General features: G+C 32.5%; 1 protein-coding gene and 1 non-coding gene across 2 annotated transcripts; one reads left to right on the forward strand and one right to left on the reverse strand.

Moving 5' to 3' along the window:
- The first annotated feature begins 31,920 nt into the window (after positions 1-31,920).
- LOC139901484 (F-box protein SNE-like) lies at positions 31,921-32,379 on the forward strand. Its single transcript, XM_071884193.1, has one exon. The coding sequence runs from the start codon at positions 31,921-31,923 to the stop codon at positions 32,377-32,379; it is 459 nt and encodes a 152-aa protein (XP_071740294.1).
- An 8,110-nt stretch (positions 32,380-40,489) lies between these two features.
- LOC139903665 (small nucleolar RNA snoR109) lies at positions 40,490-40,578 on the reverse strand. Its single transcript, XR_011778473.1, has one exon. It is a non-coding gene; the product is annotated as a small nucleolar RNA snoR109 (small nucleolar RNA).
- Between the last annotated feature and the right edge of the window lie 31,511 nt (positions 40,579-72,089).

A 72,089-nucleotide genomic window follows, 5' to 3' on the forward strand; every position in this document is an offset into this window, starting at 1 on the left:
AGTTAAAATGTATATACATGTAGTGTTTTAATATGTATTTAAACACTTTTGAAAGACTTCAATACACTTATCAAAATACTTCTACTTAACAAAAATGCTTACAATTACATCCTCGTTTAGTTTCATCAACAATTCTACCCGTATGCACCCGTATTCGTACTCGTACAATACACAGCTTTTAGATGTATGTAATATTGGTATATACACTCCAATGATCAGCTCTTAGCAGCCCATGTGAGTCACCTAACACATGTGGGAACCATCATTTGGCAACTAGCATGAAATATCTCATAAAATTACAAAAATATGAGTAATCATTCATGACTTATTTACATGAAAACAAAATTACATATCCTTTATATCTAATCCATACACCAACGACCAAAAACACCTACAAACACTTTCATTCTTCAATTTTCTTCTTCTAATTGATCTCTCTCAAGTTCTATCTTAAAGTTCTAAGTGTTCTTCATAAATTCTACAAGTTCTAGTTACATAAAATCAAGAATACTTTCAAGTTTGCTAGCTCACTTCCAATCTTGTAAGGTGATCATCCAACCTCAAGAAATCTTTATTTCTTACAGTAGTTTATCATTCTAATATAATGTAATAATCTTATTCAAACTTTGGTTCAATTTCTATAACTATAACAATCTTATTTCAAGTGATGATCTTACTTGAACTTGTTTTCGTGTCATGATTCTGCTTCAAGAACTTCGAGCCATCCAAAGATCCATTGAAGCTAGATCCATTTTTCTCTTTTCCAGTAGGTTTATCCAAGGAACTTAAGGTAGTAATGATGTTCATAACATCATTCGATTCATACATATAAAGCTATCTTATTCGAAGGTTTAAACTTGTAATCACTAGAACATAGTTTAGTTAATTCTAAACTTGTTCGCAAACAAAAGTTAATCCTTCTAACTTGACTTTTAAAATCAACTAAACACATATTCTATATCTATATGATATGCTAACTTAATGATTTAAAACCTGGAAACACGAAAAACACCGTAAAACCGGATTTACGCCGTCGTAGTAACACCGCGGGCTGTTTTGGGTTAGTTAATTAAAAACTATGATAAACTTTGATTTAAAAGATGTTATTCTGAGAAAATGATTTTTATTATGAACATGAAACTATATCCAAAAATTATGGTTAAACTCAAAGTGGAAGTATGTTTTCTAAAATGGTCATCTAGACGTCGTTCTTTCGACTGAAATGACTACCTGATAATGCTAAAAACGAACATATATTTCATAGCATTATTCCTCAAGAAAGACAAGCTTTTAGTTACAATTGTTCTATTTACAAGTGATATTCGTTTAAATAATAAAAGGTGAAGACAAAAGACAGATTCGACGAATTGAAGACGCAAACGACCAAAAAGCTCAAAAGTACAAAAGACAATCAAAGAGGTTCCAATTATTGATAAGAAACGTCTCGAAATTACAAGAGTACAAGATTCAAAACGCAAAGTACAAGATATTAAATTGTACGCAAGGACGTTCGAAAATCCGGAACCGGGACTAGAGTCAACTCTCAATGCTCGACGCAACGGACTAAAAATTACAAGTCAACTATGCACATAAATATAATATAATATTTAAATAATTCTTATAATTATTTATATATTATAATAAATAATAAAAACCGTCGGCAAGAAAGACTCCAAAGGGACTGAGCTGTAATTTCATTCTCCGCGACTCGCGGAGTTTGAAGAGTATTTCACCGCGAGTCGCGGAGCCCCAAAAGTCGAATTTTCCTATAAAAGCAACTGAATTCTGATCGCAAATCATCATCTTTTTTTCTCCTCATTCATACGATATATTTATATTTATAATTTATATTTTAATTTTAATTTTAATTATAATTCTAATAATAAGGGTATGTTAGCGAATATTGTAAGGGTGTAAGTCGAAATTCTGTCCGTATAACGCTACGCTATTTTTAATCATTGTAAGTTATGTTCAACCTTTTTACATTAATGTCTCGTAGCTAAGTTATTATTATGCTTATTTAAAACGAAGTAATCATGATGTTGGGCTAATTACTAAAATTGGGTAATTGGGCTTTGTACCATAATTGGGGTTTGGACAAAAGAACGACACTTGTGGAAATTAGACTATGGGCTATTAATGGGCTTTATATTTGTTTAACTAAATGATAGTTTGTTAATGTTAATATAAAGATTTACAATTGGGCGTCCCTATAAATTACCATATACACTCGATCGGACACGATGGGCGGGGTATTTATACCAACGAATAATCGTTCATTTAACCGGACACGGGAATGGATTAATAGCCACTAGAATAATTAAAACAGGGGTGAAATTATGTACAAGGACACTTGGTATAATTGATAACAAAATATTAAAACCTTGGGTTACACTCAGTCGACATCCTGGTGTAATTATTAAACAAAGTATTAAAATCTTGTTACAGTTTAAGTCCCCAATTAGTTGGAATATTTAACTTCGGGTATAAGGATAATTTGACGAGGACACTCGCATTTTATATTTATGACTGATGGACTGTTATGGACAAAAACCAGACGGACATATTAAATAATTCAGGACAAAGGACAATTAACCCATGAGCATAAAACAAAAATCAACACGTCAAACATCATGATTACGGAAGTTTAAATAAGCATAATTCTTTTATTTCATATTTAATTTCCTTTATTTTATATTTAATTGCACTTCTAAATATCACATTTTTATTATTATTGTATTTAATTGCACTTTTAATTATCGTACTTTTTAATTATCACAAGTTTATTTTATCGCACTTTTATTATTCGCAATTTCATTATCGTTATTTACTTTATGCTTTAATTTAAGTCTTGTATTCATTTTTAATATTTTACATTTGGTTTTAACTGCGACTAAAGTTTTAAAATCGACAAACCGGTCATTAAACGGTAAAAACCCCCCTTTATAATAATAATATTACTTATATATATATATATATTTGTATTTTTATAAAAGTAAACTAATATAGCGTTAAGCTTTGTTTAAAGATTTTCCCTGTGGAACGAACCGGACTTACTAAAAACTACACTACTGTACGATTAGGTACACTGCCTATAAGTGTTGTAGCAAGGTTTAAGTATATCCATTCTATAAATAAATAAATATCTTGTGTAAAATTGTATCGTATTTAATAGTATTTCCTGCAAAAATTTAATAGTATTTTATACCACTCCGCTACCGCATCAAGTATTTTTGGCGCCGCTGCCGGGGAACTTTCTAAACACCGGAAGCGGAACGCTAATATATAAAAAAAAAAGTGATTTTTAGTTTACTTCGATTAAAAGTCGCTTTTGTAAAAATACGTTTTAAATATTCGAAAATATAAAAAGAAAAACAAAAATATAAGTATTTTTAAGATTTTGTTAAATATTTAAGTTTTATAAAGTTTCTTTATTTTTATTTTATAAAAACGTAAGTTTTATTTAAGTATTTTGTTTTTATTTAAAAACATAAAAAAATATATATATAAATCTAGTTTTAAGCATTTTATTTATTAAAATTATAAAGTAGTTCTATTTTATTTAAGTTTTTAAAATATAAGTTTTTATACACATATTTTTTTTTAACATAAAAAATTAAAAACAGAAAAAAAAAATAAAGAAAAACGCATCGAATTTAAATAACCTGTCAGCTGAATTTTGGAACCCCGCGACTCGCGGGGTTTGAAGCTTTGAATACCGCAAGTCGCGGAGCTGCTCTGACACGCTGACAGAACCCTAATTTTACATTAATTACGGATTATATTATAATTATTAATATAAAACCCTAATTAGGTTTTAATTAATTATTAATTTTAGTTTTTATTATTATTTTGTTTAATTAGTTTAATTAAAATATTAAATTAATAGTTTTATTAAATAAATAATATAAAAATAATATTTTTATAAAAATTGTACTTTTTACAACTTTTTGTATATTTTTATATTTTGTCCCTTTTTAATCGTTGTAGCATAATATTTGTATTTTTAGCTCATATTTAGTTTTAAACTTAGTTTTTGCTATAGTTATTTTTACTCCTAGATTTTTAGGCTTTGCCGTAAAATTCCTTAAGTGCTTTTTCTTTAGACTAAGATTTAGGTGCTTTAGAATTTTGCGACGCCTTTTTAAGTTTTAGTTTCTTTTTAAGTTATTTCTATTTGGGATTTAGTTTTTCCTGTAAGCTTTAATATTTTTAGACGACTTTTACCTATGTATCAATTATCATTCCAATTAGTAATTTCAATTTGCGATTATAATTTTAAGTTAGTTGTAGTAATAAGGTTAGGTTAGTCAAGTATTTTTAAGTTTTATAAGTTTCTTTTATTTTTTCGTCACCTTTTATTTTTCAACCATTTTTCTTTTTCGACCTTTTTCGACGAACTCTTTTTCTTTCTTATTTCTCGCTATTCTAGTTTTAGGACATAGATTTTTATTCTACTTCTTATCTAAATTTCTTAAAATTACGAAAATTTATTTTGAGTGGTTAAATTGATAGACATCAAAATTTTCTGGTTCGTAGTAATAGTTGGATTTGTACGTGGACCGGGTTATTGGAGCCAAACAGTCATCAATTATATTGAGACCAAACGAATCCTGCCCCTCTGCTGCATCTTTTGGCTATTCGAAACGTGGGCAAAATCAGAAAAGTCTATTGATTGGATAACTTATTATAATTTTTCTTTCCTTTTTAAAACTAATAGGATATATTCAGTGAATGCACCGAGCAAGACGTTCACCACCTTTTGTACGTTCACCACCTGTAACTAGATCAAGACATTTAGCAAATATAACCGCCGTTGATTTTTCTTTAGAATCGTCATCCAGTAGACCAAGTACTTCAGTTCAAATTTCCGATAATCCATTTTTTGAACCCGACCTCACAATTGAGAATCCGGAAAATATTCAGGAACGGTTCGTAGATCCTGAACCATTAAACTTTCCTCCGGAGCCACCAATCATTCAAACAGAGATTGTTGAGAAACGAACCATTAAATCAGAATCATCTAGTGATACCGATTCAACAAATTCAATTATGGAGAATCTGGAACCTTTAAGTATGGAAGACCGAATGAGAGCTAAACGCACTGGCCAAGGTCACGCAATTACTCATCCAGACATTAATGCGCCAGATTATGAAATCAAAGGACAAATTCTACACATGGTGACTAATCAATGCCAATTTAGTGGTGCGCCGAAGGAAGATCCAAATGAACATCTACGTACCTTTAATAGGATCTGCACACTATTTAAAATCCGAGAAGTGGAGGATGAACAGATATATCTCATGTTATTTCCCTGGACTTTAAAGGGAGAAGCCAACGATTGGTTGGAATCGTTACCTGAAGGGGCGATCGATACATGGGACGTTTTAGTTGACAAATTTCTTAAACAATTCTTTCCTGCATCTAAAGCCGTAAGACTTCAAGCAGAAATTGTTACGTTCACACAGAAACCAAATGAAACTCTATATGAGGCGTGGACTAGATATGGAAAGTTGTTAAGAGGATGTCCGCAACATGGTTTAGACACCTGTCAAATAGTACAAATATTCTACCAAGGATGCGACATCACTACAAGAAAAGACATAGATATAGCAGCTGGTGGTTCTATTATGAAGAAAACCAAAACTGATGCTTACAAAATTATTGATAATACTGCTTCCCACTCACATGAGTGGCACCAAGAAAAAGACATCGTTAGATCATCTAAAGCAGCTAGAGCCGATTCTAGCCATGACTTAGATTCCATTTCCGCAAAGATAGATGCTGTGGAGAGACGAATGAAAAAGATGACTAAAGATATTCACTCAATACGAATTAGTTGTGAGCAGTGTGGAGGACCACATTTGACAAAAGATTGTCTCAGTATTGAATTAACAATGGAACAAAGAGAGAATATTTCATACATAAACCAAAGGCCTGGAAATAATTATCAGAATAATTATCAACCGCCAAGACCGATTTACAATCAAAACCAGAATTATAACAGAAATATTCCATACAACAACCAACAAGGTCCTAGCAATCAACAAGTATCCAATAATACTTATAATCAGCAAAGACCTAATTTTCAAAACAAACCACCACAACAAACCGATGATAAAAAGCCGAATTTAGAAGATATGATGACGAAGCTAGTTGAAACTCAAACGCAGTTTTTCACATCTCAAAAACAAACCAATGAACAAAATGCTCAAGCATTTAGAAATCAACAAGCTTCTATTCAAAATCTGGAACAAGAAGTAAGTAACCTAGCAAGGTTAATAGGTGAAAGAAAACCGGGAAGTCTACCTAGTGATACAAATGCTAACCCCCGGAGTGAAACAGCTAAAGCCATTACCACAAGAAGTGGCACAACACTTAAACCACCTGAAATACCTGTAACTTCTGATGAAGCCATTCCTACTCCACAAGAACCACAACCTGATCAAGATAAGGAAAAAGAACCGGTAGTTGAAAAGGTTAATGAAGATAACACAGTTAAGGATAAACCTTATGTTAAACCATACCAACCACCACTTCCTTACCCGAGTAAAATGAAGAAAGAGAAACTTGAAGCTGAGCAATCCAAATTCTTGGATATGTTTAAACAGATAAATGTAAATCTTCCTTTCATTGATGTGATTTCAGGAATGCCTAGATATGCTAAATTCTTGAAAGATCTAATTTCAAATAGAAAGAAAATGGAAGAACTCTCGGCTGTTACTATGAATGCTAATTGTTCAGCAGTGCTGTTGAATAAGATACCAGAAAAATTATCTGATCCAGGAAGTTTCACAATTCCATGTTTTCTGGGTAGTCTTAGTTCAATAGAAGCATTGGCAGACTTAGGTGCTAGTATAAATCTAATGCCGTATTCACTATACACTAAACTAGACCTTGGAGAATTGAAACCAACCAGAATAAGCATACAACTAGCCGATAGATCAATAAAATATCCTAGAGGGATAATGGAGAACATGCTAGTTAAAGTTGGTACTTTAGTATTTCCAGTAGATTTTGTTGTTTTGGACATGGAAGAAGATTCTCAAGTTCCTCTCATATTAGGAAGACCATTCTTAAACACAGCTAAAGCAATGATAGACGTGTTCGGTAAGAAACTGACCCTAAGTATAGAGGATGAGAGTGTTACCTTTTCAGTTGATAGAGCAATGCAACAACCACAATCTGTAGATGATACATGTTATTATATTCAAACTATAGATGCACATGCAGAATTATTAGAAGAATTTCCAGAATTACAAGGAACAGGAGAATGTTCTTTAGGAGAAGGTAATGAACCAATTGATGAAGCTGAAATGTTAGCTACACTTATAGCTAATGGATATGAACCAACAACAGAAGAAATTCAAATGCTAAAAGAAGAAGACAGATATCGATACAAATCATCGATAGAAGAACCTCCGAAATTAGAGTTAAAGCCACTTCCAAACCATTTGGAATACGCTTATTTACATGGTGAATCTGAATTACCTGTAATAATATCGTCTTCTCTTACTGAAAATGAGAAATCACAACTCATTTCTGTGTTGAAAGCTCATAAACCAGCCATTGCATGGAAGATTCATGATATTAAAGGAATAATTCCTTCGTATTGCACACATAAAATCTTTATGGAAGAAGGTCATAAAACGTATGTGCAACGCCAACGAAGACTAAATCCTAATATGCAAGATGTAGTTAAGAAAGAGATTATTAAACTGCTAGATGCAGGTTTGATATATCCAATTTCTGATAGTCCATGGGTAAGCCCAGTTCAATGCGTGCCGAAGAAGGGTGGCATGACTGTCATTACAAATGAGAAAAATGAGCTTATTCCTACTAGGACTGTAACAGGATGGCGTGTATGTATTGATTATAGAAAATTAAATGACGCCACCAGAAAAGATCACTTTCCCTTACCTTTCATAGATCAAATGTTGGAAAGATTAGCCGGAAATAGTTACTATTATTTTCTAGATGGATTTTCCGGATATTTTCAAATTCCAATAGCACCCGAGGACCAAGAGAAAACCACATTCACGTGCCCTTATGGTACTTTTGCTTACAAACGCATGCCATTTGGACTTTGCAACGCCCCTGCAACCTTTCAAAGGTGTATGATGGCGATTTTTCACGACATGATAGAAGAATGCATGGAAGTATTCATGGATGACTTTTCAGTCTTCGGTGATACATTTAAATCATGTCTAGTTAATCTGGAACGAATGCTAATTAGATGTGAACAATCAAATCTAGTTCTTAATTGGGAGAAATGCCATTTCATGGTTAAAGAAGGCATCGTTCTTGGACATAAAATTTCAAAAGAAGGAATTGAAGTGGATAGAGCTAAAGTAGATGTAATTGCTAAACTTCCACATCCCACCAATGTTAGAGGAGTTAGGAGTTTTTTTAGGGCATGCCGGTTTTTACCGACGTTTCATAAAAGATTTTTCTAAAATTGCCACTCCTATGAATAAACTCCTAGAAAAGGATGCGCCATTCATCTTTTCAGATGAGTGTATCAAATCTTTTAATATTCTTAAAGAGAAACTCACTAATGCGCCGATCATGATAACACCAAATTGGAATCTACCATTTGAACTAACGTGCGATGCAAGTGATTTTGCAATGGGAGCCGTTTTAGGACAAAGGATTGAAAAACGATTTCAACCTATATATTATGCTAGTAAGACATTACAAGGAGCACAAACGAACTATACAACTACTTAAAAAGAACTCCTTGCTATTGTCTTTGCTTTTGACAAATTTCGATCATATCTCGTTCTTGCAAAAACGGTGGTCTATACCGACCATTCTGCTCTTAGATACCTATTTTCAAAATAAGATGCTAAACCAAGATTAATCCGTTGGATCTTACTCTTACAAGAGTTTGATATTGAAATCCGAGATAAAAGAGGAGCAGAAAATCTCGCCGCTGATCATCTTTCTCGTCTTGAAAATCCCGAATTAGAAGTTCTAAATGAATCAGCCATACAAGACAACTTTCCTGATGAATATCTATTGAAAATAGATTATAAAGAAATTCCATGATTTGCAGACTATGCAAACTACTTAGTTTGTGGATTCCTTGAAAAAGGATTATCGTACCAAAGACGAAAGAAATTCTTCAGTGATATAAAACACTATTTCTGGGAAGATCCACATTTGTTTAAAAGTTGTCCCGATGGAATAATACGCCGATGTGTATTTGGAGATGAAGCTAGTAAAATATTAAACCATTGTCACACAGGACCAATAGGAGGGCATTATGGGCCTCAACTAACAGCAAGAAAAGTTTATGATGCTGGATTCTATTGGCCTACAATTTACAAAGACGCACACCTTCTTTGTAAATCCTGTGATGCATGTCAAAGGGCCGGAAAAATAAGTCAACGTGATGAAATGCCACAAAATGTCATCCAAGTATGTGAAGTATTTGACATTTGGGGTATTGACTTTATGGGTCCATTTCCAAAATCTCATAATAATCTATATATACTCGTAGCCATTGATTATGTATCTAAATGGGCGGAAGCACAAGCTCTCCCAACTAACGATGCACGAGTTGTAGTCAACTTTTTAAAACGTCTTTTTGCAAGGTTTGGAACACCGAAACCTTTAATAAGTGATCGGGGTACTCATTTCTGTAATAATCAACTTGAGAAAGTTCTTAAAAGATATGGAGTAACTCATAAAATCTCCACCGCATATCATCCACAAACAAGTGGACAAGTTGAAAATACCAACCGAGCTTTAAAACGTATTCTAGAGAAAACCGTAGGATCAAATCCGAAGGAATGGTCCATTAAATTGGAGGATGCACTCTGGGCTTTTAGAACAGCCTACAAAACTCCAATTGGAACCACACCTTTTAGACTTGTTTATGGAAAAGCATGTCATCTTCCAGTAGAAATTGAACACAAAGCATTTTGGGCTTTGAAGACATGTAATCTTGATTTACATGAAGCTGGACGTCTACGATTAAGTCAACTAAACGAATTAGAAGAATTAAGACATGAAGCATACGAAAATTCGTTAATCTATAAAGAAAGAACGAAGAAATGGCATGATAAAAGAATCAGAAGTTCAAAAGAATTTAAAGAAGGAGACAGAGTTCTTCTTTTCAATTCACGATTCAAGCTATTTCCTAGAAAATTGAAATCAAGATGGTCTGGACCATTCATAGTCAAAAGAGTTTTCCCATACGGAACGATAGAATTAATAAATTCAAATGGGATTGAATTTAAAGTTAATGGTCACAGAGTTAAACATTATATACATGGTCCGATGGAAGTCGACAACGAAGTTAATCACAATTTCGACACCACAGCTAACTAAGTGTGGGGAGAATCAAGTCTTTAAAGGATAATATGTATTTTTGTTAGAGTTAGATTGTCTGTTTTCGTGTAGTTCTCGAAAATGGAACCCGAATGGTCTTTCCCTAGCAGACCCTAAAGAACTAGTCTTCTCCCCCCATTCTGAATTTTTTTTTTTTTAGGTTTTTACAAAATGAAGACTGCCTGTGAACTAAACCATGGTCTAATGCTACACGCTTTGATCACTAAACGTAATAAAGACATACTACCGAGTGAATTAGTATCAGTAATCAGAGAAAGAATGGACGGAGTTAGAAAAGAATCCAGATGCGAAGATAATAAATTACAATTTGGTAAAGGAAAATCAAAATCCGCAGCGAAAAGAAGAGCACGACACCTAGAAAGATGTCACAAATGCGGAAAATGGTCACATGGAGGTAAATGTTCAAATAATCAAACCTATTCAAATACCGAATTTGTTACTTTATGCAGAGACGGACCGTTCATATGTTTAGAAGAAAAGACACTGAATGCTCGAGGTTACGCCTATGTAGCCATGGAAAACCAATTAAACCGACTATCTTATGAATGGGATAGATCATATAACTAAGAAATCTATTCCACAGGTATGTCTGTACAGTTTTTATTTTTATTTTTATTTTTAACCTTTTGATAATAAACGCTAATTTGTTCGCTAAAAAGTATTAAATTGGTATTGAATAAAATTAGGTTTGGCGACCGAAATTATTGATATCATTCAAAAAATTTATTACATCACTGCGAAATTTAACGTTTATTCTTAAGGTATAAATATCTTTAAACAATCAACCCAAAATATTTCAAAAATTCGTCATGAGTTAAATTAGGTTTTGGAACCGAAATTACTTTACCGAAAAGAGGGGCACATATTTTTGATAATATTTGATTGATTAAAGTGGGATAAAAAGCCAAAAAGATTTTTAATTTTATTTTTACCATGTTTTTAAAATTAATATTTAAATCTTAAATTAATATTGTAAACTTTGTAAAAAAAAAATATTTTTAAAATTGTAAATATTTGAAAAATTAATATAAGTTTGGTATGAGTTTATAATATAAATTTTTAAATTAAGTTTGGTGTGAATTTTTAATTTTTAAAAAATATAAATTTTTAATTTTATGCATTTCGAATTTTAAGTTTGGTGTGAATTTTTAATATAAATTTTGAATTTTATATTTAAGTTGTGTGAATTTAAAAACAAAAATTTACTTTATCTCATTAAGTTAAAAATATGATTTTTAAAATTCGTCGTAAGTTGAAGACTAGGTCTTTGAACCGAAATTGCTTTACCCGAGAGAGGGACGAGAACTTTTATTATCATTATTTTTAATCTCATTGAATTAAAGTATGCCAAAAATATTAAAAAAACCCCAAAAATCTTAGCTTTTAAAACAATCGCTACAAAAAGACAAATTTTAAAATTTTGTCGAGGGACGGACTAGGACATCGATCCGAAACGACCTCGTCCTAAATAACAAGGGAAACAAAATTTTAAAATTAAGTACTTAATTGTTTCATAAGTTAATGATTATAAAAAAATATATATATATATATATATAGCAAACTCCGCGACTCGCGGAGTTTGAAGGCTTAAATGCCGCGAGTCGCGGGAGTACCGGATTACAGAAAAAAAATAAAGAGCTGCAACAGCTCAGTTTCACACTCCACAACTCAAATAAACTGCGAAAAAAACCCCCAAAATCACAATTTTTAACCGTTAATCACCAAATCTTTTACTAAAATCATGTTGAGAAGGGTGCTATCTAGGAATTACTCAAGAAAAACGGTAAATTTCTACACCTAAACACCATTTAATCCGAAATTAGTGTTCTTGAGCAATTTTTTTCCCCAATTTGATTTTGATGCTTTTTAGTGTAATTAGGCTTAAATTGTTTATGTATTATGCTTGTATAACCTAGATTGATGCTATTTAACATGATTAGAAGCCTTAAACTTCAAATTTTGAATAATCTAGGGTTTGTGTTCTTGAGCAATTTGGGGCTTTTTGATATAAACAGGTTATGGCCGATTTTTGTCATGAATTGTTGCTAAATTAAGTAGTGTAACATGTTTAGGTAGTTAAATGATCCAAACTTTGAGCCCAAACATGATTTTGAGAATTAAAGTGGACTTTTTCAAGTCTAAAATTCATGAACTTGATTTTTGAAAGATAATGCCATTTGAAACTTGTTTAATTGCTAGTAATGATTATTTTGACATGTTATTTGAGTTGAATGCTTATGAACTTGGCGAACATTTTCGTATATGCTTATTTGAAAAAGTGTAGATTTGATAAAAATGTGAAAATAAGCTTAAGTTTAAAATGTCATTGTAATTATTTTGATTGATGATTTTACTGACACTAATGCATATTTGGATGCACAAAAATTGTGTTTGATGTGTTTTGCAGACTGAAAGGGGTGAATCTTCATCCCAAGCCCGTAATGCTCCTGCTGAGAATGCGAAACAACAGGAGGTGGATAACTACTACAAGCAGGATATACCTCATCCAGTCATGACCTTTTCCGATATGCACTTGGAAGAGTTGCACCCGAACCTGAGATTTGACAGACTTTGGATAGATTATCCAAAATATCAAAGGGGTTTGCATACTCTTCATTCTAAGGTTGTTGAGGTATCGAGGGTCATAGAATGGGGACCCTTAGAAGCTGTAGAATTGGCCGGGCCAATTAGGGAATTACTTGTACAGAGGTATGGTAATTCTACTTTTAATGACTGGGTACGTTTATTCACCATGCGTAGACCTGTATATAAAGTATGGTGTGAAGAATTGTTGTGTAGTATAGAGTTGAATGATCGGGTAGCTAGTTTAACCGATCGTTCTTTTATTAGATTTTTGTTAGGCGGTTCGATGCGCCACATGTCTTTACTAGACATGGCTCAGGCTTTACGTATATATACGCCTGAGGAGTTAGCATCTGCCGATTGTAGAGGGTTGATACTAAACGGTAGAAAGATAGATGAAAATTTTGATACACACGGTGTGTGGAGTCAAATGACAAGCCATCACCGTTTCAAAGGGGGAAATTACTCTTATTTGGATATAGATAGAGCCGAATTAAGAGTGATACATAGGTTTTTAGCTAATTCGATTACACAAAGGGGTAAGAACAAGGAAAAAGTAAATGAACAGGATTTGTTTTACCATATGTGTATTCGAGACCCACAAAGCGCTGTAAGTATACCGTATTGTGTGGGTTATTATTTATCAGCTATGGTTCGGGGGATGCGACCGCATAGCATAATAGGAGGTGGTATTTTTATTACTTTGATTGGTGAATATCTCGGTGTGGATATAAGTCAGGGGGGATTATTAGTAGAAGAACCAGAACCCCGCGATACTATAGGTTTAAATGTATATCACGGTGCGAAAGTTTTGAAGAGGCGAAATAACGCCACAGTACGATACCATGGTAGACATCCACAGGTGGAGAGAAACCAACAGCAAGGTAATGTAGGAGGGGGGAATGAGATGCAAGAAATGCAAAGGTTTATAGCTTCTCAGGAATACGAAAATGCTAGACAAAGAGCATTTGAAGATTGGCAAGTTCATCAGAACCAAATCATAGCTCATTGCCAACATATAGGTAGAAACTATATTCCTACACCGAAACCCATCTTCCCTCCCTGGTCTATAGAGATGCAGCCACCATATCCTACGTATAACCCTGCCGAAGCATTCTATAGCACCTATGGTTATGCCTGGAACCCCTATTGGTACCAGTATCATCCCTAGTATACTTATTTTTTTTATTTTTTTTTATTTTTTTTTGTAATTTGTAATGATTGATACGTTTAATACTTTTGTTAATATTGTAATAGTTTTTATAATTGTCTAACTTTTATTCTTAGATTTTAATAATTTTTGAATGTGGGGTAATATACCAAACTTCAAAAATATGTATATATGGTTGCAGTTTATCTTATGTACACAACAGGGTAAAACAACGTATTTTCAAAGACTGGCATTAAGTTCAGCAAAAGAAACTAATTTTGACGACAAGATGCAAAATATATGTGAAATAACAACAAGACGGAATGAACAAATGATGTGCACCATTTATCATTCAGCAAACAAACGCCAATATATTTGGAAACTTTGGTAAAAATTTAATCATTTTCACACAAATCACCCTCAATAATTTAAATTATTCCTGATTTCTTGCAAATGAGGGCATTGCAAGATCTTAAGTGTGGGAAGGGGTTAAATTCTTTCGGATTTTAAAATTTTTTACTTTATACACTTGGTTACCATTAAAAATACAAGTAAAGCAGTAGTTGTATTAGAATCTAGTGCTCTCTGATAAAAAAAAGAACAGCCCTAGTCTTATATACTAACTACCCAATTCTAGTAAAAATTTTCAAAATTTTCAATTAAATGAACTCAAAATCATGTTTATACATATTTATGAACGATAAAACTAGGTTTTAACACCGAAATTATTGTTACCTCGGAAAGGACATAAATTGAGAAACAAACTAAAATGTTAAAATTCATTTAAAATGGAATAGAGGACGATAAAAAGGAAAATAAAAGCCAAGTGTGGGAAAATTTACCAAGTTATCTTAAACATATGTCACATATATCTGTAACAAATAACTGAAAATACTTTTGTTTTGGACTAAATTAACTATTTTAACCGATGAAAGAAAAGAAGAGATGGATCTACACGATGAATCAATTCCATCATTAAAAGGAAGTAAAGTCTTCCGAAAAAGAAACGCGCTTCTTGATTTAGGTCATGCAGTTGTCATCCAGACCAGCTGTAGGTTGACGAAAAATCTAGAAAAGTCATCACTAAAATCAGCAGGAAATCCACGGACCTCAGCATTAAACAGGGTCGCCAAGTGGTCAGATTTATCCTAACCATGAGAAGGATTTATCTCGTACAATGGGGGGCACCATGCAAATTAGCTGGATAAGACTAATGAATCAGATCCCCAGAAAGGATAATCTCCTTAAAGATTAAAAATCAGCTTTTAAGACTGATATTACTCAATCCTTGAGATTGACCTTAAAGATTGAGAATTCAAACTCATGGAATTCAATGATATCTAAACTCGAGCTTGAACGAGAAAATATTTTGATCAAAATTACAAACCGATTTGTTTTCTGAAAACCCTATTTTCAATACGTTCATTACCATTGAACGTAAAATCCTAGGAATTCACCTGGAATTCATTAGGTCACCTGAACTAAATCGGGTGTCAACCGTAAGAACGGTGGTTGCATAGTGGTAAAAGACAGGACCTTGTGCCATACCGAAAAAAAAAAAAATTATTATAAGGGTGAGCTTTACTATTGCTCCTACCAAGGATAGTAATTGCGTCCGACACGTTATAGACCATAATTAAAAGCATATCAGGGGACATTGCCTTAACAGTTGCTTGTTCAACGCTTTCCTTTCAACCGGACGGTAGTTTACCGAAAGGTAATATACGGGACAAGTAAACTGGACGTGTTGCTTTCCAAATACAAGGTTAGCAAGTGGATGACACAAAACCGCAAGTTTTGAGCTAAAATTTTCAAATCTGAAACCCACCAAACCCACAAAAATATTTTGCAAACACCGGTAAAGGGTTATTCCGGAAAACTTATCTAGGGTAAAAACTAGATTTAATTTTCAAAAGATCAAATGTTTTCATAAAGATCCAATTTCCTTAATGGATCTAAATTTTTATAGTCATGTGGGACTGTAACCATATCGTTACTACCATTGTTTATACAGCCGTATAGAAATCACTGATGTACAAAGTGTGAAGAATAAAGAAGTGATTCTAGTATTTCAAGACGATATTGCTTGAGGACAAGCAACGCTCAAGTGTGGGAATATTTGATAATGCTAAAAACGAACATATATTTCATAGCATTATTCCTCAAGAAAGACAAGCTTTTAGTTACAATTGTTCTATTTACAAGTGATATTCGTTTAAATAATAAAAGGTGAAGACAAAAGACAGATTCGACGAATTGAAGACGCAAACGACCAAAAAGCTCAAAAGTACAAAAGACAATCAAAGAGGTTCCAATTATTGATAAGAAACGTCTCGAAATTACAAGAGTACAAGATTCAAAACGCAATGTACAAGATATTAAATTGTACGCAAGGACGTTCGAAAATCCGGAACCGGGACTAGAGTCAACTCTCAACGCTCGACGCAACGGACTAAAAATTACAAGTCAACTATGCACATAAATATAATATAATATTTAAATAATTCTTATAATTATTTATATATTATAATAAATAATAAAAACCGTCCTCCGCGACTCGCGGAGTTTGAAGAGTATTTCACCGCGAGTCGCGGAGCCCCAAAAGTCGAATTTTCCTATAAAAGCAACCGAATTCTGATCGCAAATCATCATCTTTTTTTCTCCTCATTCATACGATATATTTATATTTATAATTTATATTTTAATTTTAATTTTAATTATAATTCTAATAATAAGGGTATGTTAGCGAATATTGTAAGGGTGTAAGTCGAAATTCTGTCCGTGTAACGCTACGCTATTTTTAATCATTGTAAGTTATGTTCAACCTTTTTACATTAATGTCTTGTAGCTAAGTTATTATTATGCTTATTTAAAACGAAGTAATCATGATGTTGGGCTAATTACTAAAATTGGGTAATTGGGCTTTGTACCATAATTGGGGTTTGGACAAAAGAATGACACTTGTGGAAATTAGACTATGGGCTATTAATGGGCTTTATATTTGTTTAACTAAATGATAGTTTGTTAATGTTAATATAAAGATTTACAATTGGGCGTCCCTATAAATTACCATATACACTCGATCGGACACGATGGGCGGGGTATTTATACCAACGAATAATCGTTCATTTAACCGGACACGGGAATGGATTAATAGCCACTAGAATAATTAAAACAGGGGTGAAATTATGTACAAGGACACTTGGTATAATTGATAACAAAATATTAAAACCTTGGGTTACACTCAGTCGACATCCTGGTGTAATTATTAAACAAAGTATTAAAATCTTGTTACAGTTTAAGTCCCCAATTAGTTGGAATATTTAACTTCGGGTATAAGGATAATTTGACGAGGACACTCGCATTTTATATTTATGACTGATGGACTGTTATGGACAAAAACCAGACGGACATATTAAATAATCTAGGACAAAGGACAATTAACCCATGGGCATAAAACAAAAATCAACACGTCAAACATCATGATTACGGAAGTTTAAATAAGCATAATTCTTTTATTTCATATTTAATTTCCTTTATTTTATATTTAATTGCACTTCTAAATATCGCATTTTTATTATTATTGTATTTAATTGCACTTTTAATTATCGTACTTTTTAATTATCGCAAGTTTATTTTATCGCACTTTTATTATTTGCAATTTCATTATCGTTATTTACTTTATGCTTTAATTTAAGTCTTGTATTCATTTTTAATATTTTACATTTGGTTTTAACTGCGACTAAAGTTTTAAAATCGACAAACCGGTCATTAAACGGTAAAAACCCCCCTTTATAATAATAATATTACTTATATATATATATATATATATATATATATATATATATATATATATATATATATTTGTATTTTTATAAAAGTAAACTAATATAGCGTTAAGCTTTGTTTAAAGATTTTCCCTGTGGAACGAACCGTACTTACTAAAAACTACACTACTGTACGATTAGGTATACTGCCTATAAGTGTTGTAGCAAGGTTTAAGTATATCCATTCTATAAATAAATAAATATCTTGTGTAAAATTGTATCGCATTTAATAGTATTTCCTGCAAAAATTTAATAGTATTTTATACCACTCCGCTACCGCATCACTACCTTTACAAAAACGACTTGTAACTTATTTTTCTGACTATAAACCTATACGTTTTCTATTTAGATTCATAAAATATAGTTCAATATGAAACCATAGCAATTTGATTCACTCAAAACGGATTTAAAATGAAGAAGTTATAGGTAAAACAAGATTGGATAATTTTTCTCATTTTAGCTACGTGAAAATTGGTAACAAATCTATTCCAACCATAACTTAATCAACTTGTATTGTATATTATGTAATCTTGAGATACCATAGACACGTATACAATGTTTCGACCTATCATGTCGACACATCTGTATATATTTCGGAACAACCATAGACACTCTATATGTGAATGTTGGAGTTAGCTATACAGGGTTGAGGTTGATTCCAAAATATATATAGTTTGAGTTGTGATCAATACTGAGATACGTATACACTGGGTCGTGGATTGATTCAAGATAATATTTATCGATTTATTTCTGTACATCTAACTGTGGACAACTAGTTGTAGGTTACTAACGAGGACAGCTGACTTAATAAACTTAAAACATCAAAATATATTAAAAGTGTTGTAAATATATTTTGAACATACTTTGATATATATGTATATATTGTTATAGGTTCGTGAATCAACCAGTGGCCAAGTCTTACTTCCCGATGAAGTAAAAATCTGTGAAAGTGAGTTATAGTCCCACTTTTAAAATCTAATATTTTTGGGATGAGAATACATGCAGGTTTTATAAATGATTTACAAAATAGACACAAGTACGTGAAACTACATTTTATGGTTGAATTATCGAAATCGAATATGCCCCTTTTTATTAAGTCTGGTAATCTAAGAATTAGGGAACAGACACCCTAATTGACGCGAATCCTAAAGATAGATCTATTGGGCCTAACAAACCCCATCCAAAGTACCGGATGCTTTAGTACTTCGAAATTTATATCATGTCCGAAGGAGGATCCCGGAATGATGGGGATATTCTTATATGCATATTGTGAATGTTGGTTACCAGGTGTTCACCATATGAATGATTTTTATCTCTATGTATGGGATGTGTATTGAAATATGAAATCTTGTGGTCTATTATTATGATTTGATATATATAGGTTAAACCTATAACTCACCAACATTTTTGTTGACGTTTTAAACATGTTTATTCTCAGGTGATTATTAAGAGCTCCCGTTGTCGCATACTTAAATAAGGACGATATTTGGAGTCCATGCTTGTATGATATTGTGTAAAAACTGCATTCAAGAAACTTATTTTGTTGTAACATATTTGTATTGTAAACCATTATGTAATGGTCGTGTGTAAACAGGATATTTTAGATTATCATTATTTGATAATCTACGTAAAGCTTTTTAAAACCTTTATCTATGAAATAAAGGTTATGGTTTGTTTTAAAAATGAATGCAGTCTTTGAAAAACGTCTCATATAGAGGTCAAAACCTCGCAACGAAATCAATTAATATGGAACGTTTTTAATCAATAAGAACGGGACATTTCAGTTGGTATCCGAGCGTTGGTCTTAGAGAACCAGAATTTTGCATTAATGTGTCTTATCGAGTTTGTTAAGATGCATTAGTGAGTCTGGACTTCGACCGTGTTTACTTGAAAAATGATTGCTAAACAAATTTTGTTGGAAACTATATATTTTTAACATGTGAATATTCTGTGATATATTAATCTCTTAACACGTTTGATATTATGTGATAGATGTCTACCTCTAGAACAAGTCCCATTGACTCACCTAATAATAATGAAGAGTCAAATGTAAATTGGAATGATTCGTGGACTGATTCACATGTTCCCGAAGAGGAACCGGAAGAAGAGTCGGAACCGGAAGAAGAATCGGAACCGGAAGAAGAATCGGAACCGGATGAAGAAATAGAACCGGTGGGGGAAATAATAAAACGGTTAAGTAAAAGAAAATCCTCAACCAACCGACCAAGGTTAATTATGGTCAATGGTGTTTCCACCAAGGAAGCAAAATATTGGGAGGATTACCAATTCTCCGATGAATCGGATTCCGACGAGAATTCCGATGATGTTATAGAAATTACCCCAACTGAATTTAAAAAGGCAAAAGAAAATAATAAGGGAAAGGGCATAAAAATAGAGAAATCTAATTCCAACCCCGATGAACTTTATATGTATCGTCAACCCCCGAAGTCCTTAAGTTGTAACAATGACCCGGGAACCTCTAAACCACCAGGTTTTTCTAAACCAATGTGGAAAACGACGGCTCGTATTAGGGGAACATCGTATATCCCTAGAAACTTGGCAAAACGAACCAAAATCGAAGAAGAAGAAACAAGCGAGTTGGAATAAGATAGTTGTATTCGTGTGGTGTAATATATGTAATATAGTGTGCTTATGCTTTATGATATATGTAAAAATTGCTTGTATTAATAAGTATTTTTTTTATGAATCTAACTCTTGTCTATTTTACAGTATAAAAACACAAAATGGATAGACAACCCAATATTTTAAGAGACCTACCCGGAGACATGATTGATGAAATCTTGTCTAGAGTCGGTCAGAATTCTTCGGCACAACTATTTAAGGCGAGATCAGTTTGTAAGACATTCGAAGAACGTTCCAAGAATGCCTTGGTTTATAAAAGGCTTTCGTTCGAAAGATGGGGGATATCACATTGGGAAATCCATAAGTTATGATGTGTTTACTTTGACGCATATATTGCGGGGAACCCAAATGCTATTTTACGCAATGGGTTAAGAAATTATTTTGACTCAATATATCCGAATATTGTACTTCATGATTTAGAAAAAGCGGCTAACATGCAACATAAAGAAGCATGTTATGCTTACGGATTAGTAATGTTCGCTTCTCACCAAAGTGAGAACAAGAACATCGGGCTACAACTATTAAACAAAACGTTTCCACAAGTGACGGAGTCGGTAATTGGGGTAAGAAATGAGGTTTTTAGATTGTTACGGGACTGTTGGACATTACGTAACCCTCGTCCCTTTGACGACGTTACAATACGCTGTCTTATCAACGGCCATAACGGTTATGTTCCACAAGACCAAGGATGGGAAGTAATCCTAGTAAAACCAGGATGCATGACTTGTTTCTGGACGTATGAATTACGTGTCTTTATTGCCTTTGCTGAACGACTTGTGTACTAGCTAGAATTATCTTCACAACCATCTTGTATCAAATTTATTGTGTGCTATATTTCATGCTATATGTAAAATAAACGGTATTGTAAGTTTGTAAAATATTGTGTAAAAGTTTGAACGCGAAATATTATTATAATCAGTTTTTCATATAGAATTGTAGTAGTTGAATTGTATATTAGCTACTAAGTATGAACTTAACGGGTAGGTACTACCCGAATTTAAACTTATAAAACGCTAATATGAAGAAAAAGCTTTTATAAATGAGTTCATATTATGCTACGAAATACTATTAACTACTCTTAATATTCTGTATGATTAACTTGTTCCATTTGACTATTTTGAAGGAAATGGCACCGACTACTCGACACACCGTGAATATGAATGAAGAGGAATTCTGTACTTTTCTAGCTTAAAACATAGCCGCAGTACAGGCTGCGCTACATACCAACAATAACTTTGGATCTAGCAGTACAGGAAATCGTGTAGGATGCACCTACAAAGAATTCACTGCCTGCAAACCTTTGGAATTTGATGGAACCGAAGGACCGATCGGATTGAAACAGTGGACCGAGAAGGTCGAATCGGTGTTTGCCATAAGTAAGTGTACTGAAGAGTATAAAGTGAAGTACGCTACGCATACCTTCACAGGTTCTGCGTTAACATGGTGGAATACCTATCTAGAGCAAGTGGGACAAGACGATGCGTACGCACTACCGTGGTCAGCATTCAAGCACTTGATGAACGAGAAGTACCGTCCCAGAACCGAGGTCAATAAGCTTAAGACAGAACTTATAGGGTTACGAACCCAAGGATTTGATATTACCACGTACGAAAGACGATTCACAGAATTGTGCCTATTGTGTCCGGGAGCATTCGAAGATGAGGAAGATAAGATTGACGCGTTTGTGAAAGGATTACCGGAAAGAATCCAAGAAGATATAAGTTCGCACGAGCCCGCCTCCATACAACAGGCATGTAGAATGGCTCACAAACTAGTGAACCAGATTGAAGAAAGAATTAAAGAACAGACTGCTGAAGAGGCCAATGTGAAGCAAGTCAAAAGAAAGTGGGAGGAAAACGGTGATAAGAATCACCAATACAACAACAACAGCAATTACAACAATAATCGCAACAATTATCCCAACAATCGCAACATCAATCGCAACTACAACAAACGGCCCAACAACAACAACAACAACAACAACAACAACAACAGCAGCAGCAGCAACTACAACAATCATCCCAATAATAATAATAACCGCAACAACAACAACAACAACAACAACAACAACAACAACAACAACAATCAGAAGCAGCTATGCCAAAGGTGTGAAAAGTATCACTCGGGGTTCTGCACCAAATTTTGCAACAAGTGTAAAAGAAATGGTCATAGCGAGGCGAAGTGTGAGGTCTACGGACCAGGGGTTAATAGAACGAAAGGAACAAATGGTGTCGGAACGAGTAATGGCGGAGCAAGTAGTGTCGGAGCAAGTTATGCCAATGTAGTTTGTTATAAATGTGGAAAACCGGGCCACATTATTAGAAATTGCCCGAACCAGGAGAACACGAATGGACAAGGCCGCGGAAGAGTTTTCAATATTAATGCGGCAGAGGAACAGGAAGACCCGGAGCTTGTTACGGGTACGTTTCTTATTGACAATAAATCTGCTTACGTTTTATTTGATTCGGGTGCGGATAGAAGCTATATGAGTAGAGATTTTTGTGCTAAATTAAGTTGTCCATTGACGCCTTTGGATAGTAAATTTTTACTCGATTTAGCAAATGGTAAATTAATTTCAGCAGATAATATATGTCGAAATCGAGAAATTAAACTGGTTAGCGAAACATTTAAGGTTGATTTGATACCAGTAGAGTTAGGGAGTTTTGATGTGATAATCGGTATGGACTGGTTGAAAGAAGTGAAAGCAGAGATCGTTTGTTACAAAAATGCAATTCGCATTATACGAGAAAAAGGAAAACCCTTAATGGTGTACGGAGAAAAGGGCAACACGAAGTTACATCTTATTAGTAATTTGAAGGCACAAAAACTAATAAGAAAAGGTTGCTATGCTGTTCTAGCACACGTCGAGAAAGTACAAACTGAAGAAAAGAGCATCAATGATGTTCCCATTGCAAAAGAATTTCCCGATGTATTTCCGAAAGAATTACCGGGATTATCCCACATCGATCCGTTGAATTTCAAATAGATCTTGTACCAGGAGCTGCACCAATAGCTCGTGCTCCTTACAGACTCGCACCCAGCGATATGAAAGAACTGCAAAGCCAATTACAAGAACTTTTAGAGCGTGGTTTCATTCGACCAAGCACATCACCGTGGGGTGCTCCTGTTTTGTTTGTCAAGAAGAAAGATGGTACATTCAGGTTGTGTATCGACTACCGAGAGTTGAACAAACTTACCATCAAGAACCGCTACCCACTACCGAGAATCGACGACTTATTTGATCAACTACAAGGCTCGTCTGTTTATTCAAAGATTGACTTACGTTCCGGGTATCATCAAATGCGGGTGAAAGAAGATGATATTCCAAAGACTGCTTTCAGAACACGTTACGGTCATTACGAGTTTATGGTCATGCTGTTTGGTTTAACTAATGCACCAGCTGTGTTCATGGACCTTATGAACCGAGTGTGTGGACCATACCTTGACAAGTTTGTCATTATTTTCATTGATGACATACTTATTTACTCAAAGAATGACCAAGAACACGGTGAACATTTGAGAAAGGTGTTAGAAGTATTGAGGAAGGAAGAATTGTACGCTAAGTTTTCAAAGTGTGCATTTTGGTTGGAAGAAGTTCAATTCCTCGGTCACATAGTGAACAAAGAAGGTATTAAGGTGGATCCGGCAAAGATAGAAACTGTTGAAAAGTGGGAAACCCCGAAAACTTCGAAACACATACGCCAGTTTTTAGGACTAGCTGGTTACTACAGAAGGTTCATCCAAGACTTTTCCAGAATAGCAAAACCCTTGACTACATTAACGCATAAAGGGAAGAAATTTGAATGGAATGATGAACAAGAGAAAGCGTTTCAGTTATTGAAGAAAAAGCTAACTACGGCACCTATATTGTCATTGCCTGAAGGGAATGATGATTTTGTGATTTATTGTGACGCATCAAAGCAAGGTCTCGGTTGTGTATTAATGCAACGAACGAAGGTGATTGCTTATGCGTCTAGACAATTGAAGATTCACGAAAAAAATTATACGACGCATGATTTGGAATTAGGCGCGGTTGTTTTTGCATTAAAGACTTGGAGGCACTACTTATATGGGGTCAAAAGTATTATATATACCGACCATAAAAGTCTTCAACACATATTTAATCAGAAACAACTGAATATGAGGCAGCGTAGGTGGATTGAATTATTGAATGATTACGACTTTGAGATTAGTTACCACCCGGGGAAGGCAAATGTGGTAGCCGATGCCTTGAGCAGGAAGGACAGAGAACCCATTCGAGTAAAATCTATGAATATAATGATTCATAATAACCTTACTACTCAAATAAAGGAGGCGCAACAAGGAGTTTTAAAAAAGGGAAATTTAAAGGATGAAATACCCAAAGGATCGGAGAAGCATCTTAATATTCGGGAAGACGGAACCCGGTATAGGGCTGAAAGGATTTGGGTACCAAAATTTGGAGATATGAGAGAAATAGTACTTAGAGAAGCTCATAAAACCAGATACTCAATACATCCTGGAACGGGGAAGATGTACAAGGATCTCAAGAAATATTTTTGGTGGCCGGGTATGAAAGCCGATGTTGCTAAATACGTAGGAGAATGTTTGACGTGTTCTAAGGTCAAAGCTGAGCATCAGAAACCATCAGGTCTACTTCAACAACCCGAAATCCCGGAATGGAAATGGGAAAACATTACCATGGATTTCATCACTAAATTGCCAAGGACTGCAAGTGATTTTGATACTATTTGGGTAATAGTTGATCGTCTCAACAAATCAGCACACTTCCTGCCAATAAGAGAAGATGACAAGATGGAGAAGTTAGCACGACTGTATTTGAAGGAAGTCGTCTCCAAACATGGAATACCAATCTCTATTATCTCTGATAGGGATGGCAGATTTATTTCAAGATTCTGGCAGACATTACAGCAAGCATTAGGAGCTCGTCTAGACATGAGTACTGCCTATCATCCACAAACTGATGGGCAGAGCGAAAGGACGATACAAACGCTTGAAGACATGCTACGAGCATGTGTTATTGATTTTGGAAACAGTTGGGATCGACATCTACCGTTAGCAAAATTTTCCTACAACAACAGCTACCATTCAAGCATTGAGATGGCGCCGTTTGAAGCACTTTATGGTAGAAAGTGCAGGTCTCCGATTTGTTGGAGTGAAGTGGGGGATAGACAGATTACGGGTCCGGAGATTATACAAGAAACTACCGAGAAGATCATCCAAATTCAACAACGGTTGAAAACCGCCCAAAGTTGACAAAAGAGCTACGCTGATATTAAAAGAAAAGATATAGAATTTGAAATTGGAGAGATGGTCATGCTTAAATTTGCACCTTGGAAAGGCGTTGTTCGATTTAGTAAACGAGGGAAATTAAATCCAAGGTATATTGGACCATTCAAGATTATTGATCGTGTCGGACCAGTAGCTTACCGACTTGAGTTACCTCAACAACTCGCGGCTGTACATAACACTTTCCACGTCTCGAATTTGAAGAAATGTTTTGCTAAAGAAGATCTCACTATTCCGTTAGATGAAATCCAAATCAACGAAAAACTTCAATTCATCGAAGAACCCGTCGAAATAATGGATCGTGAGGTTAAAAGACTTAAGCAAAACAAGATACCAATTGTTAAGGTTCGATGGAATGCTTGTAGAGGACCTGATTTCACCTGGGAGCATGAAGATCAGATGAAGAAGAAATACCCGCATCTATTTCCAGAAGATTCGTCAACACCTTCAACAGCTTAAAATTTCGGGACGAAATTTATTTAACGGGTAGGTACTGTAGTGACCCGAACTTTTCCATGTTTATATATATTAATTGAGATTGATATTTACATGATTAAATGTTTCCAACATGTTAAGCAATCAAACTTGTTAAGACTTGATTAATTGAAATATGTTTCATATAGACAATTGACCACCCAAGTTGACCGGTGATTCACGAACGTTAAAACTTGTAAAAACTATATGATGACATATATATGGATATATATATAGTTAACATGATACTATGATAAGTAAACATATCATTAAGTATATTAACAATGAACTACATATGTAAAAATAAGACTACTAACTTAATGATTTTTAAACGAGACATATATGTAACGATTATCGTTGTAAAGACATTTAATGTATATATCATATTAAGAGATATTCATACATGATAATATCATGATAATATAATAATTTAAAATCTCATTTGATATTATAAACATTGGGTTAACAACATTTAACAAGATCGTTAACCTAAAGGTTTCAAAACAACACTTACATGTAACGACTAACGATGACTTAACGACTCAGTTAAAATGTATATACATGTAGTGTTTTAATATGTATTTAAACACTTTTGAAAGACTTCAATACACTTATCAAAATACTTCTACTTAACAAAAATCCTTACAATTACATCCTCGTTCAGTTTCATCAACAATTCTACCCGTATGCACCCGTATTCGTACTCGTACAATACACAGCTTTTAGATGTATGTACTATTGGTATATACACTCCAATGATCAGCTCTTAGCAGCCCATGTGAGTCACCTAACACATGTGGGAACCATCATTTGGCAACTAGCATGAAATATCTCATAAAATTACAAAAATATGAGTAATCATTCATGACTTATTTACATGAAAACAAAATTACATATCCTTTATATCTAATCCATACACCAACGACCAAAAACGCCTAAAAACACTTTCATTCTTCAATTTTCTTCATCTAATTGATCTCTCTCAAGTTCTATCTTAAAGTTCTAAGTGTTCTTCATAAATTCTATAAGTTCTAGTTACATAAAATCAAGAATACTTTCAAGTTTGCTAGCTCACTTCCAATCTTGTAAGGTGATCATCCAACCTCAAGAAATCTTTGTTTCTTACAGTAGGTTATCATTCTAATACAAGGTAATAATCATATTCAAACTTTGGTTCAATTTCTATAACTATAACAATCTTATTTCAAGTGATGATCTTACTTGAACTTGTTTTCGTGTCATGATTCTGCTTCAAGAACTTCGAGCCATCCAAAGATCCGTTGAAGCTAGATCCATTTTTCTCTTTTCTAGTAGGTTTATCCAAGGAACTTAAGGTAGTAATGATGTTCATAACATCATTCGATTCATACATATAAAGCTATCTTATTCGAAGGTTTAAACTTGTAATCACTAGAACATAGTTTAGTTAATTCTAAACTTGTTCGCAAACAAAAGTTAATCCTTCTAACTTGACTTTTAAAATCAACTAAATACATGTTCTATATCTATATGATATGCTAACTTAATGATTTAAAACCTGGAAATACGAAAAACACCGTAAAACCGGATTTACGCCGTCGTAGTAACACCGCGGGCTGTTTTGGGTTAGTTAATTAAAAACTATGACAAACTTTGATTTAAAATATGTTATTCTGAGAAAATGATTTTTATTATGAACATTAAACTATATCCAAAAATTATGGTTAAACTCAAAGTGGAAGTATGTTTTCTAAAATGGTCATCTAGACGTCGTTCTTTCGACTGAAATGACTACCTTTACAAAAACGACTTGTAACTTATTTTTCTGACTATAAACCTATACTTTTTCTGTTTAGATTCATAAAATATAGTTCAATATGAAACCATAGCAATTTGATTCACTCAAAACGGATTTAAAATGAAGAAGTTATAGGTAAAACAAGATTGGATAATTTTTCTCATTTTAGCTATGTGAAAATTGGTAACAAATCTATTCCAACCATAACTTAATCAACTTGTATTGTATATTATGTAATCTTGAGATACCATAGATGCGTATACAATGTTTCGACCTATCATGTCGACACATCTATATATATTTCGGAACAACCATAGACACTCTATATGTGAATGTTGGAGTTAGCTATACAGGGTTGAGGTTGATTCCAAAATATATATAGTTTAAGTTGTGATCAATACTGAGATACGTATACAATGGGTCGTGGATTGATTCAAGATAATATTTATCTATTTATTTCTATACATCTAACTGTGGACAACTAGTTGTAGGTTACTAACGAGGACAGCTGACTTAATAAACTTAAAACATCAAAATATATTAAAAGTGTTGTAAATATATTTTGAACATACTTTGATATATATGTATATATTGTTATAGGTTCGTGAATCAACCAGTGGCCAAGTCTTACTTCCCGACGAAGTAAAAATTTGTGAAAGTGAGTTATAGTCCCACTTTTAAAATCTAATATTTTTGGGATGAGAATACATGCAGGTTTTATAAATGATTTACAAAATAGACACAAGTACGTGAAACTACATTCTATGGTTGAATTATCGAAATCGAATATGCCCCTTTTTATTAAGTCTGGTAATCTAAGAATTAGGGAACAGGCACCCTAATTGACGCGAATCCTAAAGATAGATCTATTGGGCCTAACAAACCCCATCCAAAGTACCGGATGCTTTAGTACTTCAAAATTTATATCATGTCCGAAGGAGGATCCCGGAATGATGGGGATATTCTTATATGCATATTGTGAATGTCGGTTACCAGGTGTTCACCATATGAATGATTTTTATCTCTATGTATGGGATTGTATTGAAATATGAAATCTTGTGGTCTATTATTATGATTTGATATATATAGGTTAAACCTATAACTCACCAACATTTTTGTTGACGTTTTAAGCATGTTTATTCTCAGGTGATTATTAAGAGCTTCCGCTGTCGCAAACTTAAATAAGGACGAGATTTGGAGTCCATGCTTGTATGATATTGTGTAAAAACTGCATTCAAGAAACTTATTTTGTTGTAACATATTTGTATTGTAAACCATTATGTAATGGTCGTGTGTAAACAGGATATTTTAGATTATCATTATTTGATAATCTACGTAAAGCTTTTTAAAACCTTTATCTATGAAATAAAGGTTATGGTTTGTTTTAAAAATGAATGCAGTCTTTGAAAAACGTCTCATATAGAGGTCAAAACCTCGCAACGAAATCAATTAATATGGAACATTTTTAATCAATAAGAACGGGACATTTCACAAATGGTGGACCGACGTCGAAGTTTAGGAACGAAGGGGCTGATGGGAATTCCGACGTGTTTGGGACCACAATCTTTATGGGTAGACTTGAGAAGTGTACAAAAGATATGGAACGCTAGACGTTATGCCTTTGTGACGTACTCCAATCCTTCATGTGCTCGTTCGACTGTCTCTAAACTAAATGGTTCGGGGTTTTTTTTTGGGAAAGCTATATACGTTGGATGGCCTAGGGTCCGAGCTACTAATGGCCGAAGGTTTGTCGAGAACCAGAAATGCAACTACTTCAATCTTTCGTTCAGACTCGTGCTCACGTCTGGTTTGGAGAGGAGTGTGTTGATGGTAAACAAGGCTGCTTTTGGCGTATCAAAATTGAAAGCTTTTTTGCTAAGCCGTAAGGTTTTAATTTCCTAGGTTTGTAAATTACGAGTTTACGGTTGTGTTGTCCATTGTATGAATGGTGATGGTTTCTCTAGACTTGTGGTACCATCGACTAGTTGTGAGTTTCTTGTGATAACTTGTATTTCAGTCAAAGCATCTAATTTTTTTTACATACGTCTGGATTGAAATCAGAGGGGTACCATTGACTTTTTGCTCTGATTGTAAGCCTATGTTATTTCCAAGCACTTTGGCAAAGTTTTTTATGTGGCTAATTCTTCGAACGACTTCCATTTTGCTGGTTCTCTTTTTGTTTTTATCGAGACAAGTGTTGTTAATCACATCCACGAATTGATCGATGCAACTTTAATTGATTTGAGGATTAGTTCAAATACACAGATGTGGGTTAACGAGGTAAATGATCCCAATTTGGTTAATCGTATGTTGAATGATGATTTTGATGCGGATTAGGTTTCTAAGTTGAATAGAGAATTAACGAATGTTGAGGTGGAATTTGTTGGGGCTAATGTGGATGGTATAAGGGGCAATATGGTTGATAATGGGGTTTCATGTGAGAAGGGGGCTGATGAGTTTATAATATGTTTAAATGATGTTGAATTGGGTGCTAGTGTAACGGGTCTAGGTGGGTCAGCTCCTGTTTTGACTACTGACTCGGTTTTGGCCGCTGCAGATACATGTAAATTCGTTGTTGCAGCTACCGGTTCGGATCCCCGAACCTGCAGAAGGGATGGGGCGTGCTAAGTTTGGTGTTAAGGTTAACGAGCTGGCCTTGTTCGGGGACATAAACTGAAAGGAAATCAGTTGAAGGTCGAGTCCATATAACGTACATTATTCGGAAATTGATACGCTATTGAAGATTAAGGTTTCGTCAACTAAAAAAGGAAATTGAACGAATTCGTGAATGTCGTTTCGGGGCTGGATACTTCTCAATTGAATTGGGTGGAGAAGAGATGTTTGTTAGATAATTTGGGTTTTGTAACAACGGGTAATGTTGCGGGTTGAAAGTTTTGTATTTGCACGGATGCGATGTTTGAAAGTTTTTCGGGGTTGGGTTACACATTCGAGCAAATTTTGTGAGCCTGGGTGAAAATATAAGGTCCAAAAGGTAAGGTAAAAGATAAGGTAAAGAAGAAAAGTGTGACGGATAATTCGTTTAGCTTACGGGATAGTCCAATGGACGTTGAAGATCGGAATGCGATCCAAAATTCGTTTAACGGAGATCACCAGGTCAGGTCTTGTAAGTGGTCATACGTGGGCTCGGGTTCGGATCGGTCATTAGGAAAAGGCGGTTTTTTTATGAGTTTGCAAAACGTGGTTTGAGTCCCCTTTCGGCGGGTTCTATCGGCGGTGACGGGGCCGAAAACGGGTCGACCTTTTCTTTCAAGGCTAGTGTGGGTAATGGCGTCGACATCAACAATACCGGTGACGAGGTACCTCTTTCGTGTCTCAAAGATAGAGTTGTGGATGACGGTATCGGTTACCGGAGTTTTGACTTGTTACTTTGAAGTTTTTGTTAGGGTGACAGTTGTTTTCGTTTATTTCCATATCTTTAGTATGTATTTTTGTTTGTTTTCTTGGTAGGTGGCGATGCTCGGTTTAATTAGCTTTTGTTCGTTTAGCATTCGTTAGGATCAACTGCTCTCGAGCCCGGTTGCGTCTTCTCTTGTATTTCTTGTATATTTCCTTTTCTCATTTTAAGCGAAAGATTTTATTATTAAATTTTGGATTTTATAAAAATAAAAAAAAATACTTGTTCACTGTTCTCTCACGCCCCCTTGGATTGTAGCATATTGTCATTACCCCCTTGTCCCATAGGCTGATAGGCCATAGATACCCAAACTCCTATCATCATCGCTTTACAAATAAATACCCTTCACTTCACTAGCTAGTACACATTTCACACTTAGATAAATTCATCTATAATTCCCAAATGTTGCAAATTTGTGCAACCATTTCGCTACCAATAGAGAAAAAACCAATGTTTCCAATAAATGATCACACTGACATATTAATCGAAATATTGCAAAGGCTCGATGGACGGACACTTGCCTTAGCAGCTTGTGTATGTCAAAAATGGTGTTCCATTGTTAGTGACGATTCATTATGGGAACATTTATGCTTTCAACAACTGACACCACATTTGATTCGAATTCGACCGGTTGTTTTAGCCTTAGGAGGATATAAGAGATTGTACATAGCGTGTGTACGCCCTGTGATGAGTAGACTTAAAAGGAAACGAATTAGTAACGGAAATGAGTCGGATTTGGTACGACGTGTGTGGAACCGACATGAAGTGGAATTATCGTTGTCGTTGTTTTGTGTCCAGTATTATGAGAGATTGTTTGGTGGTGAGTCTCCGGCTAAATCCCTCAAGTTTTTGCTTGTGTGAACGTCACTACTTGAACGTTTTGTAACAAAATATCGTGCAGATATTTGTATCTATGTTCCTATTTTATACTCCTTTCAGTTTATTTATGTTTTCTTAATAGTTAGTTAATAGTTAATCGTAATAATTTGAGTTACTCAGTTAAACATCTTACTTATAATAATATAATATCAATAACAATAACAATATTATCACTTTTATTATGTAGTATGTAACTGATAATTGATAACCAAGGTTGCAGAAATCGGTTCTCGGAGAGTTCTCGGCAGGGTCTCCAAAACGAGAACTCGGAGAACTCGGGGAGAACTCGACGGTTGACTTTCGGGATTTTATCGAGTTTTTTCCGAGACTTGACCGATTTTACCGAGATTTGACCGATTTTTTTGAGATTTAACCGATTTTTCCGAGAATTGACCGATTTTTCCGAGATTTGACCGATTTTTTGGTGATTTGACCGGTTTTTGGTCGTTGACCGATTTTTTGACCGATTTCAAAACGAGTTCTCGCCAGGAATGAAATTCCGAGTTCTCGCCGAGTTCTCCCGATTTTTGCAACCATGCTGATAACTGATTGTATCGATAGTACTATGGTTCATTGTCAGCTTATTAGTTAGTCATCGTAAATACGGAGTAAAACCATAGGTTTAATATTAAACCTTGTTTCCTCACAATCACTACAAAAAAATTGCAAAATGAGGACGACCTTTTTTCGGACGACATATGTCGTCTGAAAAAATACACTAAACGGAAAATTTTCTGCTTTTTTGGTTAGCTTTTCTGAAAATGTAGCTCAAACTTTCCCGGACGACACGATGTCGTCCCAAAAGTTGTATTCTTTTTTTATGTTTACTTTCTGGGAAAAAATTGTTCTAAAAGACAAAAATTTCAGCGCGCAAATTTCCAGAGCGACATATCTTCCCGAAATGTCATCCGAGAAAAAAAACCGTCCTTTTTCCTTTTATTTTTTTTCTTCCGTGAATATTATTTTTGGCTCCAGAAAGTGAAAATTTAGCGGGTAACTTTCCCGGATGACATGTCGTCCAGAAATAGCTTTTAGGACGACATTCTCAGCTGAACATGTGCGGCCTATTTAAACACCATTATTTACATTATATAACCTCACACCATCATCATTAGAGCATTCCCAAAACAGAAGCGTTCACTATGAATGCGTTATTTATCATAACTGAGGCACATTACGGTGGTCAAGATGAATTTTAGTCATATTAGTTTAATCCAGTGCATTACTTATATCTCCACCAAATTAACTCATTTTAGAAGAATACTTAAAACAATAAGAACCATTCAGCTTATAAATCAGAGCGAATAAATCTAAATATCACCGATCCATTTATATCGCAATGCAGTTTTATTAGGTCATATAGTTAAATACAAATTCCAGTAATTATTATTATTATTATTATTATTATTATTATTATTATTATTTGTTATAAAATATCTAGATTGTGTTATAAAATATCTAGATTGGATGTTAATTTTATTATTATTATATTTCTTGCATAGTAATATTTTATACTATAAATAGACATGTATGGTAACCATTTAAGGTGCACCATTTCTCTTGAAATATCAATATCAATATTTCTTCTCTCTTTTTCTCTCTTTGTTCTTATAACCATTAAAGTTAGTTATAAGCCTACTGAATTATAACACGTTATCAGCACGAAAAGCTTAGTGTAATTAAAAGATATCTCAAACGATCACGAATCACTAATCAAGGTATGAAATTATTAATAATTTTCAGACTCGAATATATCAAATTTTGGACTACTAACATTTATATTTATTTTATTTAAGTTATATATGGTCGGTTATACCACCTGAATTATATTTCTGTAATCTAACTTTTACTAACTTCACTAACATTTATATTTATGTTATTTAAGTTATATATGGTCGGTTATACCACCTGAATTATATTTCTGTAATCTAACTTTTACTAACTTCACTAACATTTATATTTATGTTATTTAAGTTATATATGGTCGGTTATACCACCTGAATTATATTTTCTGTAATCTAACTCTTATTAACTTCACTAACATTTATATTTATGTTAATAAGACCTCATGATTGTACGCAACACGTCATTTGACAACACGGTACTTTATGTACGCAACACGTCATTTGACAACACGGTACCATGGGTCGAGATTAATTCCGATCAATACGAATACGACGGGGTCTTTATATGTTATCTAACATTTATGATTACTTATGCAATTAATCATTATTTATTTCATGCATACTAATGTTTATTCTTAAATTTATAATTTTAAAAGTTAAAATAAAAAAATAGTTTGTATTTTTATTAAAAGTAAATCTTAAAAGTTAAAATAAGAAAAAGTAGTTTGTACTTTTATTAAAAGTAAATCTTAAAAGTTAAAATACAAAAAGTAGTTTGTATTTTTATTAAAAGTAAATCTTAAAAGTTAAAATAAGAAAAAGTAGTTTATATTTTTATTAAAAGTATATCTTAAAAGTTAAAGTAAGAAAAAAAAGGGGATGGTAAAATGGAATAGTTTTTTGTCAAAAATGAAGTATTAAAAATGAAGTGGTCTCCTTCTATAACTAAAAAAAAGATATATACTTTTATCAAATGAATTTTTTTGTGGCCGACAATTTCAAACACGAGTCCGTGTTTAGTTTATCAAGAATATCTCTTGCTTTGGTGAAAGGTCACGATCACGATATCAGGTGTTGTGAAAGAATTAAAAAATTGGTCAAGTGGCCTTTTAAAAACTAGAAAAAAAAATGTAAACAAAAAGTTTTTTTATATATTTATAATTTACGGGTAACGTAAAAAAAAGGAAGTTTTTTTTTAAAAAAAACAAAAAAAGTGTTTAAATGAGTTTTACAGAAAGGGGGAAAGCAAAGTAAAAAAAAAACTTTTTTCCAAACAAAGGTAAATGAAAGTAGGACTTAATACAAGAAAAAAGTAAACATCTCCTAGACGTGATAAAATCTATCAATGATAAGTATTAGACTTGATGAGCTAAATGTGACAAAAATGTTTCAACATGTCTTATGTTAATTTTCTAAAATAAGTTATTATTATTCCGAGTTTAACACATATACATATGTTAATTAAAAACAACCTTTTTGTTCTTATGTAGTGTTGGGTTGCAATTTTGGTTGTATGCCATAATTCCATCCAGTAGAGTGACAATAGAAAACTTTTGATGATAATCAATAAAAAACTTTTTTCCAAACTTGTCAAATGTTTTGTTAAAAACGTGACCGTTGAAAAAAGGAGGTTGAGTAATAAAACTTAAAAAACAAATTATTTTTTTTAAGAGTGCATCAAAATGGCCCGTTTAATAATGGGGAGTAAAAATATAGTCAAATTGTTTCAACGAACAAGGGTTCAATTGGATGTCTCTTAAAAAAAATCCGCGGGTACGGGTGATGGATCCAATGGATCCGCATCCACGACCCGCGGGTGCTATCCCTAATTGTGACAAGTACAAATCAACTAAAAGTCTAAAAAATAAATGCTCTTATAGGGACCAAATGTTCACAATAATTGCCTAAGCTAGATATGAAACAAATAGTTCATAAAAAAAAAAAAAGGTCGTTGTGCGTTTTCGGGATGATAGCCGAAATACACTTACAAAAGTAGGTCAGCCGTCAATTCTTTATGGCCATATCAACGTAGATCAATAAAATCATTTATGGTTTTGATAAAAGATTAATTAAAAATTAATTGTTTTTTGGTCTTGGATTCTCGGTAACAAAAGCAAAGGTTGTTTTTAGTTGCCACAACAAACAAGACAGAGGTTGTTGACTTTTGTTGTTAAACATGGCACAAGTGAACAATAACAATAGATTATTGTTTTTGAAAAGAATAATGATGCGTTAATTTTATTGTATAAAATAAAATTAAAGAAAATGGTTTTCATTGATGACTATGAACAAACGCAAACAAAGTGTTTGTGGTATTTGGTGATTAAAAAAAAAGTGCATCTAAAGCTTCTACTGAAAATAATATGCATCTAAAGCTTCTACTGAAAATTAATGTGCAAGGTACAACGTATAACTATATGGTCAAATTCATTTGAGCCTTCGGAGTCACAAGTATATGATGTATATATATATTACTCAATTAACAAAATAGTAAATCTAAATTAATTCATATGAATAGTAAAACGAAATTAATTAATTTACTATTCACATAAAAAAGCGCATATGATAAAAAGCGCATCGCATATGATAAAAAGCGAATATGATGAAAAGCACAACGCATATGATGAAAATCGCATATGATTAAAAGCGCATATGGTGAAAAACACAGCGCATATGATTAAAAGCGTATATGGTGAAAAGGATATATGATAAAAAAAAAAAAAAAACACATATGGTGATTTATAAAAAAAAAAAAAAACACATATGGTGATTAATGGAAAGCACATATGGTGATTAATGAAAAGTATATTGTGAAAAAGAATCACAAATGTTTCTTGAAAGAATTCAAGGTAAGATATATGAACCAATTCATCCATCATGTGAACCATTTTGATATTTCATGATTCTAATAGACGCATCTAGCGGATGGTCTCATATTTGTATGTTATCAAGCCGTAATATGGCATTTGCAAAGTTTCTTGCACAAATTATTAAATTGAGAACACATTATTCTGATTACACCATTAAAAGGATGAGACTTGATAATGCTGGTGAGTTAACATCTCAAGCATTTAATGATCATTATATATCTACAGGGATTGTTGTTGAACATCCAGTTGCTCATGTACATACACAAAATTGGTTTAGCTGAATCAATAGATAAACGCTTACAGCTAATAACTAGACAATTGATAATGAGTACAAATCTCTCAATATTTATATGTGGACATGTAAATTTACATGCTGCGACATTAATTCGCATTATACCATGTGGAAGTCGTAAATATTTTCACTTAATACTTGATTTTGGCCAAGAGCCAAATATTTTCTACCTTAAAACATTGGTTGTGCAGTGTATGTTCCAATTGTATCACCACAACACAATAAAATGGTTCTTCAAAGAAAGATGATAATATATTTTGGATATAAAACATCTTCAATCATATGATATATTGAACCCATGATGGGTGATGTTTTTACAGCACGTTTTGCTGATTGTCATTTTAATAAAACATTGTTCCCTAGATTAGGGGGAGAAATAAAAATAAAAAATAAAATGATGCTTCATGATGTGAACATCAATTAAGGTATATTGAACTCGCACAAAAGAATGTGAAACGAAAGTTCAAAAATAATGCATATGCAAGAACTTGCAAATTAATTACTTTATGCATTTACAGATATAAAAAAGTGACTAAATCATATATACCAGCGATAAATGCTCCAGCTCGAACTGAAATTCCAAAAGCTGGCAATAATGTCACTGTTGAGTCTTTGCCACGCATCAAACGTGGAAGATCAATTGGTTCCGAAGATAAAAATCCTCGAAAAAGAAAATCAGCTGATAATGAGGTAAGAGAAAGTGTTCAAGAAGAACCACAAATCAATATTCCTTCTGCAGAGGATATTGATAAATGTAAATACTAAAATTGCGATAAATTATGCAATATTATGGAACCGAAATGAAACTAAAATCTCTATGAGATATTTTCATATAATGTTACAATGACATCATGAATAAAGATGATGATCTGGAACTAAAATCTGTCATTGAATATACAAAATGGACATGATTGAGCTCAATGGAAAGGAGCAATAAGAGCTGAATTAGAATCGCTCGATAAAAGAAAAGTTTTCGGATCAATCGTTATCACTTTTAAAGATGTGAAACGTATGGGATACAAATGAATTTTTATCCGAAAAGAAATGTGCAAATGAAGTTACAAGGCAAAACTAGACTTGTAACTCAATATTTCCCACAAAGACCAGAAATGAATTAGGAGGAAAAATTATTCTCCTGTAATGGATACAATTACTTATTAGATACTTAATCAACCTGGTAGTTATTTAAATGCATCTCATGAATGTTGTTACTACTTATCTGTATGGATCACTTAATAGTGATATATATGAATATACCTAAAGGGTTAAGGTATCATAAGCATCTAATGTAAAACCCAAGGGAATATATTCCATTAAATCACAAAGATTTCTAAGTGGGTTTATACAAACGGGACGTATGTGGTATAACCGATTAAATGACTACTTGATAAAAAAAAAGGGTATAAATATAAACTTATTTTGCACGTATGTTTTATAAAAACAATGTTCGGATATGAGATCGTAGTTGTTTATGTCAATGTTCTTAACATCATATGAACAAATAAAGAGATCTATGAAATCATTCAACTTCTAAAGAATTATTTTGAAATGAAAGATCTTGAAAAAACCAAGTATTACCTTGGATTGCAAATTGAGCATATGTCTAATGGTTTACTTGTACATCAAACAACTTATACCGAAAAGATTTTAAAATATTTTTTTTAAAGACAAACTCATTGTTGTTAGATCACTCAATATTGACACTGATCTATTTCATCCTTGCGAAGATCATGAAAATTTTAACAGATCGGAAGTTCTATATTTTAGTGCAATTGAGGTTCTTATGTATCTTATAGATTATACAAGATCTGACATTTCTTTTGCAGTTAATTTGTTGACAAGGTTCAGCTCAGCCCCTAGCAAAAGACATTGGAATGGGATCAAACAAATAGTTTGATACCTTCGGGGAACTACTGATTTATAATTATTTTATTCTAACAACTCGAAACAAGATTTGTTTGGTTATACAGATGCAGATTATTTATCCGATCTACATAAAGCTAAATCTCAAACTGGATATGTATTCCTAAATGGAGGCACCGCAATATCATGACGTTCTCAAAACAAACACTTGTTGCAACATCATCAAATCATGCCGAAGTGATTGCATTACATGAAGCTACTCGGGAATGATTTTAGTTAAGATCAATGATACAAATCATTATTGATTCTTGTGGACTAGAACGCTATAAAAGCGTAACAACTATCTATGAAGATAATACAGCTTACATAATACAAATGAAAGAAGAGTATCAAAAATGACAGAACAAAACATAAATGCTGACGAGGCGCTAAAGCTATAAATGGTCTTAACGGTCATAAGTTTGATGGAAAAGAATGGTATATTGGTAAGGCTCAGAAAAAGACTGAAAGGGAATAGGAACTGAAACAACGGTTTGAACAAACCATGAAGGAAACTGTAGACAAATCACGAGGGCCAAACTTGTACATAAAAGATTTAGATGATACAGTTTCAGATGAAAACCTCAGATTTTTCTCATATACTCAAGATATCGTAAAAGACAACCAGATTAAAATGAGATACGTTCAATCAACAACTCTGCTGATCTTTATACCAAAGCACTGCTAACTGCTATTTTCAGAACACACGTTCATAATATTGGCATGAGGCATGTTCAGAAGATGTAACAACTCAGGCGTTGCCTACTTGAGGGGGAGTCAACTTTATGCTGCACTCTTTTTCCCTTAGCTAAAGTTTTATCCCAATGAGTTTTCTTTAGTAAGGTTTTTAACGAGGCAGTAGTAGTTATTCTCTAATAAAATTGTCATCCAAGGGGGAGTGTTATAAAATATCTAGATTGTGTTATAAAATATCTAGATTGGATGTTAATTTTATTATTATTATATTTCTTGCATAGTAATATTTTATACTATAAATAGACATGTATGGTAACCATTTAAGGTGCACCATTTCTCTTGAAATATCAATATCAATATTTCTTCTCTCTTTTTCTCTCTTTGTTCTTATAACCATTAAAGGTAGTTATAAGCCTACTGAATTATAACATTATTATTATTATTTGCTACTATTATTTATTATAACAGACGAAACTATTACTCGTTAGTATTAAATTTGTAATCACCAACCGGCGCAAACCGATAGCAAAAACAGAGCATATAGAATGCAAAGTGACCCGATTTATTTATTTATTTACCTTTATATCAGAAGAAAAATAATTAATGTTATTACTCTAAAGGTTAATTAACACTCGATTTAATTCTACAACCCTTCTTCGATTAATTAATAATGAAAAACAAAAATTGAAAAATTAAATTTAGTAAATAGATGTATGAAGTTCGGTAAGCAGATTTATCGACGGAAATAAACGACAACCGGCCAGTAAAACTTCAGGAATAAATATAGCTACAGCCATATTGGCAATCAAGAGAAAGATATTAATCAACCTACCCCTTGGTACAATGCAGCTAAACAATATTATTTCTTTTTCAAAACTCTAAGAAAAATATATGATATAAAAAAGGATTAACATACAAATACTTTGATGCGAAGTCTCTGTTCTGATATGAGAAACCCTAGTTTGTAAAGTCTGTTTTATAGACTTTTTTTTCCCCAGTAGGCCTAATGGGCTTGTATAGTATGTTTCATTTAAACTTGGGCTTTTAATTTAGGGTGGTTATAGGCTGATTTTAAATTATTAATAATAATAATAATAATAATAATAATAATAATAATAATAATTATTATTATTATTATTATTATTATTATTATTATTAATTTATTATTATTATTATTTAAGCGAGGAAACTCTCTTATGAATATGAATGAATGAGAACATTGGCTCCCATAGAAGGTAAAACCTCGGGTAATCAAGCTCCCCGAGCACGAGACCTGATACAGGGTGAATTGCGTATTATGCGCACCCTCTAGTCACACTCCATTTTTGAATAATTTGGCATGATCAGGAATTGAACCTGGATAGTGTACTTCATTGGACAACTCAGAAAACATCGACTTTAGCATAGAAGCCCTAACTCGTGAGACTTTTTTACTCGAAACATTAGAAAATATAATATCCTTCTCTTGTACGAATATGTTATGAATAATTAACTATAATAAACTCCCAAAAGTCCAAAACATTGTATACTTTATGCCGTATGATTAAATTTATAATAATAATAATAATAATAATAATAATAATAATAATAATAATAATAATAATAATAACAATAACAACGAGGATAAACAAACCCGCCCTTCGCTGCGGGGTGGTTTTGGTTGGTTAACGATCGATTAATTGAACATTTAAAAAATACGATTAACGGTCAGTTAACTAAATGTTTAAAAATAAAGGAATTAAAAATGAAAGGGAAAAAAGGTAATAAAAAAAGGTTTTGGTCGGTTAACGAAACGTTTTTAAAAAATGGTTCGCGGTCGGTTAAAAAAAGTTTAAAAAGTAAATGAATGAAAATGAAAGACAAAAATAGGAAGTGAAAAAAGCTATAAAAAATAATGAAAAAATGTCAAATATCCTAAGGACCCTCAAATTTGGAGCTAATTACATCCTTGCCACTATGAATAGTGACAAGGCTCATGCGTATTAGTAATGGTTTATAATTATAATTATAATATAATAATAATTATAATAATGCCTATTAGTAATATTTTATAATTATAATAATAATAATAATAATATCACTTTTTTGTTGGCTAATAATGAAACTATTGTAGTCTTTTCATTTATTCTCATCATTCTTCTCGATTGGTTCAAGCGATGGTAATCTCATTCCCATATACTATTTTTTCAATAAATCTTCTTTATTGTGTATGTGTATTGTAAAAGTCGTTAGTGCATATTGTAAGTTAGTGCATATTGTAAGTGAATTTATCAAATGTTTAACTGTAAATATTAAATACTGATTAGCGGAAGACTATTCTCAATGATGCAATCGTGCTCACCTCCCTCATCCACGACTACAATGTGACGACCCGGAAATTTTTGACTAATTTTAGATCAAACTCTCGATACGATTTAATATTTTTAGCACGATAAGCAAAGTCTGTAATGTTGAATCTCAAAATCTTTGAACTATGTTCATGTAATCAATTACTCTTTGATTGTGCTCGACAATTTACGAACATTTATGTGTATAGATATGTATATATAATATATAGTTATATTAATTGAAAACGTTAACAAAGTATTAGATGTATAATACTTTACATGAACGTATTTGTTTCAATATAAGTTTATTTTATTTATCGATGAGATTAAAAGATAATATCAAATGATTAAATTATCAGATACATTGTGATATGATTACGAGTCTCTATTGTGAGGTCCACGTTGATTTGGAAATATTTTCATTTTAACAATATTCGAAAAATGAAAAAGTGATTTACAAGTAAGAACAAATATGTCAATTAACGATAACTGGACAAAAGTTAGTAAAAGTTTCTGCTTGATTTTCAATGCATGCTTTATAATAATTGCTTCGTGTCTCTTGATAAGTTAATCATTTAACTTTCATAATATTTGATGTAAAAGTGAAATTATGTAGAGTAAATAATTGGGTTAATGGTTGTCAACAAGATAAACTCAGTTGACATGTTACATTAAGATTATTTCATACATTTAATTATCCATTGGACTTTACCATTCGATTCACGAACAAGTTAAAAACTTAAACTTGAAACCCGAGAAGATATATTACGTGATTTACTTGCTTAAATGAAAATGTTTTATGATATAATAAATACTATTATATTATTATAACGTTTTTAGATATATATATATATATATATATATATATATATATATATATATATATATATATATATATATATATATATATATATATATATATATATATACGGCAGAAGCGCAGGAAGACCCGGAGCTTGTTACGGGTACGTTTCTCATTGACAATAAATCTGCTTATGTTTTATTTGATTCGGGTGCGGATAGAAGCTATATGAGTAGAGATTTTTGTGCTAAACTAAGTTGTTCACCGACGCCCTTGGATAATAAATTTTTACTCGAATTAGGAAACGGTAAATTAATTACAGCAGATAATATATGTCGGAATCGAGAAATTAAACTGGTTAGAGAAACATTTAAGATTGACTTGATACCAGTAGAGTTAGGGAGTTTTGATGTGATAATCGGTATGGACTGGTTGAAAGAAGTAAAAGCAGAGATCATTTGTTACAAAAATGCAATTCGCATTATACGAGAAAAAGGAAAACCCTTAATGGTGTACGGAGAAAAGAGCAACGCAAAGTTAAATCTTATTAGTAACCTGAAGGCACAAAAACTAATAAGAAAAGGTTACTATGATGTGCTAGCACACGTCGAGAATAGTAAAAATATATTTTTGCGATTTCGAATTTAGTTAGTAAACGACAGTAACACTCAATTGTCATTGGACGGATATCAAACTAGTTAAAAAGGAATTTATGTGATTTTAAAATAAACGGTGATCCGAAAATGAGTTCTATAAATTTTAGGCTTACTAAAATGTATTTAGGATCTAGTCATTAAAATTTTAGCATTTTTTGTATTTTACCCAGAATTGAGAGGGACAGTTGATGTAATTTTTAATTATTAAATTAATGATTGAATTTTATATCATAATGACCAAAATAAATAAATATAGTTAATTTAAAAATATGGGATTTTTCTGAATACTTTTATCCGCCACTTATTAACAACGGTGTACGAAGTTTAGTCCGAGAAAGGCGGCGGCTAAAAAAAAAATTCCCACGTTTTTATTTAAGTATTATATTATGACATTTATGTAACTACTCTTGTTTCCCACTATCTCATATATGGTACATATTTCCAGGTAAACGTTCCCCGTAGCATGATATTGTCCGCTTTGCCCGTAGGCGTACAGATTTTTCTTGGCAACTACACACGACGAAAACTTTCTCAGGAGGTCACCCATCCTGGTAGTGCTCTCGCCTGAGCACGCTTAACTGCAGAGTTCTCATGAGATCTGCTGCGCTTGTGGTCCCAAAACGCGTCATGCTAGGAAAGGTCTCCACACCCTTATAAGGCATGCTTCGTTTCCCTCTCCAATCGATGTGGGACGGATGTAACACGGGTGTTACAATCCTCCCCCCTAATGGGACACAACGTCCTCGCTGTGCACGTTTGGTCCGGGGCCTGGCTCTGATACCATCCGTAACATCCCAGGTAATCGTTCCCCGTAGCATGATATTGTCCGCTTTGCCCGTAGGCGCACAGATTTTTCTTGGCAACCACACACGATGAGCACTTTTCCAGGAGGTCACCCATCCTGGTAGTGCTCTCGCCTGAGCATGCTTAACTGCAGAGTTCTCATGAGATCTGCTGCGCTTGTGGTCCCAAAACGCGTCATGCTAGGAAAGGTCTCCACACCCTTATAAGGCATGCTTCGTTCCACTCTCCAACCGATGTGGGATGAATGTAACACGGGTGTTACAATATATATATATATATATATATATATATATATATATATATATATATATATATATATATATATATATATAAAGTAATTTGAATGTAATTAGTTTTGAAAAACTTAATTTTAATTTTATAAATAAATTTATTATATATTTTTATATATATGGGACGAGAATTAGAAAATGATTTTTTAACTCTAAGTTTGTTAAAAATATAATAATCTTTTTTATAAATTATAGATTTTATATATTACATTTTAAGTGGTAGGTTTCTCTTAAAAGCGTATATAGTATTTTAAATATATATAGACCCACTTATTATGACTCGTTTCTCCGATGTCATGACAAAAATAAATATTACCCTAAAATATGAAGAAAAAAAATTATAAACTTTTACCATCTTTTATTGAAAATGGAGCATAAAATAACAGCCCGTGAAAACACGGGACCAAAATGTGAAAATGACAAGTTATGTCACGAGACCTTGTAAGTTTGTGGTGTCTTTTTCTTATAAACCCGTTTTATTTATTTATTTTATTTTATGAATATTTAAATTATTATTATATTATTATATTATTATATTTAAATTATTATTATATATTTACATCTATAAATTGCAATCCATTTCTTGTTTTAGAAAACACATACATATCCATATTTTACTCCGTAAATTATTATTATTATTATTATTAAAGATTAAAGATTATTATTATTATTATTATTATTATTATTATTATTATTATTATTATTATTATTATTATTATTATTAGTAATATATACATAAAATATTACGACGGGGTTATGTTCAGATTTTTAAATGGGTTAAAGCTAAGGAATTTATGGGTTATAGCTAACGAGGTTATGAGTATGGTTCGGGGATATTATTCGTGAATCAAAGGCCAAACTTGAGTTTGTTATTAGTATTGCGTCTGCATACTTTTCCTGCAATATTGAACCACAATATTGATAAGTGAGTTTCATTTGCCTTTTTACCCTTTACATTTTTGGGCTGAGAATACATGCGAAATTTTTATAAATGTTTTACGAAATAGACACAAGTAATTGAAACTACATTATATGGGTGAATGATCGAAGCCGAATATGCCCCTTTTGCTTGGTAACCTAAGAATTAGTAAACCGATCTACTAATTGACGCGAATCCTAAAGATAGATCTATTGGGCCTAACGAACCCCATCCAAAGTACCGGATGCTTTAGTACTTCGAATTCGTTTTTATCATGTCCGAAGGATTTCCCGGAATGATAGGGGATATTCTTATATGCATCTTGTTAATGTCGGTTACCAGGTGTTCACCATATGAATGATTTTTGTCTCTATACATAGGACGTATATTTATGAGAACTGAAAATGAAATTCTTGTGGTCTATTAAAATAATGGAAATGAATGATTATGATAAACTAATAAACTCACCAACCTTTTGGTTGACACTTTAAAGCATGTTTATTCTCAGGTGTTAAAGAAATCTTCCGATGTGCATTTGCTCATTTTATAGATATTACTTGGAGTCATTCATGGCATATTTTGAAAGACGTTGCATTCGAGTCGTTGAAATTCATCAAGATTATTATTAAGTCAATTATAGTTGGATGTATTATGAAATGGTGTGCATGTCGTCAACTTTCGTTGTAAAGAAAGTTTGTCTTTTAGAAACGAATGAAATGTTTGTAAAATGTATCATATAGAGGTCAAATACCTCGCGATGTAATCAACTATTGTGAATCATTTATAATGTATATGAACGGGTCCTTTCATACAAGCACTTGGTTACGAGTGTATATCTCACCTTTAGTCCTCGTATCGTATGACATTTGTCACTCGCCCTCCTTGATGTTTTAAAACAAAACATATGAGGATGGATATAAATGTATATATATTGTACATTCCGGCTCTATTTTTGAGTCAACAACAATTTATTGGCATCTTGATTGCCGTTTAGAGCATAAATTGTATTCCATGCAGGATCTAAAACCCATGAATATTTGATTTTACTATTTTTCATGGCGTTTCAAACTTATTTTACTAATGTTTTTAAAAAATTTCCTACTTATTGGTCGGAGGTCCACTCGGAAGCAATCTCTTTATCCGTCGAAAAGAGAGAGATATGACTTTCTCTATTTTTGAGAGTGTTTCACTCTGGGTGGAGAAATGACTTGTTTTTATTTCCGGATAGGTGAATGATTGTCTACATCTCACCTCCCTCATACACTACTCATGTGGTATTGAGTTTTGTTTTTGTTGTTGTACATTAAGGTTTGATATTTATTTATACCATACAATAATAAATTAATACAAAGGGTCATACTTTTTGTGAGGAAATATGTCAAGTTTGAGAGTGTTCAGGTTAGTCATGGTGAAAAAATGTTGATGTGACGTTGATGTGATAATTAGTCATCGTAAGAAAGTATATTATGGTTGAGAGTGGTCTAACATGGTTTTTTTCTTTTACATAATTTCATATATTTGCTTTTTAATCCGCAAATTTAAGCTTAGTTGTATAAGTGTTTTATGGTTTTGGTGTTCGTATTGTCTGTTGTTAATGGTTCTTGTGTTAATTTTCCATGGGTGATGAGTGTTTGTAAGTCCATATACTTATTTGATGTTGTATATGTGCTTTTTACATCTTGGTAAAAGGTTGTTGATTAAAAAGTCTATAAGTCTATTTTTCAAACGAACTATAATGATTCGTTATCATTTTTTTGTTGTTGTTAAAATGCTTTCGCAATTTGCAAGGTGCCTTGCGAGCCTTGCGACTCAACTCATTATTGGTGCAAATAAATCAGATTTCGTTTATGACTTTAAAATCATAAAGTCAAATATTTTAGGGCACCAAGGTAAGAGGTACACGTTTTGATTCATTTAAGAGTACGTTTTGCATTAAAATCATCATCTAAATCTATATCTTTTTGTTTTGAAAGGTAAGACCTTAAAGTGAGGTTGATGGAGATTGAACACGAGTATCTTTTGGAAATTCTCAAACACCCAACCACTCAACCACCCTTTTGGGGTTCATCTAAATATATTGGGATTGTCAATTTTAACCAAAACATCGATTGATTCGAGTTTGACTTTTTGATTAACTATGAGTTATTGATTAGCAAGTTTTAGGAATTTTTAGATCGAATTTGTTATTGGCGTGTGTTTGTGTGATGTTTTGAAGCAACTTTTATGTAGAGAAATTTTGGATTAAAAATGTGTATAGGATTAGTTTTGCTTTAAACCTTGCTCATCGTGTTCATCATTGTCATTATTTCAATTTGTGAGTTTTAAGTATTTAAATTGATTGTTATATGCTTTTACAAGTGTATTGATCATTAGGAAATTGTTTGATTTAATCAAATTGATTCGATTTTATGTTATAGGTGTCGGTTGATATCTATTCTCGGTAAAAATTAATTTTTAAAAATTATTTTCGGAGCACATACTGTTCATGCACTTTTTTGTAATTTAAACTTGTTATTTATTCTTAAACTTATTTATTCATGCTACGGTATATGTGAGCAATCTATGATAATCAAATATGAGATCTGATTGATTCAGCGTTAATGTGTTGAGTCGCAAGGCTTGCGAAAGCGTTTCGATAATTTTTTTTGTTTTGAGAATTGAAAGGACCCGTCCTAATCCATCCGGATGAAGTCCGTATCGATTATAAACGATTCACAATAGTTGATTACATCGCGAGGTACTTGACCTCTATATGATACATTTTACAAACATTGCATTCGTTTTTGAAAAGACAATATTTCATTACATCGAAAGTTGACGGCATGCATACCATTTCATAATATATCTAACTATAATTGACTTAGTAATAATCTTGATGAACTCAATGACTCGAATGCAACGTCTTTTGAAATATGTCATGAATGACTTCAAGTAATATCTCTAAAATGAACAAATGCACAGCGGAAGATTTCTTTCGTACCTGAGAATAAACATGCTTAAAAGTGTCAACCAAAAGGTTGGTGAGTTCATTAGTTTAACATAAATAATCATTTCATAAATTTAATAGACCACAAGATTTCATATTTCCATTTCTTATAAACATACGTCCCATGCATAGAGACAAAAATATCATTCATATGGATTGAACACCTGGTAACCGACATTCACAATTTGTATATAAGAATATCCCCATCATTCCGGGATCCTCCATCGGACATGATATTAATTTCGAAGTACTAAAGCATCCGGTACTTTGGATGGGGCTTGTTGCGCCCGATAGATCTATCTTTAGAGTTCGCGTCAATTAGGGTGTCTGTTCCCAAATTCTTAGATTACCAGACTTAATAAAAAGGGGCATATTCGATTTCGATAATTCAACCATATAATGTAGTTTTGATTTACTCATGTCTATTTCGTAAAACAGTTATAAAAGCAACGCATGTATTCTCAGCCCAAAAATATAAAGGGTAAAAAGGCAAATGAAAATTCACCTAATGTATTTTGTAGTAAAAATACATATGACGACATTGAATAATTGTAAGGTTGGCCTCGGATTCATGAACCTATATCATTTGGATATATATTATTACACATAATTGTGATCGAACAAATATATTATTATTAGTGATGTAATTTGTCATTTTCATAAAATTTGTGTTCCATTGATAACTTAAATATACTTATTTTATACATCTTAAATAACTAATAATATAATGATAGAGTTAGGTTATATGTATTAGATATGATTTTATATAATTTAATAGTCATTTTAATAATAATACTGATACTTGTAACAATTAAAATGATAATAATAATAATTATAATTTTAATAAATATACAAATAATAATTACTTTATTGATAATAAATCTAATGAAAATTCTAAAGATAATAAAATGTTAATAATAATAATTTTTCGTTCGAATCATGAATTACATTATAATTTTTAATCATTAGGTTTCATAATTACATTAGCAATCTAATTATACCACCTTTGTATCTTCTTAATTATATCTTAATTATCTTAACTGTAAGCATATACATCTTAATACTTCCTAATGTTAATTATTTCCAATATCGTAATCAAAATCATAATATAATGATAATGATAATACTAATAACAAAATGAAAATGATAACTTTTAATTATAAAGATACTAGTGATGTTATTAATAATTAATAATAATAATAATGATAACAAACATAATAATAATAATAATAATAATAATAATAATAATAATAATAATAATAATAATAATAATAAAAGCAAATAAAGAGACTACCTTTAGAAAAAAACAGCAACAAGAATGTCCCTGCCGAGACTCGAACCCGAGACCTCTCGTTAACCTCAAGACGCTCACAACCATTGAACCGTTGCAGTTTTTCTGATTAATATTAGAGTTTTAATTTACTTAATAACGTTTCTGTTTTCATTCCTTCTTCACCTTCTTAAAAAAAATTCGACCAGGAGTAATTCAAAAACCCTACTGCTAATTCATTTGTTTGATCTAGGGTTTGTAATTGAAACTGAACCTAACTCCAGTGGGTGATTGGATTAAGTAGAACAGAAAAGAAAAAGAAAAAAAATATAAATAACAAATAATAACAGGCTCGACGATGAAGATGAAGACCCAACTTTGATTTTTAAGATTTAGACATTCTTTGCTTTCGATTCCTAAATGAAAAAGGTTTTAAATCGTCTCTGTAACCTATCTGAACTCTCAATTTAAATTGAGACATAAAAACGAATCTGAATTTTGAGGAAGAACATTGGGTTGACTTTTTGAATTTGAAGTTTGACTCAAAAATTCGCTTTCAATTCAATAAATTAAAGATTGAAACTTTTCAGATAGATTAAATGGAGAATTCCTAACCACACTACATTGATGGATTTTGAAATTTCATTTGAAATTGGATTATGAATAAAGCATGATGATACAGAGTATTTTCGAGCTGTATATTTTTCTTATTTCAGTTTTTTTTTTTTTAATTTGATTATTCATTTCAGAGTAGGATATATATATAATCTAAGTTTGAGAATGATTACAACAGTAATAAAATTCGTTCGTAATTGTTTTCTAGCTAATATTAGTCGACAAAGAGAATCAAATAAAAGGATATTTACAAAAAAAAATAAAACAAGAAAAGGACTTGTAACAATATTTGTACCGGTTGTTTAATCGAATTTGCATCAGGTACAGATGATATTTGACAAAATCAGACAAGGATAAAATCAGATAAAGTTTTGAAAGGGATACGTAACAGATTCCCCAATTATATCAATTTCATAATTAATTTAAAACTAATAAATATAATATATTAATAATAATATCAAAATAATAATTGATAATGATAAAAGTATTAAAGATAATGATAATAATTATTTTAAATAAAATGATTATTTTTAGTAATAATATTAGTAATAATAATATTAATAATAATAATAATAACAATTATTAATAACAATATTAAGAATGTTATGTAATTAATGATACTTCGTATTATTCTTATAATATTATTTACAATATTAATAATGATTTTAATGATAATGGTAATGGTAATTATAAAATTACAATATTAATAATCTTATTAATAACTCAAATCATAATTTTACTTCTAATTATAATAATAATGATATTAATAATGATAACAATGATATTTGTAATAATAATATGACAAATTAAATGTATCGTATTTTTATATCAATATTATTATATTAAAATGATAATATTCATAATAATGATATTAACATTAACATTAATATTTATTTATATCAATAATTTCATACAAACAAATAATAACATTTATTATATAAATATATTTATTTATATATATATATATATATATACATATCTATTTGTAAACAATTGTTCGTGAATCGTCAGACACAGTTAAAGATTTATATTATTATATGAACAAAGTTCAAAAGTTTTTGAGACTCAACATTACAGACTTTGCTTATCGTATCTAAATCAAATAAGATTCAGGTTTAAATTTGGTCGGAATTTCCCGGGTCATCACAGTACCTACCCGTTAAAGAAATTTCGTCCCGAAATTTGAGTGAGGTAGTCATGGCTAACAATAAATATGTTTTCCTGACGAATATGAGGTGATAAATAGAGTTTTATCCTTATTGAATAATACAGATAAAATAATTCGATTATTCGAAGAGCACGAATGAAACTATCATGAGAGAGGTCCCAACGGGCATCGTCCACCTTCGTCCAAAAACTTGCCTAAATTTTTAGCCGTTAGTAAAATAATAAATAAAATAAAAAAATTTCCAACGGCTATCCCAACGGTCACTTTTACACTATATAAACACCAACCATATACTTCATTTTATACACTCAAACATATATTTCTTTTATATTTCCATCTTTCTCAAGATCAAGATCAAACACTCCCAAACTGCAAAATGTTAACACTTCCCCCAATGATTGTTTCATTCAATGTTCATTACGGAGGTGATTTCCGTAATCAAATGAAGGAATATAAGTGGAGCGACAGTATTTCGTTTGAAGATATCGACATTCGTGATGTTGGTTTACAAGACTTGCTATCCTTTCTGAAGGAAAAAGTTCCGTGTGAATTCACGTCTGTGTTCTTTTATAAAGACGATTATGATGCGGATTGTAGGGCAAGTTTTCTGTGTACCGATGATCAATGGTACTTTATAAAAGATACCATTGAAGATCGCGGTAAACGCATTTCTCTGTATGCGGTTCTTGAAGATGAAGAGACGTTGGGTTATCGTTACCTCGATGAATCAGCTGAAGTAGCAGTTGAGGCATCAAGAGAAATATCGATGTCTCCAGAGTACCTCACGGATGGTGAAATGACTGGTGAACGCTACTTTGCAGATGACAATTGACGACGATGAGTAGTTTGATTGTAATCTTTTAATTTTTAATTGTCGTGATGTTTTAATTTTTAATTATTGTAATTTCAGTGTTGTTGTCGAGTTTTATATCTTCCTTTATGTTTCGGAGCTCTTCGTCTTTTTAATCTCCTCTCGATCTCTAGTAAAACGAGTAATGGTCTAGAATTTGTAAATATGGAGTTTCGAATGAATTTAATGTTATAATCAAGAAAGAACGTAATAGCACGATTTGATTCGTCAAATTACCAGAATCATTGAGAATAGAGCTATCAAGAATATACTTTCTTGATATGTTCAGAAGTTAATTAGAATGAAAGAGTTATGTATCATGACACATAATGGTGGTATAATCTACTGTGAACCATCATGTCCCATTAGAACTCAGCATGACTTACTGTAATATAATCACGTTGATCAAGTGTCATTATATTATACTAACTCATGCATCAGTTCCCAACATGTAGTGACCCGGACTTTTCCATGTTTATATATATTAATTGAGATTGATATTTACATGATTAAATGTTTCCAACATGTTAAGCAATCAAACTTGTTAAGACTTGATTAATTGAAATATGTTTCATATAGACAATTGACCACCCAAGTTGACCGGTGATTCACGAACGTTAAAACTTGTAAAAACTATACAATGACATATATATGGTTATATATATAGTTAACATGTTTTTATTATAAGTATGTATCTCATTAGGTATTTTAACAATGAGTTATATACATAAAAATGAGACTATTAATTTAAGAAACTCGAAAACGATATATATAACGATTATCGTTATAACGTCTTACTAGGTACATATGAATCATATTAAGATATTGATACACTTGGTTAATTATGTTAAATGATAAGTAAATATATTATTAAGTGTATTAACAATGAAATACATATGTAAAAATAAGACTACTAACTTAATGATTTCGAAACGAGACATATATGTAACGATTATCCTTGTAACGACATTTAACTGTATATACATCATACTAAGATATATTATATATCATAATATCATGATAATATAATAATTTAACATCTCATTTTTTATAATAAACAATGGGTTAACAACATTCAGCAAGATCGTTAACCTAAAGGTTTCAAAACAACATTTACATGTAACGACTAACGATGACTTAACGACTCAGTTAAAATGTATATACATGTAGTGTTTTAATATGTATTCATACACTTTTGAAAGACTTCAAGACACTTATCAAAATACTTCTACTTAACAAAAATGCTTACAATTACATCCTCGTTCAGTTTCATCAACAATTCTACTCGTATGCACCCGTATTCGTACTCGTACAATACACAGCTTTTAGATGTATGTACTATTGGTATATACACTCCAATGATCAGCTCTTAGCAGCCCATGTGAGTCACCTAACACATTTGGGAACCATCATTTGGCAACTAGCATGAAATATCTCATAAAATTACAAAAATATGAGTAATCATTCATGACTTATTTACATGAAAACAAAATTACATATCCTTTATATCTAATCCATACACCAACGACCAAAAACACCTACAAACACTTTCATTCTTCAATTTTCTTCATATAATTGATCTCTCTCAAGTTCTATCTTCAAGTTCTAAGTGTTCTTCATATATTTTACAAGTTCTAGTTACATAAAATCAAGAATACTTTCAAGTTTGCTAGCTCACTTCCAATCTTGTAAGGTGATCATCCAACCTCAATAAATCTTTGTTTCTTACAGTAGGTTATCATTCTAATACAAGGTAATAATCATATTCAAACTTTGGTTCAATTTCTATAACTATAACAATCTTATTTCAAGTGATGATCTTACTTGAACTTGTTTTCGTGTCATGATTCTGCTTCAAGAACTTCGAGCCATCCAAGGATCCATTGAAGCTAGATCCATTTTTTCTCTTTTCCAGTAGGTTTATCCAAGGAACTTAAGGTAGTAATGATGTTCATAACATCATTCGATTCATACATATAAAGCTATCTTATTCGAAGGTTTAAACTTGTAATCACTAGAACATAGTTTAGTTAATTCTAAACTTGTTCGCAAACAAAAGTTAATCCTTCTAACTTGACTTTTAAAATCAACTAAACACATGTTCTATATCTATATGATATGCTAACTTAATGATTTAAAACCTGGAAACACGAAAAACACCGTAAAACCGGATTTACGCCGTCGTAGTAACACCGCGGGCTGTTTTGGGTTAGTTAATTAAAAACTATGATAAACTTTGATTTAAAAGTTGTTATTCTAAGAAAATTATTTTTATTATGAACATGAAACTATATCCAAAAATTATGGTTAAACTCAAAGTGGAAGTATGTTTTCTAAAATGGTCATCTAGACGTCGTTCTTTCGACTGAAATGACTACCTTTACAAAAATGACTTGTAACTTATTTTTCCGACTATAAACCTATACTTTTTCTGTTTAGATTCATAAAATAGAGTTCAATATGAAACCATAGCAATTTGATTCACTCAAAACGGATTTAAAATGAAGAAGTTATGGGTAAAACAAGATTGGATAATTTTTCTCATTTTAGCTACGTGAAAATTGGTAACAAATCTATTCCAACCATAACTTAATCAACTTGTATTGTATATTATGTAATCTTGAGATACCATAGACACGTATACAATGTTTCGACCTATCATGTCGACACATCTATATATATTTCGGAACAACCATAGACACTCTATATGTGAATGTTGGAGTTAGCTATACAGGGTTGAGGTTGATTCCAAAATATATATAGTTTGAGTTGTGATCAATACTGAGATACGTATACACTGGGTCGTGGATTGATTCAAGATAATATTTATCAATTTATTTCTGTACATCTAACTGTGGACAACTAGTTGTAGGTTATTAACGAGGACAGCTGACTTAATAAACTTAAAACATCAAAATATATTAAAAGTGTTGTAAATATATTTTGAACATACTTTGATATACATGTATATATTGTTATAGGTTCGTGAATCAACCAGTGGCCAAGTCTTACTTCCCGACGAAGTAAAAAATCTGTGAAAGTGAGTTATAGTCCCACTTTTAAAATCTAATATTTTTGGGATGAGAATACATGCAGGTTTTATAAATGATTTACAAAATAGACACAAGTACGTGAAACTACATTCTATGGTTGAATTATCGAAATCGAATATGCCCCTTTTTATTAAGTCTGGTAATCTAAGAATTAGGGAACAGACACCCTAATTGACGCGAATCCTAAAGATAGATCTATCGGGCCCAACAAGCCCCATCCAAAGTACCGGATGCTTTAGTACTTCGAAATTTATATCATATCCGAAGGGTGTCCCGGAATGATGGGGATATTCTTATATATGCATCTTGTTAATGTCGGTTACCAGGTGTTCACCATATGAATGATATTTTTATCTCTATGTATGGGATGTGTATTGAAATATGAAATCTTGTGGTCTATTATTATGATTTGATATATATAGGTTAAACCTATAACTCACCAACATTTTTGTTGACGTTTTAAGCATGTTTATTCTCAGGTGATTATTAAGAGCTTCCGCTGTCGCATACTTAAATAAGGACGAGATTTGGAGTCCATGCTTGTATGATATTGTGTAAAAACTGCATTCAAGAAACTTATTTTGTTGTAACATATTTGTATTGTAAACCATTATGTAATGGTCGTGTGTAAACAGGATATTTCAGATTATCATTATTTGATAATCTACGTAAAGCTTTTTAAACCTTTATTGATGAAATAAAGGTTATGGTTTGTTTTAAAAATGAATGCAGTCTTTGAAAAACGTCTCATATAGAGGTCAAAACCTCGCAACGAAATCAATTAATATGGAACGTTTTTAATCAATAAGAACGGGACATTTCAGTTGGTATCCGAGCGTTGGTCTTAGAGAACCAGAATTTTGCATTAGTGTGTCTTATCGAGTTTGTTAGGATGCATTAGTGAGTCTGGACTTCGACCGTGTTTACTTGAAAAATGATTGCTTAACAAATTTTGTTGGAAACTATATATTTTTAACATGTGAATATTATGTGATATATTAATCTCTTAACGCGTTTGATATTATGTGATAGATGTCTACCTCTAGAACAAGTCCCATTGACTCACCTAATAATAATGAAGAGTCAAATGTAAATTGGAATGATTCGTGGACTGATTCACAAGTTCCCGAAGAGGAACCGGAAGAAGAGTCGGAACCGGAAGAAGAATCGGAACCGGAAGAAGAATCGGAACCGGAAGAAGAATCGGAACCGGATGAAGAAATAGAACCGGTGGAGGAAATAATAAAACGGTTAAGTAAAAGAAAATCCTCAACCAACCGACAAAGGTTAATTATGGTCAATGGTGTTTCCGCCAAGGAAGCAAAATATTGGGAGGATTACCAATTCTCCGATGAATCAGATTCCGACGAGAATTCCGATGATGTTATAGAAATTACCCCAACTGAATTTAAAAAGGCAAAAGAAAATAATAAGGGAAAGGGCATAAAAATAGAGAAATCTAATTCGAACCCCGATGAACTTTATATGTATCGTCAACCCCCGAAGTCCTTAAGTTGTAACAATGACCCGGGAACCTCTAAACTACCAGGTTTTTCTAAACCAATGTGGATCACGACGGCTCGTATTAGGGAAACATCATATATCCCTAGAAACTTCGCAAAACGAACCAAAACCGAAGAAGAAGAAACAAGCGAGTCGGAATAAGATAGTTGTATTCGTGTGGTGTAATATATGTAATATAGTGTGCTTATGCTTTATGATATATGTAAAAATTGCTTGTATTAATAAGTATTTTTTTTATGAATCTAACTCTTGTCTATTTTACAGTATAAAAACACAAAATGGATAGACAACCCAATATTTTAAGAGACCTACCCGGAGACATGATTGATGAAATCTTGTCTAGAGTCGGTCAGAATTCCTCGGCACAACTATTTAAGGCGAGATCAGTTTGTAAGACATTCGAAGAACGTTCCAAGAATGTCTTGGTTTATAAGAGACTTTCGTTTGAAAGATGGGGGATATCACATTGGGGAACCCATAAGTTACGATGTGTTTACTTTGACGCATATATTGCGGGGAACCCAAATGCTATTTTACGCAACGGGTTAAGAAATTATTTTGACTCAATATATATGAATATTGGACTTCGTGATTTAGAAAAAGCGGCTAAAATGCAACATAAAGAAGCATGTTATGCTTACGGATTAGTAATGTTCGCTTCTCACCAAAGTGAGAACAAGAACATCGGGCTACAACTATTAAACAAAACGTTTCCACAAGTGACGGAGTCGGTAATTGGGGTAAGAAATGAGGTTTTTAGATTGTTACGGGACTGTTGGACATTACGTAACCCTCGTCCCTTTGACGACGTTACAACACGCTGTCTTATCAACGGCCATAATGGTTATGTTCCACAAGACCAAGGATGGGAAGTAATCCTAGTAAAACCAGAATGCATGACTTGTTTCTGGACGTATGAATTACGTGTCTTTATTGCCTTTGCTGAACGACTTGTGTACTAGCTAGAATTATCTTCACAACTATCTTGTATCAAAGTTATTGTGTGCTATATTTCATGCTTTATGTAAAATAAGCGGTATTGTAAGTTTGTAAAATATTGTATAAAAGTTTGAACACGAAATATTATTATAATCAGTTTTTCATATAGAATTGTAGTAGTTGAATTGTATATTAGCTACTAAGTATGAACTTAACGGGTAGGTACTACCCGAATTTAAACTTATAAAACGCTAATATGAAGAAAAAGCTTTTATAAATGAGTTCATATTATGCTACGAAATACTATTAACTACTCTTAATATTCTGTATGATTAACTTGTTCCATTTGACTATTTTGAAGGAAATGGCACCGACTACTCGACACACCGTGAATATGAATGAAGAGGAATTCCGTACTTTTCTAGCTTCAAACATAGCCGCAGTACAGGCTGCGCTACATACCAACAATAACCTTGGATCTAGCAGTACAGGAAATCGTGTAGGATGCACCTACAAAGAATTCACTGCCTGCAAACCTTTGGAATTTGATGGAACCGAAGGACCGATCGGATTGAAACGGTGGACCGAGAAGGTCGAATCGGTGTTTGCCATAAGTAAGTGTACTGAAGAGGACAAAGTAAAGTACGCTACGCATACCTTCACAGGTTCTGCGTTAACATGGTGGAATACCTATCTAGAGCAAGTGGGACAAGAAGATGCGTACGCACTACCGTGGTCAGCATTCAAGCACTTGATGAACGAGAAGTACCGTCCCAGAACCGAGGTCAATAAGCTCAAGACAGAACTTAGAGGGTTACGAACCCAAGGATTTGATATTACCACGTACGAAAGACGATTCACAGAATTGTGCCTATTGTGTCCGGGAGCATTTGAAGATGAGGAAGAGAAGATCGACGCGTTTGTGAAAGGATTACCGGAAAGAATCCAAGAAGATATAAGTTCACACGAGCCCGCCTCCATACAACAGGCATGTAGAATGGCTCACAAACTAGTGAACCAGATTGAAGAAAGAATTAAAGAACAGACTGCTGAAGAGGCCAATGTGAAGCAAGTCAAAAGAAAGTTGGAGGAAAACGGTGATAAGAATCACCAATACAACAACAACAGCAATTACAACAATAATCGCAACAATTATCCCAACAATCGCAACATCAATCTCAACTACAACAAACGGCCCAACAACAACAACAACAACAACAACAACAACAACAACAGCAACTACAACAATCATCCCAACAACAATAATAACCGCAACAACAACAACAATCAGAAGTAGCTATGCCAAAGGTGTGAAAAGAATCACTCGGGGTTCTGCACCAAATTTTGCAACAAGTGTAAAAGAAATGGTCATAGCGCGGCGAAGTGTGAGGTCTACGGACCAGGGGTTAATAGAACGAAAGGAACAAATGGTGTCGGAACGAGTAATGGAGGAGCAAGTAGTGTCGGAGCAAGTTATGCCAATGTAGTTTGTTATAAATGTGGAAAACCGGGCCACATTATTAGAAATTGCCCGAACCAGGAGAACATGAATGGACAAGGCCGCGGAAGAGTTTTCAATATTAATGCGGCAGAGGCACAGGAAGACCCGGAGCTTGTTACGGGTACGTTTCTTATTGACAATAAATCTGCTTACGTTTTATTTGATTCGGGTGCGGATAGAAGCTATATGAGTAGAGATTTTTGTGCTAAATTAAGTTGTCCATTGACGCCTTTGGATAGTAAATTTTTACTCGAATTAGCAAATGGTAAATTAATTTCAGCAGATAATATATGTCGGAATCGAGAAATTAAACTGGTTAGCGAAACATTTAAGATTGATTTGATACCAGTAGAGTTAGGGAGTTTTGATGTGATAATCGGTATGGACTAGTTGAAAGAAGTGAAAGCAGAGATCGTTTGTTACAAAAATGCAATTCGCATTATACGAGAAAAAGGAAAACCCTTAATGGTGTACGGAGAAAAGGGCAACACGAAGCTACATCTTATTAGTAATTTGAAGGCACAAAAACTAATAAGAAAAGGTTGCTATGCTGTTCTAGCACACATCGAGAAAGTACAAACTGAAGAAAAGAGCATCAATGATGTTCCCATTGCAAAAGAATTTCCCGATGTATTTCCGAAAGAATTACCGGGATTACCCCCACATCGATCCGTTGAATTTCAAATAGATCTTGTACCAGGAGCTGCACCAATAGCTCGTGCTCCTTACAGACTCGCACCCAGCGAGATGAAAGAACTACAAAGCCAATTACAAGAACTTTTAGAGCGTGGTTTCATTCGACCAAGCACATCACCGTGGGGAGCTCCTGTTTTGTTTGTCAAGAAGAAAGATGGTACATTCAGGTTGTGTATCGACTACCGAGAGTTGAACAAACTTACCATCAAGAACCGCTACCCACTACCGAGAATCGACGACTTATTTGATCAACTACAAGGCTCGTCTGTTTATTCAAAGATTGACTTACGTTCCGGGTATCATCAAATGCGGGTGAAAGAAGATGATATTCCAAAGACTGCTTTCAGAACAAGTTACGGTCATTACGAGTTTATGGTCATGCCGTTTGGTTTAACTAATGCACCAGCTGTGTTCATGGACCTTATGAACCGAGTGTGTGGACCATACCTTGACAAGTTTGTCATTGTTTTCATTGATGACATACTTATTTACTCAAAGAATGACCAAGAACATGGTGAACATTTGAGAAAGGTGTTAGAAGTATTGAGGAAGGAAGAATTGTACGCTAAGTTTTCAAAGTGTGCATTTTGGTTGGAAGAAGTTCAATTCCCCGGTCACATAGTGAACAAAGAAGGTATTAAGGTGGATCCGGCAAAGATAGAAACTGTTGAAAAGTGGGAAACCCCGAAAATTCCGAAACACATATGCCAGTTTTTAGGACTAGCTGGTTACTACAGAAGGTTCATCCAAGATTTTTCCAGAATAGCAAAACCCTTGACTGCATTAACGCATAAAGGGAAGAAATTTGAATGGAATGATTAACAAGAGAAAGCGTTTCAGTTATTGAAGAAAAAGCTAACTACGGCACCTATATTGTCATTGCCTGAAGGGAATGATGATTTTGTGATTTATTGTGATGCATCAAAGCAAGGTCTCGGTTGTGTATTAATACAACGAACGAAGGTGATTGCTTATGCGTCTAGACAATTGAAGATTCACGAACAAAATTATACGACGCATGATTTGGAATTAGGCGCGGTTGTTTTTGCATTAAAGACTTGGAGGCACTACTTATATGGGGTCAAAAGTATTATATATACCGACCACAAAAGTCTTCAACACATATTTAATCAGAAACAACTGAATATGAGGCAGCGTAGGTGGATTGAATTATTGAATGATTACGACTTTGAGATTAGTTACCACCCGGGGAAGGCAAATGTGGTAGCTGATGCCTTGAGCAGGAAGGACAGAGAACCCATTCGAGTAAAATCTATGAATATAATGATTCATAATAACCTTACTACTCAAATAAAGGAGGCGCAACAAGGAGTTTTAAAAGAGGGAAATTTAAAGGATGAAATACCCAAAGGATCGGAGAAGCATCTTAATATTCGGGAAGACGGAACCCGGTATAGGGCTGAAAGGATTTGGGTACCAAAATTTGGAGATATGAGAGAAATGGTACTTAGAGAAGCTCATAAAACCAGATACTCAATACATCCTGGAACGGGGAAGATGTACAAGGATCTCAAGAAACATTTTTGGTGGCCGGGTATGAAAGCCGATGTTGCTAAATACGTAGGAGAATGTTTGACGTGTTCTAAGGTCAAAGCTGAGCATCAGAAACCATCAGGTCTACTTCAACAACCCGAAATCCCGGAATGGAAATGGGAAAACATTACCATGGATTTCATCACTAAATTGCCAAGGACTGCAAGTGGTTTTGATACTATTTGGGTAATAGTTGATCGTCTCACCAAATCAGCACACTTCCTGCCAATAAGAGAAGATGACAAGATGGAGAAGTTAGCACGACTGTATTTGAAGGAAGTCATCTCCAGACATGGAATACCAATCTCTATTATCTCTGATAGGGATGGCAGATTTATTTCAAGATTCTGGCAGACATTACATCAAGCATTAGGAACTCGTCTAGACATGAGTACTGCCTATCATCCACAAACTGATGGGCAGAGTGAAAGGACGATACAAACGCTTGAAGACATGCTACGAGCATGTGTTATTGATTTTGGAAACAGTTGGGATCGACATCTACCGTTAGCAGAATTTTCCTACAACAACAGCTACCATTCAAGCATTGAGATGGCGCCGTTTGAAGCACTTTATGGTAGAAAGTGCAGGTCTTCGATTTGTTAGAGTGAAGTGGGGGATAGACAGATTACGGGTCCGGAGATTATACAAGAAACTACCGAGAAGATCATCCAAATTCAACAACGGTTGAAAACCGCCCAAAGTCGACAAAAGAGCTACGCTGACATTAAAAGAAAAGATATAGAATTTGAAATTGGAGAGATAGTCATGCTTAAAGTTGCACCTTGGAAAGGCGTTGTTCGATTTGGTAAACGAGGGAAATTAAATCCAAGGTATATTGGACCATTCAAGATTATTGATCGTGTCGGACCAGTAGCTTACCGACTTGAGTTACCTCAACAACTCGCGGCTGTACATAACACTTTCCACGTCTCGAATTTGAAGAAATGTTTTACTAAAGAAGATCTCACTATTCCGTTAGATGAAATCCAAATCAACGAAAAACTCCAATTCATCGAAGAACCCGTCGAAATAATGGATCGTGAGGTTAAAAGACTTAAGCAAAACAAGATACCAATTGTTAAGGTTCGATGGAATGCTCGTAGAGGACCCGAGTTCACCTGGGAGCGTGAAGATCAGATGAAGATGAAATACCCGCATCTATTTCCAGAAGATTCGTCAACACCTTCAACAGCTTAAAATTTTGGGACGAAATTTATTTAACGGGTAGGTACTGTAGTGACCCGAACTTTTCCATGTTTATATATATTAATTGAGATTGATATTTACATAATTAAATGTTTCCAACATGTTAAGCAATCAAACTTGTTAAGACTTGATTAATTGAAATATGTTTCATATAGACAATTGACCACCCAAGTTGACCGGTGATTCACGAACGTTAAAACTTGTAAAAACTATACAATGACATATATATGGTTATATATATAGTTAACATGTTTTTATTATAAGTATGTATCTCATTAGGTATTTTAACAATGAGTTATATACATAAAAATGAGACTATTAATTTAAGATACTCGAAAACGATATATATAACGATTATCGTTATAACGTCTTACTAGGTACATATGAATCATATTAAGATATTGATACACTTGGTTAATTATGTTAAATGATAAGTAAATATATTATTAAGTGTATTAACAATGAAATACATATGTAAAAATAAGACTACTAACTTAATGATTTCGAAACGAGACATATATGTAACGATTATCCTTGTAACGACATTTAACTGTATATACATCATACTAAGATATATTATATATCATAATATCATGATAATATAATAATTTAACATCTCATTTTTTATAATAAACAATGGGTTAACAACATTCAGCAAGATCGTTAACCTAAAGGTTTCAAAACAACATTTACATGTAACGACTAACGATGACTTAACGACTCAGTTAAAATGTATATACATGTAGTGTTTTAATATGTATTCATACACTTTTGAAAGACTTAAAGACACTTATCAAAATACTTCTACTTAACAAAAATGCTTACAATTACATCCTCGTTCAGTTTCATCAACAATTCTACTCGTATGCACCCGTATTCGTACTCGTACAATACACAGCTTTTAGATGTATGTACTATTGGTATATACACTCCAATGATCAGCTCTTAGCAGCCCATGTGAGTCACCTAACACATGTGGGAACCATCATTTGGCAACTAGCATGAAATATCTCATAAAATTACAAAAATATGAGTAATCATTCATGACTTATTTACATGAAAACAAAATTACATATCCTTTATATCTAATCCATACACCAACGACCAAAAACACCTACAAACACTTTCATTCTTCAATTTTCTTCATCTAATTGATCTCTCTCAAGTTCTATCTTCAAGTTCTAAGTGTTCTTCATATATTTTACAAGTTCTAGTTACATAAAATCAAGAATACTTTCAAGTTTGCTAGCTCACTTCCAATCTTGTAAGGTGATCATCCAACCTCAAGAAATATTTGTTTCTTACAGTAGGTTATCATTCTAATACAAGGTAATAATCATATTCAAACTTTGGTTCAATTTCTATAACTATAACAATCTTATTTCAAGTGATGATCTTACTTGAACTTGTTTTCGTGTCATGATTCTGCTTCAAGAACTTCGAGCCATCCAAGGATCCATTGAAGCTAGATCCATTTTTTCTCTTTTCTAGTAGGTTTATCCAAGGAACTTAAGGTAGTAATGATGTTCATAACATCATTCGATTCATACATATAAAGCTATCTTATTCGAAGGTTTAAACTTGTAATCACTAGAACATAGTTTAGTTAATTCTAAACTTGTTCGCAAACAAAAGTTAATCCTTCTAACTTGACTTTTAAAATCAACTAAACACATGTTCTATATCTATATGATATGCTAACTTAATGATTTAAAACCTGGAAACACGAAAAACACCGTAAAACCGGATTTACGCCGTCGTAGTAACACCGCGGGCTGTTTTGGGTTAGTTAATTAAAAACTATGATAAACTTTGATTTAAAAGTTGTTATTCTAAGAAAATGATTTTTATTATGAACATGAAACTATATCCAAAAATTATGGTTAAACTCAAAGTGAAAGTATGTTTTCTAAAATGGTCATCTAGACGTCGTTCTTTCGACTGAAATGACTACCTTTACAAAAACGACTTGTAACTTATTTTTCCGACTATAAACCTATACTTTTTCTGTTTAGATTCATAAAATAGAGTTCAATATGAAACCATAGCAATTTGATTCACTCAAAACGGATTTAAAATGAAGAAGTTATGGGTAAAACAAGATTGGATAATTTTTCTCATTTTAGCTACGTGAAAATTGGTAACAAATCTATTCCAACCATAACTTAATCAACTTGTATTGTATATTATGTAATCTTGAGATACCATAGACACGTATACAATGTTTCGACCTATCATGTCGACACATCTATATATATTTCGGAACAACCATAGACACTCTATATGTGAATGTTGGAGTTAGCTATACAGGGTTGAGGTTGATTCCAAAATATATATAGTTTGAGTTGTGATCAATACTGAGATACGTATACACTGGGTCGTGGATTGATTCAAGATAATATTTATCAATTTATTTCTGTACATCTAACTGTGGACAACTAGTTGTAGGTTATTAACGAGGACAGCTGACTTAATAAACTTAAAACATCAAAATATATTAAAAGTGTTGTAAATATATTTTGAACATACTTTGATATACATGTATATATTGTTATAGGTTCGTGAATCAACCAGTGGCCAAGTCTTACTTCCCGACGAAGTAAAAAATCTGTGAAAGTGAGTTATAGTCCCACTTTTAAAATCTAATATTTTTGGGATGAGAATACATGCAGGTTTTATAAATGATTTACAAAATAGACACAAGTACGTGAAACTACATTCTATGGTTGAATTATCGAAATCGAATATGCCCCTTTTTATTAAGTCTGGTAATCTAAGAATTAGGGAACAGACACCCTAATTGACGCGAATCCTAAAGATAGATCTATCGGGCCCAACAAGCCCCATCCAAAGTACCGGATGCTTTAGTACTTCGAAATTTATATCATATCCGAAGGGTGTCCCGGAATGATGGGGATATTCTTATATATGCATCTTGTTAATGTCGGTTACCAGGTGTTCACCATATGAATGATATTTTTATCTCTATGTATGGGATGTGTATTGAAATATGAAATCTTGTGGTCTATTATTATGATTTGATATATATAGGTTAAACCTATAACTCACCAACATTTTTGTTGACGTTTTAAGCATGTTTATTCTCAGGTGATTATTAAGAGCTTCCGCTGTCGCATACTTAAATAAGGACGAGATTTGGAGTCCATGCTTGTATGATATTGTGTAAAAACTGCATTCAAGAAACTTATTTTGTTGTAACATATTTATATTGTAAACCATTATGTAATGGTCGTGTGTAAACAGGATATTTCAGATTATCATTATTTGATAATCTACGTAAAGCTTTTTAAACCTTTATTGATGAAATAAAGGTTATGGTTTGTTTTAAAAATGAATGCAGTCTTTGAAAAACGTCTCATATAGAGGTCAAAACCTCGCAACGAAATCAATTAATATGGAACGTTTTTAATCAATAAGAACGGGACATTTCACAACACTACTTCAAAAACATTCATAATTTAAACTCGAATTTTTAAAGAAATTTAGAAACTAAAGTAGTTTCCTCTATGATGTAATATAGATAGCATGAAGAGATAAATAATTTCGGACGAGAATATTTATGAAAATATCCTCAGAAATATCGAAGATATTGATGATGATGTTTTGGAATTTCTAAGTTCGATGGTTGATGGAGAAAGATTTTCCGCAAGATTTTAACATGACTTCGGAGCAAGATGTTCTCTAAAGATTTCAACGGATCCAGAATTACCTGAATCCTTTGAATATAGGGTTTGGTCCTTGTGTTTGTCCTTGGTCTCCTTCATGGGTAGCTCAATCTGTTTTTTCAATACCCAATTTTCTATCGAGCGTTCCTAACACTCCTTTCTTTATCATTAAACTTTTGGTTGTTTAGACCATCTACCATTTTTCTGTTTCCTCTGTATTTAATGCTATGATATCTGAATCATCGTTTATTAATCCCAGGTGGTTTCAGGAAAAATTGTGATTTTAGATGATTAAACGCTGATGGTAATATGGTGGAATATGAAAGGTTCTCTGGTAACAATAAAAGAGTACACGTATATATCAACGTTATAATAAGGTTGTTTCGTACGAAAAGTCGAAGTTGTCTTGCTGGAGCTGTGACAAAACTGGCTATCTCGAACACCAGATGCAAAGTTATATTTTGGTAATAATAATGCTAAATGAATTAGCACAGCTACGTGTTAAACGTTTACGCAGGTTCCGAGTATTCTTTAGGTGCATAATTATATGCATCAATCTTTTCTCCCGTAAATGAAGTGCGGTTGGTTCATCCTATCGATTGAGGTGTTTTCAAGAATAATGAAAGCTTTGAACGCAGATTGTAATCGTCAAGATACAATTGAAGTTTAGAATGAAATCAAGTGGCAAACTTGAAGAATTGTTTAGTTTCATATGTTATAAACAATATTTTAATTCATTTTTATTTGTCCAATCTTATTAGTCCACAGTCGATAGGCCACAATTAACAGTCCAATAATTCATATATTGTTTAATATATAATATTCGAATTAATTAATATGTATCGTGACCCGTATTTGTCTCAGACTCGATCACAACTCAAAGTATATATATTATTATAGAATCAACCTCAACCCTGTATAGAGAACTCGATCATTACTGCATATAGAGTGTCTATGGTGATTCCAAATAATATATATAGATGCGTCGATATGATATGTCAAAACCTTGTATACGTGTCCCGATATTTAAAGTGCGTAAAATAAATAACAGAAATTAAATAATGATAAATAAAGTGCGTAAAGTAAATAACAGAAATTAAATAACAATAAATAAAATTGCGAGAATTAAATTGCGATAAAATAAATTGCGATAATTAAATTGCGATAAATAAAATGTAATACGGAATTAACAGTTAGCTAGGAACAGTTAGCTAGGATTTTGTTAGCGTGGATTCTTAACAAAATTTATTATTGTTAATTAGTCTGTTTCTAATCAATTTTTATTGTGTCCATTATTTCTTCATTATGCCACTTGTTGGATTCTGATAGGTCAAAATCCAAATATGAAATTGAATTTGAATGAAAATAGTTATTCTTTGGTGAACGGATACGTATCTCGATGGTTGTAAATAGGATAGTGAATAACTGTTGAATCAGATTCGAAGAATATACAGTGTAACTTATTAATGTGAAATCTAAATATTCCTCAGGTATTACCTACCCGTTAAAATATTTTCACCATTAACAGTTTGTACAAGAGAAATTTTAATTACAATCTTTATGAAAACATATATACATATATATTTTCTTCAGATGTATTCATGGATTTAATGAGTTAATATGATATTAAACTCATTTGCTTTTCGGTTGGAACTAGAATAAATAATCTCTAAAACTTTAGAGATTACATATTTGCCATGTCGAACGAAGATAAATGAGGTAGAACGAAGATCATACTCAAGGTACATATGATGATATTGAAGCATGGATTGTTGATGGTACTGGTGCTGTTATTGATTGTACTGTTGGTGCCGGTGATTTTGTTGAAGCTGGTACATTTTGCACCATATTCTCCGAATTGATTATTCGAGCGCGAAGTTCGTTGACTTATTACTCCAGGATGATTGTCGGTCGGAACGAGCGGATGAATAAGGTTCAGAATTGTGGATAGAATACGACCTTGTCGAGTTACCCTGGAAATGAGACTGAAAATGGTGTCTCGAACAGGTTCGCCGGTAAACGCTTCAGGTTCATTGTTAAGAGGTGAATTCGGTTGGTGGAAGGGGTTGCCTTCTGCGCGTTTCCATTAATTAAGTCAACTACGAACCCATCAGATGAATTGATAATGGCTGATTGGTTGATTCATGCCGATGACGCTGTTTTCGGAGCTTAGGTGAACATCTATGTCGGAATAGCTGTCGGAATAACTATCGGAATCTGAGGGACTCGAACTGGTTGCAGGATTCATCTCGTACGATCAGATGAAGGATTTTCGATAAGAAATAGATTATAGGATGTAGATTAGTACCCTGCAATACATAATTTACATATGCATATATAATACTAAAATCCCATAAGTTACGGAGGAATCTACGGAAGTTGTCAGGCAAAGTTACAGTAACAGATACGCTAAGATATGAAGTAGCAGATACGTTAAGATATGAATTTTGTCTATACACTATTCATGCAGTCAATGCAGTAAAACGTGTCTAGACTAAGAATAATAAACAAGTGATTCTCTAAGAATGATAAGCAGGTAATTTCCTAAGGATGATAAGCAGATGATTTCCGACAAAAATGATAAGCAAAACTTTTGACATGCAGACACGGTCGAAGTCCAGACTCACTAATGCATCCTAATGACTTATCAGTTAGACACACTAATGCAGACATGGTTCGCTAAGACCACCGCTCTGATACCAACTGAAAGGACCCGTCCTAATCCATCCGGATGAAGTCCGTATCGATTATAAACGATTCACAATAGTTGATTACATCGCGAGGTACTTGACCTCTATATGATACATTTTACAAACATTGCATTCATTTTTGAAAAGACAATATTTCATTACATCGAAAGTTGACGGCATGCATACCATTTCATAATATATCTAACTATAATTGACTTAGTAATAATCTTGATGAACTCAATGACTCGAATGCAACGTCTTTTGAAATATGTCATGAATGACTTCAAGTAATATCTCTAAAATGAACAAATGTACAGCGAAAGATTTCTTTCGTACCTGAGAATAAACATGCTTAAAAGTGTCAACCAAAAGGTTGGTGAGTTCATTAGTTTAACATAAATAATCATTTCATAAATTTAATAGACCACAAGATTTCATATTTCCATTTCTCATAAACATACGTCCCATGCATAGAGACAAAAATATCATTCATATGGATTGAACACCTGGTAACCGACATTCACAATTTGTATATAAGAATATCCCCATCATTCCGGGATCCTCCATCGGACATGATATTAATTTCGAAGTACTAAAGCATCCGGTACTTTGGATGGGGCTTGTTGCGCCCGATAGATCTATCTTTAGAGTTCGCGTCAATTAGGGTGTCTGTTCCCAAATTCTTAGATTACCAGACTTAATAAAAAGGGGCATATTCGATTTCGATAATTCAACCATATAATGTAGTTTTGATTTACTCATGTCTATTTCGTAAAACAGTTATAAAAGCAACGCATGTATTCTCAGCCTAAAAATATAAAGGGTAAAAAGGCAAATGAAAACTCACCTAATGTATTTTGTAGTAAAAATACATATGACGACATTGAATAATTGTAAGGTTGGCCTCGGATTCATGAACCTATATCATTTAGATATATATTATTACACATAATTGTGATCGAACAAATATATTATTATTAGTGATGTAATTTGTCATTTTCATAAAATTTGTGTTCCATTGATAACTTAAATATACTTATTTTATACATCTTAAATAACTAATAATATAATGATAGAGTTAGGTTATATGTATTAGATATGATTTTATATAATTTAATAGTCATTTTAATAATAATACTGATACTTGTAACAATTAAAATGATAATAATAATAATAATTATAATTTTAATAAATATACAAATAATAATTACTTTATTGATAATAAATCTAATGAAAATTCTAAAGATAATAAAATGTTAATAATAATAATTTTTCGTTCGAATCATGAATTACATTATAATTTTTAATCATTAGGTTTCATAATTACATTAGCAATCTAATTATACCACCTTTGTATCTTCTTAATTATATCTTAATTATCTTAACTGTAAGCATATACATCTTAATACTTCCTAATGTTAATTATTTCCAATATCGTAATCAAAATCATAATATAATGATAATGATAATACTAATAACAAAATGAAAATGATAACTTTTAATTATAAAGATACTAGTGATGTTATTAATAATTAATAATAATAATGATAACAAACATAATAATAATAATAATAATAATAATAATAATAATAATAATAATAATAATAATAATAATAATAATAATAATAATAATAATAATAATAAAAGCAAATAAAGAGACTACCTTTAGAAAAAAACAGCAACAAGAATGTCCCTGCCGAGACTCGAACCCGAGACCTCTCGTTAACCTCAAGACGCTCACAACCATTGAACCGTTGCAGTTTTTCTGATTAATATTAGAGTTTTAATTTACTTAATAACGTTTCTGTTTTCATTCCTTCTTCACCTTCTTAAAAAAAAATTCGACCAGGAGTAATTCAAAAACCCTACTGCTAATTCATTTGTTTGATCTAGGGTTTGTAATTGAAACTGAACCTAACTCCAGTGGGTGATTGGATTAAGTAGAACAGAAAAGAAAAAGAAAAAAAATATAAATAACAAATAATAACAGGCTCGACGATGAAGATGAAGACCCAACTTTGATTTTTAAGATTTAGACATTCTTAGCTTTCGATTCCTAAATGAAAAAGGTTTTAAATCGTCTCTGTAACCTATCTGAACTCTCAATTTAAATTGAGACATAAAAACGAATCTGAATTTTGAGGAAGAACATTGGGTTGACTTTTTGAATTTGAAGTTTGACTCAAAAATTCGCTTTCAATTCAATAAATTAAAGATTGAAACTTTTCAGATAGATTAAATGGAGAATTCCTAACCACACTACATTGATGGATTTTGAAATTTCATTTGAAATTGGATTATGAATAAAGCATGATGATACAGAGTATTTTCGAGCTGTATATTTTTCTTATTTCAGTTTTTTTTTTAATTTGATTATTCATTTCAGAGTAGGATATATATATATAATCTAAGTTTGAGAATGATTACAACAGTAATAAAATTCGTTCGTAATTGTTTTCTAGCTAATATTAGTCGACAAAGAGAATCAAATAAAAGGATATTTACAAAAAAAAAATAAAACAAGAAAAGGACTTGTAACAATATTTGTACTGGTTGTTTAATCGAATTTGCATCAGGTACAGATGATATTTGACAAAATCAGACAAGGATAAAATCAGATAAAGTTTTGAAAGGGATACGTAACAGATTCCCCAATTATATCAATTTCATAATTAATTTAAAACTAATAAATATAATATATTAATAATAATATCAAAATAATAATTGATAATGATAAAAGTATTAAAGATAATGATAATAATTATTTT

The sequence above is a fragment of the Rutidosis leptorrhynchoides genome, chromosome 3 (assembly GCF_046630445.1).
Source record: "Rutidosis leptorrhynchoides isolate AG116_Rl617_1_P2 chromosome 3, CSIRO_AGI_Rlap_v1, whole genome shotgun sequence".
Taxonomy (NCBI): domain Eukaryota; kingdom Viridiplantae; phylum Streptophyta; class Magnoliopsida; order Asterales; family Asteraceae; genus Rutidosis; species Rutidosis leptorrhynchoides.

Bases quoted from the DNA above. Each gene is read 5' to 3' on its own strand.
- LOC139901484 (XM_071884193.1), top strand. From the start codon at position 31,921: ATGTTGCAAATTTGTGCAACCATTTCGCTACCAATAGAGAAAAAACCA.